Raw genomic sequence first — 71,292 nt, forward strand, 5'->3', positions numbered from 1 at the left:
GGGGGTTGTTGCCAGTCTCTCCCCTTCTTCTGTTCCCCTCTGTCCCCTTCTCTGCTCTACTTGTGACTCTGTTTTCCTCTCTGGATTGGCTTATGAGTTGTACCACTCAAGTTCATCTTCACCCGTCCATCCAGCACACAAGCCTGTATTAATCTTAAAAAGAGGATTCCTGGGGCAGGGGATATAGCTCAGTTGGTAGAGTGCTCCCTTCACATGCACAAGGCCTTGGGTTCAATCCCCGGCACCACACACACACACACAAAAAAAAAAAAAAAAAAAAAAAGGGTTTCTGCCAGGCACAGTGGAGCACGCTGGTAATCCCAGTCTGGCTAATTTAGCAAGACCCTAAGCAGTTTAGTGAGATCCTGCCTCAAAGTAGAAAGGGCTGGGGATGTGGTTCAGTGGTTAAGCACAACTGGTTCAATCCCTAGTACCAAAAAAAATTGAGGGGTTCTTACCACACCACTCCATCTCTTTCTAAAGCTTTACTCCCTAGCATTGGAAACATTGCATAATCTATCCTCTGCTTCCTCTTTTTTTGGGGGGGGTACCAGGGATTGAATTCAGGGGTGCTTAACCCACTGAGCCACATCCCCAGCAGCATTTTTTTTTTTTTGACACAGGCTCTCACTAAATTGCTCAGGGGCTCACTGAATTGCTGAGGCTGGCTTTGAACTTGCAATCCTCCTGCCTCAGCCTCCTGAGTTGCTGGGGTTACAGGTGTGTGCCACCATGCCCAGCTCTGCTTCCTCTTCCTCCTTTTTTTTTTTTTTTTTTTAAAGCTGTGCTTTAAAAATATATATTTTTTATATATATAAAAATATATATATATATATATATATATATATATATATATATATATTTTAGTTGTAGATGGACACAATACCTTTAATTAATTAATTAATTTTTATGTGGTGCTGAGGATCAAACTCAGTGCCTCATACCTGTTAGGCAAGCATTGTACCACTGAGCCAGCCTTCTGCTTCCTTCTTGAACCTTATCTGTCATCCTCAATATCTGTCCTACCCAGAGCTTTCCATGTTGCCCACTGTTTCCTTAATGTAGCATGCCTACCCTCTCAGTCTAGCCCAAGCCTTTGCTGGAGGCATAACAGACTTCAAGACATATCTGTAAGACATCCCTTTGGCCTGACTTCCAATTAGGTGTGTACTTGCTTCATTTTATCCTCCTAATCAGATGATAAGCTGCAGAAGGTATTTTATACATGTTTGGTTTTCCTCTTCTCCTGTGTCCTGTACAGTTACTGTACCTTTTGGTTTTGATGAGGATGTCTGCTGGGGGAGTGTGGGTGGGGCTTCTTGTGTAAATCCAGCCTCCTCCACTAAAAATGCCAGTCTCACCTCTTGGGTTGGAGAGGTTAGTCAAAGAAAGAACTGATGGAGCTGTGACGAGAGATTTGCAGTGAAGCAGTTCAAACTCAAACTCAACTCTGGACCCAACCAGAAGACAGTTTGGGGGTGCTCATTAGGGCATGTTTGTAGCATGTTAACACTCTCCCCCTTTTCCTTCTCATGTTCCAATCTACACTTTTAAGTGCCAGGTGTGTCTGAGAAGCAACTAAAGAACCAACCCTGCCAGATGTAATGATGCACACCTGTAATCCTAGCAGCTTGGGAGGCTGAGGCAGGAGGATTGAGAGTTCAGAGCCAGCCTCAGAGACCCTAAGAAACTCAATGAAACTAAATAAATACAAAAAGGGCTGGCGATATGGCTCGGTGGTTAAGGGCCCCTGGGTTCAATCCCTAGTACAAAAATACAAAACAAAAAGAAAGAAGGAAGGAAGGAATGAAGAAAGAAACCCAACCCCTTGACCCTCAGGAGTTTATAAACCTACAGTTGATTAGGTGCTCTTAGTGGATAAGGAAACAATTCACCTGATTAGTTTTTTATTGTATGTCTGTCTGTATGTAAATGAGAAATGAATATATAAAATGATAGTGGTGTGTGTGTGCTGATAGACAAATCATGGGTAAACAGGGTACAGGAGGGAGCTAGGAATAAACTCATCACAAAGCTTGGTCAAGTTATGTTCTCTCCTACCTTGATCTCATGTCTTTGTCAGTTCTGCTGTACAGATGACCATAGACTGGATGGCTGAAACAACATTTATATCTCACAGTTCTGAAGTCTGAAAGTCCAAGATCAAGGTGCTGGAAGATCCAATGTCTAGTGAAGACCTGCTTCCTGGTTTGCAGGTGGCTGTCTTGTATCCTCACGTGGCAGAGAGCAGAAAGTGGAAACAAGTCTTCTCCCATCTCTTCTTAAAAGGGCATTAATCCCATTCCTGAGATCTCCACCCTAATGAAAGAATTACAGCCCACAGACCCCACCTCCAAACACCAACACTCAGTGCTGAGAGCCAGGCTGAGTCTGTATGGCCCCTGGCATTTTGCCAACAGTATTGATTGACAGGCCTCTGCCTGTCCGCCTCTGCTGCAACTTTTGAGTTCTCGCACTCAAGTTGAGGTGCCACTTTGACAGCAACTCAGGCTTCAACATATGAAATTTTTTGGTGGTGGGCAAAAACATCCAGCCCTAGATCCTTGCCTAGTCTGGGATAGTCTTTTTTTTTCTTCTCTTATCCAAACTTTGCCCAACTTTCAAGGTCCTTCAAAGACCACACCTCCTCCAGAAAGCCTTCTGCAAGGACTCTGTTCTTTATTAACCTGTTTTGAATACTGGGCTTAATAGCCTTTGGTTCACAGTTTAGAGCTTAACGGTGTTCTTAAAGTCTTTGTTCGCTGTTTCAGATGATTTTCCAGCTAAATTCTTTTTTTTTTTTAAATGGGAGGAGCCACTGCAATGACTAGAATTTATTGGAAAGAAGAAACTTTACAGCATATTCTGAGTGAGTGCAGAGGCTCAGTGGGCAAACTGGTGGGGAACCAGCTTGTAGTGGGTTCCACAATTTGGGCATCACTGAGTCTCGCCTTTGTGCAGCCAGAACTAGATTACAGCACTGTTGTCCTCTTCACAGATGCAACCCACAATTCGCTTGTTGGTGATGGATGGGACTAAGTTAGGGTCTTCCTTGGTGCCTGAAGCTGCCTTTGGGGCAAGTATATTGTATGGGTCCAGTCCCTTCTTTGCAGCCATCAATACCTCCCTCTCCAGCCCAGTGGCCTGCTCATCATCAGTAGGAATACCACCTCCAGAAGCCATGGAGCGCATGGCGGCCACCCCATTGGGACCAAAGGCCCTCAAGCCCTTCGAGGCCAGCGCTCCGGCTCCGCAAAGTAACCTTGAAGCCGTCACGCTCGCGTCACGTAGCTGCACTTCCAGGAATAGATGCGAGTTCCAACTAAATTCTAAGTCCTTTGACAAAAACAAGAATATTTATTTATTTATCTTATTTATTTATTTATCTGGTACTGGAAATTGAATCCGGGGTGCTTAACAACTGAGCCACATTCCCAGCTAATATTTATTTATTTATTTGGGGGGCGGGTGCTAGGGGCAGAACTCAGGGGCACTCAACCACTGAGCCACATCCCCAGCTCAATTTTTGTATTTTATTTAAAGACAGGGTCTCACTTAGTTGCTTAGCACCTCGATGTTTCTGAGGATGACTTTGAACTCGGGGTTCCTCCTGCCTCAGCCTTCTGACATGCTGGGATTATAGGCATGCACCACCATGTCTGGCTGCTAATATTTATCAAGAATTTATTAGGCTAGGTACAGTGGCATGCACTCATAGTCCCAGCTACTTTGAAAGCTGAGGCAGGAGAATTGAGACCAAATTGGGCAACACAGACCCCATCTAAACCACCCCCCCACACATACACACACACACACAAAAAAAACAAACAGGACTTATTATGAGTTCAGTACTGTAATTATACACATCAAATCGAATTTCATCTGTCTAAAAATCCTATGAGGAGGACCTCTTGCTATTATTGCCATTTTACAGATGAGGAAACGTATAGGATTATTTTCAACTGGGTTCAGTGGTGCACACCTGTAATCCCAGTAATTTTGGAGCCTGAGGTAGGAGGATTGCAAGTTTAAGGCCAGTCTCAGCAACTTAGGGAGAAGTTGTCTCAAAATGAAAAGGACTGGGGATGTAGCTCAGGGCTAAAGTGCTCTGGGGTTTAATCTCCATTACCAAAAAAAAAAAAAAAAGTTCAAAGAAGTAAAATAATGACTCTTGCACAACTATGAAGTAAACACATCGAATTTTTATTTAACTCATCAATTAGGAGGAAATTGTTAAAAAAAAGTAATTGAAAGGAGGATTGGAGATGTAGCTCAGTGGTACAGCGCTCGCTTAGCATGTGTGAGGCACTGGGTTTGATCCTCAGTATTGGGGGAAAAAAGGTTGAAAGGAGAATCTGAAGAGCAGACATTTATAGGCAATCATAATAGGTACAAAACTGATTAATACTGTGGAGGTAATAAAAAGAATATTTATAATCATATTTTCTACTTGGCAGAAACCCATTTTTCTTTTCTTTTTCCTTTTTTCTTTTTGGTACCTGAGATTGACCACCAAGAATGTGAGCAAAAAACACAGTTTTATATTTTATTTAGAGACAGGGTCTTGCTGTACAAAAAACAAAAAAACAAAAATATAAAACAACAACAAAGTTTTGTTTCTAAGGGTCTCACTAAGTTGCTGAGGCTGGCTTTGAACTCGCCGTCCTTTTGCTTCAGCCTCTAGAACCCCTGGGATTACAGGTGTGTGCCATCATACCCAGCAGAAACCCATTTTCCTATCAATAGAAAAAAAATTCATTTGCATTTACATCCATAATCATTTGTATTACTATCAGTTTTTCCAACTCACAGAACTAAAAGTATAGTAAAAAACAATCAAAGGTTATACTGAACACAGGGACAATCTTCTTGGTGTATCTGAAAGTCAGATGTTGAAATTCTATTGGAAGTCTTTAAAATATTTTTATAAACTTCAAAAAAAAAAAAAAAAAAAATCAACCACCATTCTGTCACAGAAGGCATTGAAGAGTAACAGTCATGGCTTTGCACTACTCCATGGCTATCAGCCTCAGCAAGGGCCACAAGGTGACTACCAAGAATGTTGGCAAGCCCAGGCATAGTTACTGCTGTGAGTGCCTCACCTGGAGTGTGTGTTTAGCATGTGCGAAACCCTAGCACTGCATAAAAGAAACAAAACCAAAACAATTAAAATAAGAAATAAAATTTAAAATAAACACACCAGGAGGCTGGGTTGTAGCTCAGTGGTAGAGTGCTTGCCTAGCACGTGTGAGGCACTGGGTTTGATTCTCAGCACCACATAAAAATAAATAAATCAAATGAAGGTATTGTGTCTATCTACAACTAAAAAATATATTAACAAAATAAGAGCTGTGGTTGTATCTCAGTGGTAGAGCATTTGCCTAGCCTGAGTGAGGCACTGGGTTTGATTCTCAGCACCACATGAAAAAAAATAATTTATAAATATTTTTTATTAAGGTATAAAAAAATAAAATAACATTGAAAAAAATAAACACACCAAGTTCCTGTGAGATAGGAAACAAAAGGTCAAACTGGTTGTCATGTTCATTAAGAAAAGGGTGAGGGGCTGGGGATATAGCTCAGTTAGTAGACTGCTTGAGTCACAGTGCACATGGCCCTGGATTTGACATCTATGGCAGGCCGACTGGAGAGAAGCTGACCATTGTCCTGGTTGCCATGAGAAAACAGACACCAGGGACCAGTTTTCTTCTGTGCATAAACCTTTACAGAAGAAAAGAAGAAGGTGCAGGGGGGTCCTTTTCAAAATCAATTACACTTAAGGGTCCTTAGACAAAGCCCAACATTCCACTGAAAAGACGCCCTGCAATATTTTGCTCATGTCATAAGTCATTCACATTCTTTTTCTGACACAGACTGGATCTTAGAGTTGATTATATTTCACCCTCCAGTACCATGTCTAGTCTTTGGGTATTCAATAACTACAGGCTGGCTGATTGGTGATGATTATCAAATGATAGATTAGAAAGCTTGCCATAGAGTGAAAAATACAACCAAAATAATTTGAAGCCTCTTCAACAAAAGGTGATGTTTTAGTTACGTTTCGCTCATTGTGACCAAAAGACCTGAGGAGAACTACTTAGAGGGGGAAAGGTTTATTTAAGGCTCATGATTTCAGAGGTATCAGTTCATACATGGCCGATTCCATCCCTCTGGGCCCAAAATGAGGCAGCATATCAGGGCAGAAGGCCCCAAGGAGGAAAACTGATCAACTCATGGCGTGGTCAGGAAGCAGAGAGGGGACAGAGGGAAGCAGCTACAAGGAACCTCCCAGGGTACGTCCTCAGTACACCACCTCCTCCAAGCAGGTCCCACCCGCCTATACAGTTAACGCCTACTCAGTCCATTCAAACCAGGAGGTGAGGTTTAACGAGGTGTTAAGTTCTTTGTCACCAGGATCCAAAGAACCAAAGAATGAGGCAGACAATGGAAAGTGAGAGAAACCGAAAAAGTGGAATTTTAGCAAGAGTCCAAAGATCATTGCAGCCGGGTAGGGCGGTCTAGAGGTTTATACTGTTGCTGGAGATAACCTTTAAAACTATTGGCTAATGACTTTTAGGGAGGGGAGTTTCTACATCCAATCAGAATGAGATACTCCGTCAACTTCCGCCCCTTATCCAATCAGGTTGTTGAACGTGCACTGATCACTGCTTGATCATATACTGTTAATGATTAAGCTCATTAGAAACTTTGTCAGGTGAAGCTGGACATGCCGGAATAGGAAACGTGGAACTGTTGCAATGGCAGTCCCTGCCCTGTCTAGCTTATCAAATTTCTGTCTCCTGCTCTTAGGACTGTTTAGGTTACTGCTCTCATAATCCAAACATCTACCATTGATTATATCTGCATTAACACAGGAGTTTTGGGGAGACACCTCATATCCCAACCATAACAAGTAGTGTCTGTTTTCCTACTCCTTGAATATGGAATTGCCCTGAGACTTGCTTTGTCCAACAAATATGTGATAAGTAACTTCTGAAGCCCAGACTTCAGAAGAGTGCACAAATTCAGCTGTTACTCCCTCCAGACCTGCCATTCCAGGTCGGGAAATTGGGTGCTGCTAGAGAGCCACAGGGAGAAGGGAGGCACCCTGACTTACCTCACCTGCTAACTGCTAGCTATATGAGGACTGTAACCACATGAGTGACTCTAGGTGGGACCAGCAGAAGAACTGCCCAGCTGAACCCAGCTAAAATTTTAGAGTTGTGCATTAATAAATGGTTGTTCATTTAAACCTTTAAGTCATGGGGTGTTTTTTTTTTTTTTTAATGCAGAAATAGCCAAATCACAGGATATCAGCTGAGGGCAGGGGACAGCACATTCTCTGTGGGGAAATAGGTTAGCTCCCTAGGATTGCATTTCTTGACTTGGCTGCCCTAACACTGGGTTGTGATGCCTATGCTGTTCCCCGAAAGAAGTGTCATATCTGGGTCTGTGGCTTGGCTCCAAACCTTTCGCATGCTCATTATCTGTGCTGGACTTGGGGTTCACATAGAAATGGAAGTTGACTCTTTTCAAAAGAGAGCCAGTGAAGAGCAGCCCTCTTCTAGGAACTTACATCTGGTCACATGTCCACATATGCATGAAATTAACCCTATAATCAACATCTGCCACCTTTACTCTGAATCTGTATGACACTTTTACTTTCCAAAAATCTTTCTACTTGACTTGTTTTGCACTTTGCACTGTTGTTTTGTTTTATTTTAGTTTATTTTCCAGTGTAGGGGATTGAGCCCAGGGATGTTCTACCACTGAGCAACATCCCCAGCCCTTTTTATTTTTTATTTTGAAATGGGATCTGACTAAATTGTTGAGGCTGGCCTTGAACTTGCAATCCTTCTGACTCAAGTTCCCAAGTTGCTGGGATTACAAGATGCATCATGGCACATGGCTTGCACTATCGTTAACACAAGTTAACATTCTAGATGATCATACCAAGTGGCAGAATTGGAGGGGTCAAGTGCTATTTCTTTACAGTATCTGTGTTGTTGTGGTTTATTATTATCTACTGCTATCTGATCACCATGATGTGCTTTCCTCTGCCACACTCTCCCACCAATGGTGTTCAGTCTCACCTCCAGCCCCGAGGAATGGAGTTTACCTTCTGTGGACTAAGATCTCTGAAACCGGTGAACACTCAAATAAACTTTTCCTCTTTTAAAATTGTTCTGGTCAGATCTTTTAGTCATAGCAGTGAAAAAGCTGACTAAAACAATTCTCAACTCTTACAAACTTACTCTCAAAAAGAATAGGTATAGTGATAAACATGGGGTATTCTCTGAATTAACTTCTTCCATACCCATAATGTTTTCTAAAAGATAGTAATAAGGGTATGTTAATTGGGATCTTGCACTTACATTTATTATTAAAACTATGCTAATGGGGCTGAGGATGTAGCTCAGTTGGTAGAATTCCTGCTTTGCATGCATAAGGCCCTGGGTTCAATCCCCAGCACCAACCAACAAACAAACAAAAACAAACACTCTACAGTAATTACAGCAGTTGTTTAGAACTTGGACCAACAAAAGATTTTTTTTATTTTTTAAAATCTTTAAAAATTATTTATTTTTTAGTTGTAGTTGGACATAATACCTTTATTCCATTCGTTTAGTTTTATGTGGTGCTGAGGATCGAACCCAGTGTCCCACGCATGCTAGGAGAGCACTCTACCACTGAGTCATTATCCCAGCCCCAAGAAAAGATTTTTTTCAAGGGAGTATTTTATCCCAACCTTGTTTAGAATTGCCCATACATGGTGATAATAAAAACAAAAACAAAACAAAACAAAAGCACACAAAAACAGTTTGAGCTGGGTGTAGTGGCACACCCCTGTAATCCCAGGGCACATTCCCTGTAAACTTGGGAGGCTGAGGCAGGGGGATTGCAAGTACAAGACCAGCCTCAGCAACTTAGTAAGACCCTGTCTCAAAATAAATAGGAGGAAAAAAAAGGGGGGGTTGAGGATGTTGCTCAGTGGCAGAGCACCCCTGGATTTGATCCCCAGTACATGATCAATCAGTCAATAAAAATGATAATTTTAGTATCTGTGTAGATGAATATTTATTGACAGGAAAAGATATCCCCATTATATATGTTCTGTGTAAAGAGGAGTCTAGACTTACAGTACATTTGGGTATGATCAATCTCACTTTTGTGAAACAAAAACTATGTTAAAATTCTTGAAAGTGTTAAAATGGTTACCCGTAGGTGGTGGTATTTTGAAAGTTTAAAGTTTCTCTTATTTCTGTTCATCTGGGTTTTCTGATTTTCTACAATGAACATGTCTTGCTTTTGCAATGAGGAAAAACTAAAATCTTTATTATTTTTTTAAGTGTGGTGACAGATGGGCAGAAATTAAAGATTGGGTTAATATGAGCATGAGGAGGAGTTGGTGGACATTGCCAGCCCCCCAGCTTGAAGGAGGATGAGAGATGTATGGGGAGAGGATGGATGGGGGCAGAACCAGGAAACCTGGGATAGCTTTGGCACAAACAGGAATTGGGGCCATGCCTGACATTCTTATGGCCAGTTCACTGATTCCTAAACCATGGTCATGGCTATCCCTTCCCCCTACCAGTACTAGGGAATGAACCTAGGGATGCTCTACCACTGAGCTACATCCCCAGCCCTTTTTAAAGTTTATTTGAAGACAGGGTCTCACTTAGTTGCTGAGGCCGGCCCAGAACCTGTGATCCCCCTGCTTTAGCTTCCTGCGTTGCTGGGATTACAGGTTTCTGCCATGGTCCCAGGTCATTTGCCATTTTAGCCACACCTCTAGCATGATTCTCCAGAACTTCAAGCACAGAGGAGGCTCCAGAGACTTGCTTGCACTTCAGAAGGCCCTGATTTTACGAACTCTGCTGGAGGAAGATTGGAAAGAAATTGGAAGTGACTGTTAGCAGTTTGTCCAAATGGTGGTGCTATATGCCAGGAAATCAAAGCTCAGCATATTGGCCCAGGGTTACACGGGAACAAACGTCTCTGCACATAGGTGGCCACCAGGGGGCAGAGGAAGGTAAGGGCTGCTTCTAAAGGCCCGTAAGTCACCAGTCAACAGCCATCAGAGGTTTTTAAAAAATCTGATGATTTCAACGATGAAACAACAGGGACAAAACAGAGTAACTCAAACACGGCAGATTTTGGAATGATTAAAGGGACCAGCCCTCAGCTCCCACTGTTCCTCCCACAGCTTCTGGCTCTGAACCTCACTATACCATTTCCTCTCTCTGTCCCCCATTCTCCATTCTCCTCCCCATTCCCTTCCCCAAATTCAAGGAAAGATCAGAGAGAGAAATCTCTGAGTATGAGATGGAAGGGGAATGATTGAGGGGTGTGTGTATGTGTGAGAATGAGAAAGAGAGAGAGAGAGATATGAAACTGGCAGAAAGGACCAAGTCTTTGGGGCTAGAAAAAAATGTGGCTGGTTAGAAGAAGCAAGTGAAGCCCATTGTTGCTGAAGGCTGGTCAGCACCAGGGAGACTGGAAGAGGTGACAGGCTGTACACTCACTAGGCAAATGAAGGATTTTTTTCCCCCTGTTTTACCAGGGATTGAACTCAGGGGCACTCAGCCACATCCCCAGCCCTATTTTGTATTTTATTTAGAGACAGGGCTCACTGAATTGCTTAGCACCTTGCTGTTGCTGAGGCTGGCTTTGAACCCGTGATCCTCCTGTCTCAGACTCCTGAGCTGCTGGGATTACAGGCATGCGCCACTGCACTGGCTCTTTTTTTTTTTTTTTTTAATACAATTTAAAAAAATTGTTCTAATTAGCTATATATGACAGTAGAATGCATTTTGACACATCATTCATAAATGGAGTATAACTCCTTATTCTTCTGGTTGTACATGATGTAAAAATCACTGGTCGTGTAATCATATGTACATAGGGTGATAATGTCCGATTCATTCCACTGTCCTTCCCACCCCTAAACCCCCTACCCTCTCTTCACTCCCCTCTGTCTAATCCAAAGTACTCCTATTCTTCCCTGTCCCTCCCCGCCCCCACATGTATTGTGAATTAGCATCCGAATATCAGAGAAAATATTTAACCTTTGGTTTTTTGGATTGGCTTATTTCACTTAGTATGATATTCTTCAGCTCCATCCATTTACTGACATAATTTCACTCTTCTTTATGGCTGAGTACTATTCCATTGTGTTTATATACCACATTTTCTTTTTTTTTATTCATCTGTTGAAGGGCACTTAGGTTGGTTCCATAGTTTAGCTATTTTTTAAATATCTTTATTTATTCATTTTTGTGTGCTGCTGAGGATCAAACTCCGTACCTCACATGTGCAAGGCAGGCACTCTACCATTGAGCTACAGCCCCAGCCCCATAGTTTAGCTGTTGTGAATTGAGCTGCTATAAACATTGATGTGGCTGCATCACTGTTGTATGCTGCTTTTAAGTCCTTTGGGTATAAACTGAGGAGTGGGATGACTGGGTCAAATGGTGGTTCCATTCTAAGTTTTCTAAGGAATCTCCATACTGCTTTCCATGGTGGTTGCACCAATTTGCAGCCTCACCAGCAATGTATGAGTGTGCCTTTCCCCCGACATCCTCACCAACATTTATTGTTGCTTGCATTCTTTTTTAAAAAATATCTTTATTTTTATTTATTTATATGTGGTGCTGAGGATCAAACCCAGGGCCTCACACTGCAAGGCAAGCACTCTACCACTGAGCTACAACCCCAGCCCGCTTGTATTCTTGATAACTGCCATTCTGACTGGAGTGAGATGAAATCTTATTGTAGTTTTGATTTGCATTTCTCTAATCACTAGAAATGTTGAACATTTTTTTCATATATTTGTTTATCAATTGTATTTCTTCTTCTGTGAAGCGTCTGTTCAAATCCTTAGCCCATTTATTGATTATTTGCTTTTTTGGTGTTAAGTGTTTTGAGTTCTTTATATATCCTGGAGATTAATGCTCTATCTGAGGTGCATGTGGTAAAAATTTTCTCCCATTCTGTAGGCTCTCTCTTCATGTTCTTGATTGTTTCCTGTGCTGTGAAGAAGCTTTTTAGTTTGATTCCATTCTATTTATTGATTTTTTAAAAATTTAACCTTTATTTTATTAATTTGTTTGTATGTGGTGCTGAGAATTGAACCCAGGGCCTCATCCATGCTAGGCAAGTGCTTTACCACTGAGTTACAACTCCATCCCTATGTATTGATTCTTAATTTTACTTCTTGTGCTTTAGGAGTCTTGTTAAGGAAATCAGTTCCTAAGCCAACATGGTGGAGAATTGGGCCTACTTTTTCTTATATTAGGTGCAGTGTCTCTCTTCTAGTGCTGAAGTAAGTCCTTGATCCACACTGAATTGAGTTTTGTGCAGGGTGAGAGATAGAGATTTAATTTCATTTTATTATATATGGATTTCCAATTTTCCCAGCACCATTTGTTGAAGAGGGCTATCTTTTCTCCAATGGATGTTTTTGATGTCTTTGTCTAGTATGAGATAACTGTATTTATGTGGGTTTGTCTCTGTGTCTTCTATACTGTACCATTGGTCTATGTGTCTGTTTTGGTGCCAATACTATGCAGTTTCTGTTACTATAACTCTGTAGTAGAGATTTATTTTTAAAGACCAGTCTAGATGGTGTGTGGCAGAAGGCTGAAGGGTTATGGTGACCACAGGAAGACCTGTTAGGAAGGTGTTGCGGTCGTACTGAGAAAAGGTGGCTGCAGCCTGGACTTGGTGTGTAGGTGGGGAGAAGGGAATAGATTTGGACAAGCTTTGGAACTAGACTTATCAGTTCATTAGATGCCTGGGATTGGGGGAGGCGTAAGCAAGAAGTAGGTGTGGGATATGATTCCCAGCTGGGGAGGTGCATCTTGGCAGGGAAGTGCTTGCTGAGCGTGTGGGAGGCTCAGAGATCAATGCCCATAAGATGTGTGTATGTGTCTCCCAGGTTTCCAGCAGGAGCAATTTGATGGATGGTTTGTCATTTTCTTTTCTTTCTATTCTTTTTGGTACTGGGGAAATTGAACCTTGGGGGCTTTATCACTGAGCCATATTCCCAGCCCATTTTTATTTTATTTATTGTGGTGCTGGGGATTGAACCCAGGGCCTTGTGCATGCAAGGCAAGCATTCTACCAACTGAGCTATGTTCCCAGCCCTAGCTCAGCCCTTTATTTTTATTTTGAAACAGAGTTTCACTAAGTTGCTTAGGGCCTTGCTAAAATTGCTGAGACTGGCCTGGAACTTGTGGTCCTCCTGCCTCAGCCTCTTGAATCACTGAAATTACAGGCATGCACCACTCCTTCTTGGCTTGCCATTTTCTAAGTGAGCCATAATTAAGAAGGAGCTGGTGGGGGCTAAGACTGATAATTCAGTTTTGAACAGGTTAACTTTGAGATGCCTAAGAGACATCTGAAAGGAAGCATCAAGCAGAAAGTTTCACAGGTGGTTTCAGAAAGGACTTAGTTGGACATTTACATTCGGAAGGCTTTGGTATGTGGAAGATGTGATTAAAGTCATGGAAACAGACGGAGATATAATAGTACAAGTAATGAGAAGAGGGCCTAGGACCCAGGCCTGGGGAACTCAGCCTTTATAGATTAGGGTAAAAGAGGATCATCTGAGAAGGAAAATCTGCCATGAAGCAGATTTAGGCTTCATTAAGCCTTTAGGCTACCAGGAAGGAGAGTTTCCAAAAGTAGGAAGTGCTATGTTGCTGGAAGTTAAGAGGTCAAGGAAAGAAGAGATGTCCAGTGGCCACTGACATGGAAGTCTCTGGCTAGTGCAGCTTCTGAGGAGTTATGGAAACTGAGGCTGAAGAGTGAGGTGGGGAGGAATAGAGAGCAGAGGTATGCAGACCTCTTTCCAGAATAATGTGAGTCACTCAGCTGTGAGAAGAAACAGGAGAGCTGGAAAAGGAGCTGCTGAGGGACATGTCCAGAGAGGATGTTTTAAGGTAGGCAATATTAGAACATGCTTGAAGGCTAATGGGAAGGATGTAGCAGAGTCGGTGAGACTCTGTGAGGGGGAGAGGGAGTCATCTGATGGTTTAAGGAGAGGATGGGGTCCAGAACTTTGCCCAGACTTTTCCCTCTGCCTAAGATGCCCTTCCCTGTCTCACAGCCCACTCACCATCTATGGGTCCTTCAAGGGCCACTCAATTATCGTTGCTTTTCTGGGAACTTGCCTAGTCCTCTAAGACAACTTTGTCTCTCCCTGCTCATGGCATGGTTAGTGCTGGATCATGACTTTACCATCTAATACTGAGGACAAAGACCATCACAGCAGTGTCTGTGCCCGGCATGGTGTCTCACACATACATGGTAGGACAGCTGGGGGAGGAGTGGGGTAGTGTCAGCTCCCTTAACCTAATGATGGTGGTGGGGTAATGGAGGGTATGGCAGATTGAGACAATCTCAATCTATTTGTCTCACTAGCTAGTTCTGACATTTTTTTTTTTTTTCTTGCAGTGTCTTGATAGTTTCAGACCCTCTCACGTTACCCCTCAAGGAATTCATCTCAAGGGATGTGGCCTGCATAGACAAAGAAACATAAAATCAAGACCGAACCCCTGCTCCCATCAGTCTACCCACACTGCAAGACAGGGGTGGTCAGAGGCGAAGTGGGGCAAGTCTGGGAGGGAGGGAGGCTCCAGAATTCCTCTGTCCCTGCATCGTGCAGGAGGAACACTCCGCAGGTATTTTCTAATTAAGAAGAGAAGCAGCAGGACCCTCTGGAATGTAAACATCAGATAAGACCAGACACCCCTCCTCCCCAGGAAGCTTCCATTTTCTTTTATCTACAATGACACACATTCTTTCCCAGGACCTAGTTTCAGGGCCCCTTTAGCCCCTGCAGTCTTTGATTCTAAGTTCCATCTCTCTTTCTCCAGCTTTTGTCTCTACCTTTGGGACTCTCTCTCTGTGTCCTTGGTGGCTTTCCTCCTCTAACACAGAATACAGGCATTGCAAACCAGAGGGGGACCTCTCATTTTGAATCAGTATGTGGACATCTCTTGGGTTCAAGCTGGAAGTTTTTCATCCCTGCTATGGGATTCTCTTCCCTCCCTTCTAGGAGGGAATAGCGGACCATTGATGCTCTGATGTTTGTACTCAAATAAACTATGCCCCACACAACAGAGAGGCCAGAGGCATGGATGGCTGGGACCAGGTTTCCCAAGTAGTAAAGGAACAATCTGGATGAGTGGTGCTAATACAATTAGTGTAGTGGAGTTAGTTATGGGGGAGGCTCAGGGAGGAGGTGTGACTTGTGAGCCTGGAGAGTAGTGTGGTTGCAGAAAACAGGCTGAGAAGCACTCCTGGCAGGAGGCAGTTTAGGAAACACAGCTTGGGATCAGTTCAGGTGGCCAAGGGTTCAGAGGAGGAGACTAGAGAGTTAAGGAAGGAGACAGAATGGAGGTGTGAGAGCTGGAATGCAAGGATAAGATCAGATTTTATTCTTTTAACAATGGGAAGCCATAAAGGTGTTTACAGAGTGGTGAGGGAGTGGCAAGAGAGGGATTTAAAGACAGTCTTGGGATTAGTGTGTGGATTGTTCACAGGACTGGGCAGAGAGGTCAGGGTCTCATACTTATCTCCCGACTCCTCCCCCTCAACCTTTGCCACAGTCTGCTCCAAGAGCCCAGAGTATCTTGAGTGAGGACCAGGATGGTGGGACTGAGGGAGCCGTGAGAGATACCCTCCCTCATCTCCCAGTCCTGGAGTTGTCTGACCTGCGTGGTGTGTCCATGCTTGGCCAGGGGCTTTGTCCACACCAGACCGGGACCAAAAACTTTCCCTGCCTCCTGGGTAGCACAGGACATGATGACCTGTTCTGGGCCAGAGGTCCTGGCACTGTCCAGGGAAGGATTCTGTGGCTGCCACCTGGCTGAGGCAGGATTTCACCTGAGCCTGGGAAGCAGGAGTAGGGAATAGAGCAGCTAGAGGGACAGTGCCTGAGCGCAGGGGATGGTTTGCAACAAGTACACTGGGCCCACGGGGATACCACAGAGGTTCGGTCCACTCACAGAATTTCCCCAGAGTGCCTCCTCTCTCTCCTGTGGCCACTGGACCCAGGCCTCCACCTCCACCCATCTACAAGTCAGGACCTGGGAATCAGGCACTGAGTGCAGACCTGCACAGATTCCTGGGTGTGGGAGGATGCAAGAGGGACAATGGAGGCAGTGGCCTCTCCTGGGTTGTTTCAGGGGCATCTCTCTGGGAAGCTGGGACAGGGCCATTTGGAGCTGCTATTATAGGAAGGAAGAGAAAATTTAGTGGTGTGCTGGGATTGCAGGCCCTGATATTTCCATTCACCTTCTCTTTGTCCCGGGGCAGCCCACATGTCTTTTTCAAGACCTGGACCCCCCCTACTTACCCCATTTCTTCTGGACAGGGCAGGCAAAGTGAGAGATACCAGACTTCGCTCTGAGCCTGGTGCATCTGGATATGATATGAATCACACACTGAGGGAGGGAACTTACTATGCATGAAATAAACCTATCTGCAGGCTCACAGTCTGCAGGGTGGGTAATCTGGCTCCTCTATGACTTATGAACCAGAGATACCTGCTTTAATATATTTAAGAAAGTATATTTCCAAGTGTGTAGGAGGAGGTATTTTCAAAATTCAAAATCAATTTCTCCCCCTTCATAATGTCTTGGCTCCTTCCAAAATTTCCCTTGCTTTAATTCTGGAAGGTGAGCTCTCCTAGGCCCAGGGCAGGTGGCTCTATAAGCCCTCACTCCTGGTGCTCCTGCCACCATTCTCTGTCCCTATTACCTGCCTACCAGGTTCCACTCATCCTCCTCTGTCAGCATGCTGCCCACTTCCTCCAGAGAGCTGTCCCCTTGCTTCTTCTCCTGCCTGGCTCTCCTCCTGTGTAAACCTTGGCATAATCCTTTGTCTCTGGGGACAAAGCAGAGCAGACTCTGTTGGACCACAGTGCCTTGGGGGTTCCTGTGGGTGAGGCTGCCTGGTGTTCGCCCAGCTGTACTTACAGTCTCAAGGAGCAAGGTGGAATCTCCTCTCTAGTGTCTGGCCAAAGTTGAGGTGGATGGGGAGCATGTGTCCTCAAGAGACCAGAAGGAGGGGTATGTGTGTGTGAGAGACAGGGATGGTCACAGAGCAGGGGCAGAAATGCCCTATCAAGGAGAGGGGAATGAGGGCATAGACTCTTCCCCTACCCCCCCTGCCAGTCCTTATTGCCTCTAACCCCACATTAACATACTCTCTGTATTCTACTTGGTGTATAATTTGTATTATTGTTATATTTATTTATATATTTTTTTCAGGGATGGCTGCAGTACTCTGCCATTGAACTACAGCCCCAGTCAATTATGATTATTTTTTGGTGCTAACCCAGGGCTTATACATGCTAAACAGGCACTCTACCACTGATAATTTGTATTTTGTGTATTATGTGTGGTTTTACTCCACTTTTTGCTGCCATGACCAAAAGACCTGACAAGAAAAATTTTAGAGAAGGAAAAGTTTATTTGGGGGCTCACAGTTTTAGACGTCTCAGTCCATAGATGGTCAATTCCATTGCTTTTGGCCCAAGTGAGACAGGACATCATGGCAGAAAGATGTAGAGGAGGAAAGCAGTTCAGAACAAAGCACCAGGAAGCAGAGAGAGAGAGTTTCAGTTGCCAAGAACAAAATATATACCCCAAAGGCACACCTCCCAATGACTCACCTCTTGCAGCCACACACTACCTGCCTGCAGTTACTACACAGTTAATCCCTATTAGGGAATTAATGCACTGATTAGGTTAAAACTCTCTGAACTCAGTAATTCCATCTCTAAACCATCCTGAATTGTTTCACACATGAGCTTTTTTTTTTTTTTTTAATCTTTATTTATTTATTCGTATGTGTTGCTGAGGATCAAACTCAGTACCTTGCACATGCTAGGCAAGCGCTCTGCCGCTGAGCCACCACCCCAGCCCCTCACACATGAGCTTTTGTGGGATACCTCATATCTAAACCATAACACATGTGCTATAGATTCCCCTCCCTTAATGTAGGCCACATCACATCCAGGTGTCCTGGAGGGTATCTCTGCTCCTCCTTCCTGCCCCTAGCATCCTCCTGTGACATGACTTGAGTTCCTACCCCTCTGTCTTCTAGACCTTCTGTACAGATAAACTTAAGACAGATCTACTTGGTAAATTGTCAAACACTCTGCAAACCCAAGGCCTCTTTTGAGTCAGAGTTTATGGAATCTCAGAGGGAAGGGACCATGTGTCCATCTGCTCTGACTCCCTACCCAATGAACAAACCCCAAGCCTGCCTCACTGGGATGAGGAGAGGCGGGGCACCTTTCTAAGTGTAGGAGAACACCTTAGAAAGTCCTTGGCACCCCTGTAGTCCCAGTGACTCCGGAGGCTGAGGCAGGAAGAACACAAGTTCGAGGCCAATCTCAGCAAATTAGTGAGGCTCCAAGCAACTTAGTGAGACCATGTCTCAAAATAAAAAAGGGTTGGGAATATAGCCCAATGGAAAAATGCTCCTGGGTTCCCCATTACCCCCTTCCAAATGTCCTTTCTTTGAGCAGAAACCTGCCCCCTTTGGCTTCCACATTTTAGTTTGGTGGTAGCCTTGGGAATCTATCAGATGATAAATTAGACTCCTAAGAAGAGTCCTGAAGATATTTGGCATCCAAGTGCAATGACCTTTGAGGAGGCCAAAGTCTAGATCTGCATTTTGTCAGTAAGGAAAACTGGGCCAGAGAGAAAAGAGTCTTGCTCCAGTTGCACAGTGAGTCAGTCTGGACATGGGCTCCTGACACAGCCTAGGGCACTTTTCTTATTGCCCAAGCTGCTGCTTCTCCAGGTCAAGCTCTTTTCTGAAATCTTACTTTAATCTGTTCAGCCCAATTTTGCTTTTAATTGTGCACATTCTGTCTCTCCTTGAGTTCAGACTGTAACTTATGCTCTGTCTTGCCTACAGGGCCCTGGAATGGTACAGGATGGTCAACGCATACTCACTGGAGGAAGGAACAATCAAAGTAGCTGATGCCCACTGAGTTCCTGAAGTGTTCTCCATGCTTCAGTCCTTCCATCTCCACCTAGTGCTCTCTGGTGGATTCCTTTAAAAGATGGAGAAGCCCAGGCAAGGAGATAAGTGTGTTGTTCAAGGTCTTGCTACAGGGAGAGATAGGCAAGGCCATAACTGTGAGTAGCAGTTACACCTCCAGGCTGCCACAGTTTATATATATATATATATATATATATATATATATATATATATATATATATATATATATGTATTTTAGTTGTGGATGGACACAATAATTTTATTTTTTATGTGGTGCTGAGGATTGAACCTAATGTCTCATGCATGCTAGGCAAGCACTCTACCACTGAGCTACAACCTCAGCCCCATGCCATAGGGTTTTGATAGCATAAAAAAGCCGTGCTTGTGTACCAGATGATAAATAGCCACTGTCCTTTGCTGTCCCAGTTCTTCCACCTTTCTCATCTTCCTGGGACTCTTCCTGCCCAACAGCTCAAGGCCTTGTCTGTTCTGCCTGGCGGGGGCCTGTGCATCTCTGAGTGGAGGAGACATTTAAATGTCCAGTTTCTTCTGTCTAAACTTAAACCTGGGTTTAGACTGCAGATCCACCTTTCCTTAATGGAACTCTTGGATCCCGATGGCTCTCAGGATTCAGAATCTTGGTTTTGCTTGTTTTTCAGCACTGAGGAATGACCCAGGACATTGCACGTACTAGGCATGCATTCTACCTCTAAGCTACATCTCTAGTCCTTGTTTTTGTTTTTGTTTTGAGACAGGATCTCACTAAGTTGCTGAGGTTGCTCTCAAAGTTGCAATCCTCTTGCCTCAGCCTCCCAAGTAACTGGGATTACAGGTATGTGCCACCACAACCAGCTCAGAATCTTTTTGATTTTAGAAGAGTAATGTGCATAAAACATATAATAAGGAAAGCCACAGTAGGGTCTGAGGTGGCACCTGGAATCTTGGAATCAGCCTCATTGATATTTTTGTATTCAAATGTATGAATGTTCACACTAAATGGGGTATATAAAATCATAAATACCCTCATGACAGGTTCTACGTGTGAATTACCGAATTTTTTTTTTTAAGGTTTTAGAGCTTTTTAGAGTTTGGAATGGTTGCATAAGAGATTGAATCTGACTACATTGCCTTTACAAATGATTTTGTATTAGTTGGTGAGAGTTTATACAAGCCAGAGAACTTTCTGGAAAGGACTGAGCTGGGGTGATAGAAGCCTGGAAGTGGTGGCAAATGAGAGAAGCTGCAGAAGACCTCAAGAAGGCTTGGATTTGATCAGGAATGTAACCGTCCAGCCAACAAAGGGATCTCAAAGCCCTGTGAAGCACCATGTGGCTGGGCCTGGTATTAGGACTCAAGGCAGTGCCAAGGTGGGCAGTAGGGTTTTAAGAGCTGAGTGGGCAGAGTCATGTTCTTCAGGCAGGATTTCATCTCCTTATCTGGGCCTGAGGCCTTGGGGGCAGGTGGAGGCTGGTATCCCTGATACTAGCTGCAGGGACAAGACCCCTTTGTTGGTGCTTTTGGTTCAGCTCAGCCCAACTGCATGCCTGGCTGCTCCTGCCAGTTCAAGGTTATCACCCTGGGGATGTACTGTCTGAACCTGGCATTGCCCACCACACTTTCTTGCCACTGCTGCACCCTGGAGTGAAGGTTTAGTCTCTGGAATCCTAGTCACCCAACTCAAGTAAAGCCAATGAACTTGTATTTACTGAGTACCTACTAGGTGCTAGGCATGCAGTTGAGTCTTAGACACATTGTTCTCATTGTTTTTGCATCTGAAATGTACAACCCTCTCATAGCACAAAGCCACTTCTGCCATGAATCACCATCACCATCCTTCCCCTGAATACCTGTTAGCACTTACTGCCTTCCCAGACCTTGGCTCTGAATTAACTTATGACCATTCTTGTATCTTGTGTTTTGCTGCTTGACTTTTTTTTTTTTTTTTTTAATGCTCTGTGTTTCAAATCAGTTAGGGCTGAAATTGAGGGTCTGGCCCTAGACCCAAGCTGTCCCACTAGAAGGTATCTGCCCCTCCTTCTATGAACATGTCTGGAATGCAGAAATGACCCTGGGGAAGATGGTAAAGCCCTTCAATGGAGAGGTAGTAATTGGTGCCTGGGACCTATAAACATTTGTATAGAGCATTCCTAAAAGACAGGAAGATTTATAGTTTTAGCACCTTCCTATACAAGGCTGTTTAGATGAGGAGGAGAAATGTTGTATAATCTCTCTACCTGGTAAAAATTTTTTAAATTTTGCTTGAGCTTACTATTCCTTCCATAAGCTTTAATGTTCATTCTACAGCTTTCATAATGTATGGAATTTTCCTCTGGCTTGAGTGACTTAGGCTGAGGTTTGCTGCAAAGCTCTTGGGCTTTTTTTTTTTTTTTTAGTTTTCGGCGGACATAACATCTTTTGTTTGTATGTGGTGCTGAGGATCGAACCTGGGCCACACGCATGCCAGGCAAGAGCACTACCGGTTGAGCCACATCCCCAGCCCAACTCTTGGGCTTTCTGAAAGTTGGGTGTGTGTAAACTGTAAAGTGGGTGTGTGTAAAGGCTGTGGAAATTCAAACATTCTTCCACTAGGTTTTGCCCTGGGACAAAGAAGGGCTACAAGGGTAAAGTTGCCTTGCTAACATCTTAAAAGATTCTCTGCTCTCCTGATTCTTTCTTCTCTTGGGTGTTCTGCCTCCAGAGCCCTAATATTAGTGGTTTATTTGCTTCTTTATTTGTTAATTTATGCAGAAGTTGGTGAGAGCAGATTGTTAAATTTGAAAATTTTGCTTGCCATAATGAAACCACTAGCAGCTTGAAATTGATCATAATGGTATTATTTATACCTTGGAAACTGGCAAACTACTCTATCAGGGCTAACTTTTCTTTGGTCTTTAAAAAAGGAAACAACAGCTGGGCGTGGTGGTGCGCGCCTGTAATCCCAGCAGTTTGGGAGACTGAGGCAAGAGGATTGTAAGTTCAAAGCCAGACTCAGCAACTTAGCGAAGCCCTGTCTCAAAATTAAATTTTGAGACCCTGTCTCAAATTTAAAAATATAATAATAATAATAATAATAATAATAAAATAAAATAAAAAGCTGGGGATGTGGCTCAGAGGTAAAGCACTTGCTTAGCATACATCAGGCCATGGGTTTGATCCCTAGCAACCCTGCTGAGGCTTTGCCATCTTCTGCCTTAGCCTCCTGAATTGCTGGGATTACTGGTGTGCACCACGGCAACCCAAGTAAACTTGACCTTCTAAATGACAGAACCAAGTGCTATAGATTGGTGCCTTTACACTTTCTAAAATTAAAATCCAAAGAGGGATTTTAATTCACCCCTATCATTTGGAATGTACTCTGATCCAGTCTATCCTACCCCCTATTTCATTAATTGTATTAGAAAATATATTTACATATTGGCTAGCCAACTTTTCTAGTTGTACTCCTCATTCTGAAAAATCCTGCTTTAGTCATTAGTGGGAAGGATGATGAGGTAGAGAATAGAACAGTGGTACAGCTGTGGGAGGCTTCAGGGAAAGGGCAGTGGCTTTTAGGAGGAGCAGGGGGACGAAGCAGTGAAGGAAAATAACTTGGAGTTGAGGCCTCAGGCCACTAGAGGCTGAAAATTCACTCCCCACACTTGGGTGGCTTCTAAGCCTCTGCCATCCCCCCTCTCACCCACCTTGGCTCCCTAGCTCTTCAGTTTTCCCTTGAGTGTAAATCATTAGCTTTAGCAGTGGACACAAAACAGGCCTTCATCAGAGGCATGTGTGGGAAGGGCCTGGAGGAATCCTAACAATGTAAATGAAGGGCCTCCTGTAGGTAGCTGGGGAATATAGCTCAGTGGCAGAGCACTTGCCTAGTATGCATGAGGCCCTGGTTTCAATCTCCAGTACCATCAAAAAAGATCTTCAGGGGGATGAGTGAATGGGGAAGGGTCAACTAGTCTGCAGGAGCCCAATGATCCTGCTGCTCCCAGTGGGTTGCAGGGCAAGGAAGGAGAACTATGTGTCATACGGTCAGAGCATGGTGATGCCCTCAGAGTCTCCAATATCTTATCCTAAGTTCCTCCAGCTGGCATACTTCAACATGTTCTGATCAGGTCCTTTAGTGGGGAAATAACCTCCTGAGATCTGAGGATACCTGTGATTCTAATTTCTTCTATAGCTGTTCTTTAGAGGGCTGCTCATTCAAGGCTGCAAGGGTCAACTCCCGGGCATGTGGCATACAGGCCAACAGTGGAGCTACATCTTGACCCTGTGCTCAGACCTCCTTCTACCCAGGTGAGGTGTAACATGTGAAATCACTCACACATGAAATCTACGGGAGAGAGAGTTCTGTGCAACTCTCCTTGGCAGAGCTGGTCCAGAAGGCTAAAAGGAGATTGATTTCAACCCAGCAGAAAGAGCAATTATGTTCCAGTAGCCAGGGGTTTTGCACTGTGGTAAAGTCCTCACACAGAGGCCAGATGTCAGGAAAGTTACAAAGAGAGCTAGGCACGGTGGCTCACACCTGTAGTCCTAGCAGCTCAGGAGGCTGAGGCAGGAGGATTGCAAGTTCAAAGCTAGCCTCAGCATATTAGTGAGACTCTAAGCAATTTAGTGAGACTCTGCCTCAAAACATAAAAAAGGGCTGGGGGGATGGGGATATAGCTCAGTTGGTAGAGTGCTTGCCCCGTATGCACCTCACACACACACACACACACACACACACACTCACTCACATACAAAAGGGCTGGGGATGTGGTTCAGTGGTTAAGTGCCCCTAGGTTCTATCCCTGGTACCCTAAAAAAAAAAAAAAAAAAACTTGCAAAGTTGGACTTGGAAAGGCCAAACTTTAAGCCATTCATTCATTAATTCAGAATGCATTTATTAACCACCTATCATGTGTCAGGTACTGTACAAGGTGCTGAGGTCATATCTGAGGACCAAATAGACAAAATTCCCTGTCCTCCTGGACTGACATGAGCGATGCATAGGGGAACAAGAGAAAGGCAGGAGGAGAGAAGGAGGGTTTCCTAATACTCCAGGATTGCGGAATGTGTGGAACTGTATAGAACTTCCAGACCCTCCCTCCCTCCCTCCCTCCCTCCCTCCCTCCCTCCCTTCCTTCCTTCCTTCCTTCTTGGAACTGTATAGAACTTCCAGACCCCCCCTCTTCCTTCCTTCCTTCTTGGAACTGTATAGAACTTTCAGATCTTCCACCCTTCCTTCCTTCCTTCCTTCCTTCCTTCCTTCCTTCCTTCCTTCCTTCCTTCCTTCCTTCCTTCCTTCTTCTTCTTCTTTCTTTCTCCCTCCCCTCCCCTCCCCTCCCCTTCCCTTCCCAGAGATTGCACTCAGGGGTACTCCACCACCTGGCCACATCCCCAGACCTATTTTGTATTTTATTTAGAGAAAGGGTCTCACAGAGTTGCTTAGCACCTCGCTTTTGCTGAGGCTGGCTTTGATCCTCTTGCCCCAGCCTCTGGAGCCACTGGGATTACTGATGTGCATCACTGCGCCCCTCTAAGAATGCATATATATATATATATATATATATATATATATATATATATATATATATGGTTCTGGATGGACAGCATGCCTGTATTTTTTTGTGTTAAGCCTCGAACCCAGTGTTTTACACGTTCTAGGCAAGCACTTTGCCACTGAGCTACAGCCCCAGCCCCAAGAATGCACTTTTAAGCCAGATTTTTGGACCAAAAAGACTAAGGAATTGAGAGGTTAAGGAATTTCCTGAAGTTCACCCAGCAAGGGACTGGCTCACCAAGGATTTGAGCCCGGCTTGTCTCAAGTGATGTGTGTTTCTCAAATGCGTTGGCCCTGACCACATCTGGATCCAGAGGTCCTCTTTCCTCCTTCCTGATCACCCTCAGTGGACACCTGGCCAACTCGCTGCCTTGATACGGGCCGCACCCTCCTCCAGTGAGACGAGATCCCAGGCCTCTGCAAACCTCAATCCTCCCTGAGCGGGGCAGTGAAGCGAGGAGGAATGGGAAAAGAAAGCATCTTGAGGCAGGGTGGGATTCCCCTTAAAGCCTCTGTCAATGTTAAAGCAGGATACGGGTGCTAGCAGGGACAGAGAGATGGCATCAAAGCCCCGGATCCAGGGGGAGAGCAGAGTGAGCCGTACTTTACCGGTACTAAGACAGGCAGGTTGGTTGGTAAGGCTGGACCACCTTTAAGGAACTTGCTGTGCGGTTTGGGGCGCTGCCCTGGCTCTGCGCCTCCCGCCCTCTCCCGGCTCAGAGCCCAGCAAGCTGCGTGGGGAAGCTGCGTTCCTGCTCACTCCCTCTTTCCCGCTGCGTCCTTGGACCCGGGCAACTCAGTAGACCTGGACAGGCGCTGCAGCCCCTGAGAGTCAGCAGGTGGCGCCTGGGTGTCCCCGGTCCGGCGGCTGGGCGAAAGACCTGAGCAACTCCTCCCGCACAAGGGCTGGGAAAGCTTTGGGGTTGCAGGCAACACTCAGGACAAGGTCCCCGCGCCTCCCGCCACCGCTTCCCCAGCAACCCCTAGGTGGAAGTCTCCTGGTTTCCAGTTCTTCTGGTACTCCTGGGAGAGCCCTTGGCTAGTCCCCTGGCACCTGCAGCCTCCCAAAAGTGTCCTAATAGAGGAGCCGGCAGCATTTCTCCAGCATTATTTCTTGAAAAGACTATTGATTTTTTTATATACTTATATAAAAAATCAGCTGGATATATTTGTGTGTGCCTGTTTCTGGGTTCTCCAGGGAATTCCCTTGATCTGTGTTTGTACCTCTACTAATACCACACAACCCATATATTTTAAAGTAATCTTGTCTATATCTACCAAAAAAAAAAAAAAAAAATCCTGTTTTATTATTAATATCGGTCATTTGTGTCTTCTTTTAAAACTTGTCAGTTTTGCTAAAGGCTTGTCAACTTTATTACTCTTTTCAAAGAAATATTTCTTTGTTTCATTGATTTTTTATACTTTATTTTTTAGTTGTAGTTGCACACAATACCTTTATTTTATTTATTTTTATGTGGTGCTGAGGATCGAACCCAGGGTCTCACACATGCTAGACAAGCACTCTACCTCTGAGCCACAACCCCAGCCCCTCTTTGATTTTTTTGAATTGCTTTTCTGTTTTCAACTTCACTGATTTCTGCTTTTTTTCTTGAGGTACTAGGGATCAAACTGTGGGCGGTGCCTGTAATCTCAGCAGCTAGGGAGGCTGAGGCAGGAGAATGGCAAGTTCAAAGCAGCTTCAGCAATTTAGCAAAGCCCTAAGCAACTTAGCAAGACCTTGTTTTTAAATAAAATTAAGACAAAGGAGGGGGGTGCTGGGGATGTGACTCAGTGGTTAATCGCCCCTGGGTTCAATCCTTGGTACCAAATAAACAAATGGAAACAAAACCCAAAAACCTAGGGATCAAACTCAAGGCCTCATGCATGCTAGTCACGTGGTCTGCCACTGAGTATATTCCCAGTCCTGACTTCTGCTTTTAATTTTACAATTTCTTTCCTTTTGCTTGCTTACGGTTTATTTGCTCTTATTTTATTTTTATTTGATCCATTTTTCTAGGTTCTTGAAGTGGCACCTGAGATTATTAATTTGAGACTTTCCTTCTTTTCTAACATAAGAATAAATTTCCCTGTTGACACTGCTATGTTCTACTTTAATTTTCATTAAGTTTAATTTTTTTTTTTTGCTACTAGGGCTTGAACCCAGGGGAGCTTTACCACTGAGCTACCTCTCTAGTTCTTTTTAATTTTTGAGACAGGGTCTTGCTAAGTTGAGGGTCTCACTAAGTTGCTGGGGTTGGCCTTGAACTTGTGATCCTCTTGACTCAGTCTCCTGAGTCACTGAGGTTATAGGTGCCACTGAGCCAGGCAAGTTCAACTTTTTCAACTTTTTTTTTTTTTTTTTTAAGATTTCTGTAGTATCATTGGTACTTACTGCTGCAGGGGCCCTAACTTGTTTAACTTGTTCTTTTCTCTCTCCACATCAGCCAAATCATTCTCACAACCAACTGGTACTCTTGATTCCAGGCCAGCTTGTTTTGAGTGAAGTTTCTTGAATACATCTACATGGTGACTGGTTTCAGAGGTCTTAGTCCATAGATGGCCAACTCCATTCTTCGGGGCCTGAGGTGAGGCAGAACATGATGAGTGCCTACAGAGAATGATGGAAAAATGTGACAGAGGAAAGAAGCTCAAAACATGGCTCCAAGAAGCAGAGAGAAGGTCCTTTTTATTTTTTTATTTTGAGACAGGGTCTTGCTAAGTTGCATAGGACCTCACTAAGTTGCTGAGGCTGGCTTTGAACTTGTGATTTTCCTGCCTCAGCCTCACAAATTGCTGGGATTATAGGCATGCCCCACTGTGCCCTGCTTAATGTATTTTTAAATTCATTTTGAGACTTTTTCTTTGACCCATGGATATTTTAGATGTGTATTATTTTGTTCCCAATTTAAGTGTTTAGAGATTTTTCTGTTATCTTTCTATTGTTTCTAGATTGGTTTACTGCAGGTCTGAGAGCATTCTATATGATTTAATTCTTTTCAATTATTTGAGGTTTGTTTTATGGCCTAGGATATGATTAATCTTGGCATATATTCAGTGTGCACTTGAAAATAATGTGTTTTCTGGACATGATGATGCATGCTTGTAATCCCAGTGACTTGGGAGGCCCAGGCAGGAGGGTCAACAACAACAACAACAACAACAACAAAAGACTGAGGACTGGGGGTGTAGCTTGGTGGTACAGCTTGCCATCCTTCTGCCTCAGCCTCCCCAGTAGCTGAGATTATAGATTTGTCTCTTTATGTTTTTCTTTTTTTTAACCTTGTTTTCTGTATAATACAATTATTTTTAATTTCTTCCTATATGATTTAGAAACATATCAGTGTTACTGTTTTTGCTTCAAACATCAAACATAATTTAAGAAACTCAAGAAAAGAAAGAAAATATGTTTACCCATATTTTTATTATTTCTGTTTCTTTTCCTTCCTAATTTTCTAAGATTCTTCCTTTTGTCATTTTTTTTCTGTCCAGAGAACTTCCTTTAGCCATTCTTTAAGGGTAGGCCTATTGCCATCACAGAGACACACATCTGCTGCCCATCTCATCTTCCCAATGTAGCAATATTATGATTTTAGATACAGTAGTCTTTGATGTTGCCCTTATTATGACTATGCAAATGTGATTTGCACATGAGCTCTTTAAAAACATTTTTTGTTTTAGTTGTAGATGGAATTTTATTTTATGTATTTATAAGTATAGCTGAGGATCAAACCCAGGGCCTCATTTATGCTAGGCAAGTGCTTTACCATTGAGCACCAGCCCCAGCCCATGCACATAAACTCTTAGATGTATCATGGCTACTCTTCCTTTCTATTCCACTTTTCTTTTCCCCAGAGGTAGTAAAAGTTATTCTATTTTTGTTTGTATAGTGCTGGGGCTGGAATGCAGAGCCTGGTGCCTGGTAGCAGTGTTACCAGAGTTCTACCCTCAGTCCTAGGTTATTGAAATTTTTTTTTAAGTTGTTGATGAACCTTTATTTTATTCATTTACTTATTTGTGGTGCTGAGAATCGAACCCAGTGCCTCACACATGCCAGGCAAATGCGCTACCACTGAGCCATAATCTCAGCCCACAATATTTTTTAATCATAAATTTACAGGGATTTCTATGTAATTCTTTTTTTTAATATTTATTTTTTAGTTGTAGTTGGACACAATACCTTTATTTTATTTATTTATTTTTATGTGGTGCTGAGCATTGAATCCAGGGCCTCACATGTGCTAGATGAACACTCTACTGCTGAGCTACAACCCCAGCCCCTCTATGTACTTCTCTTCCATAGTTATTTAATCTTTCTTGATTTGTTCAGACACATCTCACCTTCCTGAAGGTCTCTCTTCCATAGCCTTCTGACATGTTCCAGTCTGGTCTGTTGCAAAGCTCACTGCTTTGGTCACAGCTCTCAGTCTCTTTTCTAACCCTGTCCCTTTAACCACAAGCACATTATCTGGATAACCTGGAAAAAAGAGAAGACAAGTTGTTCTCTGATGGTGTCTCAGTTATCTTTTGCTCTTGTAACAGATCATTACAAACTTTTTTTTTTTTGGTGGTGCTGGGGATCGAACCCAGGGCCTCATGCATGATAGGCAAGCATTCTACCACTAAGGCACTCATCATAAACTTAGTAGTTTAAAACAACACACATTTTTTTCACCTAGAAGCTCCATAGGTTAGAAGTCTGACACAAATCTCACTGGGCTAAAATTGAGGTGTCGACCTGGCTGTATTCCTCTCTCCTTGAGAGAGTCGAAGCAATGCTGCATGGGAGGCTGTGTCAGTGAATAAGATATTCAACAAGTCCTTGGATGGTGATGCTCCCAGGGAAGCAAATCCACATCCAGAATGTCTCATATGGGGAGAACAAATTACCATATCCCCCATGTTAAAAGGCATCCAGTGTAACTAACCTGCCTCAAGTGGCTAATTCCCTTGCCAAGGATTGGCTCCAGGTCAGGATCTCAAAGTTGGCTTGTCAGACTGAAAATCACCAGTGACAATACCTTGAATAACTTTGATAAGGAGAGGTACATATCCATGAACCCATATAATAACCTCTGTTCTTGCCACCCTGGCCACTGTATTCATGAACCCATGGGGTAAAGCAGAGGCGGCTGAGAAAAGGAGCTCACCAAATCAACAGAACAGCCCATATGATCTACTGATTATTCAGAGTCTTATCTTGGGTTGGGGATATAGCTCAGTTGGTAGAGTGTTTGCCTTACCTACATAAGGCCTTGGGGTCAATTCCCAGCACCACATACACACACGCATGCAAAAAAAAAAAAAAAAAATGTGGAGAAAAGAGTCTTATCTTTAGTGGAGGCCCTTTGGTGAACATTTGTGTTACAAGCAAATAGTCATATCTTGACCCAATCTGAGAGGTTAATCTGTATCCCCCCATAGTGAACTCCTTGTCACTAACCCTGAAGTTTTTTCTTTCTAAGTCCTTTATTATCTGGTCAAAATATTAGCCACTGCCCATGAATCAGTATGGATCTTATCTCTGGCCATAATAAACAAATAGATGTATCTTTTGAAGTTCTGCCCACTGGAGGGATTTTTTTCCTTCCATGTTGTTTTTCAGGGCCACTGTGAGTTGAGCAATAAATGCTGCAGTCATTATCTCCAGAATGGTGCCAATATGTGTTACAGTACACCATGCTTGGAATGAATTTTTTTCACCATCAGCTATTCACAGGGAACTTCCAAAGAGCACAAAAGGTGGGAGTATGGGAGGAAGCAATGCAGGAGTAGGTTCCAGTAAGTCTGGGCTTCCTGGCTGTGCCAGGTTATACCTTCAGGAAAGGTTTGAAATGGATCTAAATGCACTCCACACACACAACACGAAGGATTTAGATAAGGCTAGTTTATTTTGGGTGATTCAAATCACTTAGGTGATATCCTTATTCAGATGTTCAGTTTTTACCAGGCTACAGGAGGGAACCAGGAGCTATTTATTGAGAGTTATGAGGCCATGTGGCAGAGCTACTTGCACTCCAGACCAGATTAGCTGCAGACCTTTGCATTGAAGTTTACAGTCTTATTGGTTATTTGGCAAATGGGCAGAGCAGTTGTTTACCTTGTCTTGTGCTTATTTCTTAGTGGTAGGGATTACAATCAGCAAGCAACATATTTTTCACTCTGAAGAGGCTGTTGTTCCAACATTCCCCAGAATGTTGTCTTCCAAAGTCTACTTGTCCTTAGGCCAATCATTTCAGGTAGCCTCAGGTCAAAAATTAAGTTACTTTTTTTTTTTTTTGGTATGAGGGATTGAATTCAGGGGCATTTGACCACTGAGCCACATCCCAACCATGTTGAGGATAAAATAACTATTTTATTCAGAGACAGAGTCTCACTGAGTTGTTTAGGGCATCATTTTTGCTGAGGCTGCCTTTGAACTCGGGATCCTCCTGCCTCAGCCTCCCAAGCTGCTGGGATTACAGGCATGTGCCACAGTGCCCACATATGAACTTACTATTTTGCCAGTTTTTAGGAGGTAACTTGGATCTTGTTACTTTCAAACCCAGTCAACTAGGATAACCACTGTCAGATCCCTTCCTTGAAGGTCTCATACTTAATACTAGTTGTCTTTTATTTTTGTACAAGTGACACTGTATGATATATGCTGTTTTATACCTTCTAGCACCACTTATAAATTCACCATCTGGGCAGGGGGTGGATGAAATGGTACAGATTCAAAATGGGACAGGTGACTCTACATCATAACCGTGGGATAGCTAATTTTTCCTTTTGGTGCTTGGGGTGCAAAATGAACTGCCCTCAGGTGGTCACCTTTACCTGCTGGAGATTTGACCCAGTGGCTTGGGGCTTTGTTTAAAATAGGTTCTGTCTTGACCTGGGTCAGGAAGGAATGCCTTGGTGCTGCTCCTAGGCACAGGTCAAGTCTGGCTCTTGATGTTGATTGCCTATTGGAATTGCCTAGGGAGCTTTTCAAACATTTCCCCTGAGTCCTCACTTTGGGAAGCCTCACCCCAGAATAACTGAATCAGATTCTCTGGGGAGGAGGCCCCCAGTCCTCAGTATTGTTTGTTCGGCTCCCCAGGTGATTCTAAAGGGCAGCCAGTAAGTTATAGCACACTGAGGAAGGAACTTGGAACTGGGAACCTGCAGATGTGGTTTCCTGCTTTAAGCTTCCAACTCTGTGACCTCAGCCAGGTCACATGATCTCTGTGGTCCTCACTGTCCAACTCTCTGAGCCAGAGCCAATGATATCCACTGCCTTGCATACCTCACAGGATTGTAATGAAAACTAAATGCATAAGCGCCCTGAGAACTGTAAGACATTGTCTAATGGGAAGGATAATCATATCAGGTGCACAGTCTTGGGTTTCTCTGATCAGCTTGACTCAACTGTGAGTACTGCTCAGGCACTGCCAGGGACTTTCTGTCTTACCTTCAGGCAGGTCCGCGTCTGGTAGCTTTGCTGGGATCAGTCTGTCTTGTGTCTGTCAGCTTCCCATCCCAACTCCTGGCAGCTGGGCCATGTGTCTCTCTCTCCTTTCTAGAAACCCAGGAAAGCTGGGATTCCATCATAGGAATTAGATTGCCAGCCAGGGTGGCATAAACCTTTAGGGTGGTTCCTGGAACCTCAGAGGCACCTGTGTGGTCTTGAGAAAGTCCTTTTAATGCTATACTTATGTTTTTGGAAGATGGTGGAGAGGGAAGGGGCAAGAAAACCACTTAGAGTGTTTCCCTATCACAAATCTCAGAAAAGTAAAACTCAACTATCTTTCCGCAAATGTTTGTCTCTTGCTGACCCTTTCAAAGATGGGGGAGGTGACTGGGCATGGTCACACACTTATAATCCCAGCACCTTGGGAGGCTGAGGCAGGAGTTCAAAGCCAGCCTCAGCAACTAAGTGAAGCACTTAGCAACTAACTCAGCGCCCTGTCTCTAGATTGAAAAAAGAAAACATGGGGGAGGTGGAGACAAAGTGGGGGTTGGGGAGAGAAGGAGAAATAAATGAAGCAAATAATTGCTATATATTTTTTTTTCTTCAGGGAAGGTACATTTAAGAAGGATGAGAAACATCTCACCAGAGCCCCTTGCTCTGGGATAGGATGTTTTCCTGCATTTTAAGGGTCCTAGCTGGGTACAGTGGTGCATGCCTATAATCCAGTGGCTCAGGAGGCTAGGCAGGAGGTTGGTAAGTTCAAAGCCAGCTTCAGCAACAGCAAGATGCTAAGCAACTCAGTGAGACCCTGTCTCTAAATAAAATAAAAATAGGGCTGGGGATGTGGCTCAGTGGTTGAGTGCTCCTGAGTTCAATCCCCAGTACCCTCCCATAAATAGATAGATAGATAGATAGGTAGATAGATAGATAGATAGTTGAGCCCAGAGGGTAGGGGACCTGACCCGCACAGTTAATCTCTCTTGGAACCTGGCTTAAACCTTGGTCAGGAAGGATGGTCCATGCTCCCTTCACTTCCCATCCTCTCCTGACCTTCTCTCAGGGTCCTGCATGGATGATTTCTACCCTGTCCCTCTGGAGTTGCCTGTTCTGGTGTTCTCTAGGTCTCAGGAGAACAGGCCTCAATGGTGCTGCCTTTAGTTTTCTCCACTAAAGACACCTCTATTCTTACTTTGTAAATACATTGCATTTCTTAGGTAAAAACCATCTTCTGCTGTAGTTGAAGATTCATAAGGTCATCACACATTGTCTTCCCTCATCAACCAACCCGTTGCCTCCTTCATCCCAGCCTGTAACACTTATCACCTTCTAATATGGTATATAATTTGCCTAGTTATTATCTTTATTGTTTTTTACCTATTTCCCATCACCAAAATATAAGTGCCGCAAGAACGGGGATTTTGTCTGTTATCGGCCTCTAGCACTATAAAAACTACATTCCCATCAAATGTAGGAGCAGAGACTAGGGACCACAGGTTTGGGGACAAGAGTGAAGGTTGGGACTGGAGAATTCTGCGTGGGAAGCCCTGGGTGGTGGGCCAAGGATGCAGAGTGGCAGAGTAGGGGAAGGTCAGTTTGGTGCTCTGGCCCTGCCTCCTCCTCGCTCCTGGACCCTCTGTCTTTGGCCCCACTTCCTCCCCTGGCTCAGATTTCTGCTACTGAACAGCTACCAGTCAGAGGTCCTGTATCATCCTCAGGCCTCTTCAAGGGAAAGATTTCACAAGTCTGTGGTGTTTTCCCCCTGCTGAGGGCCATCTGCTCACATCTGCTGCTCCCTCTAGGTATTGTCAAGAACCCAGAACTCTTCTGCCTTACTTACTCATATAAAACCCCTGGGGTCAGAGGTGGGACTGTAGGATCAAGGCATTTGCCCTGCAAGAAAAAGCCAAGGAAGACTCAAAGTGATGTCTAATGATCTTGGAACTTTTATTTGGTCCCTTGCTCCTTGAGGGTTCCCTGCTCCTGCTGCTTCAGCGTCTCAGCACTTTGGTGTCATTGGTCTCAGACACTATTTTGCCATCCACGATCCTGCGGGTGGTGGTCTTTTGGATGGTTTGCATGGAGTTGTTGCTGTCCAGGGCATCATTGAGACTGTAACAGAAGACCAAACCCTGGTCATAAACAGCCCCCAGAGAAGATGGACAAGAAATGGCAGAGAAAAAAGTCTCCTGACCCTTAAATTTATGTCCCAATTTCCCTCAGTCACTGCCTCCAGAAAAGGCAAGGCCAAAAAACCCAAGGCCAAACTTTACTTTTACCCAAGGATAGCTAGGGGTAATACTTAGCCACCATTCTCTTCTCATGGGAGGAACCTTCTGTAACCACCATTCCCTTGAAGACTCAGGAACACCCCCAGACCAGCCCGTGCTCAGTGGAAACCAATGAACAGCTCTTTAGGGTTTCTAAAAACTCTAGATTTGGGGAGAATACCCCTGCTTCTGTAGTGGGGAGACCCCCACTCACTTGAAGTCTTCTCCGTCTTCTAACAGGCGGCGGTAAGTGGCGATCTCAGCCTCCAGCTTGACCTTGATGTTCAGCAGGGCCTCATAGTCCTGGGCCTGGCGCTGCCCCTCTGCTCGTGTCTGGGCCAGTTCTGATTCCAGGTGCAGCAGGACCCCATTGAGCTGTTCCATCTGCATGGAGTAGCGGGCCTCCACTTCCCTCAGACTGTTCTCTAAGCTGGCCTTCTGCAGAGCACAGAAAGGAGGGGTGGGGTGCGTTGAATTCCAGGCTCCTCAGTCTTTACTCTCTGAAACTTTTTTTTTTTCTTTTCCAGTACTAGAGATTGAGCCCAGTGGTGCTACCTACCATTGAGCTACATTCCCAGCCCCTTTTTAAAAAGCATTTTTTTGAGACAGGGTCTTGCTGGGTTGATGAGGCTGGCTTCCAACTTGTGATTCTCCTGCCTCTGCCTCCTGAATAGTTGGGATGACAGGTGCATGCCACTGCTCCTGGCCCTGAAACTTTTTTGAGGACTTACTGTTTGCTAAGTGCTAGGGTCGGGGGAAGTGGTGGGAAATGCAAAGAATAATGGTGCTGTAAGGAAACTCATGATGGGAAGGTTTGGGTTGAGGCAAAGTTGTGCCCAAGGCCAGAGGAGCTGGGACAGGTGATGAGAGGGTGCTCACCAGATTTCTCATGGAGTCCAGGTCAATTTCCAAGGACTGGACTGTGCGTCTCAGCTCAGTGAGTGTTGTCTCAGCAGCTCCAATCTCAGCTGTCTGCGAGGTGACCACTGTGGTGCTTTCCTCAATCTGCAGGGGGGTTAGAGTCATCAGGCCCCTCCTTCCCTGGGTGCCTCCCTCCACACCCTAGCAGCCAGCCCTTCCCACTGCATACCTGCTGGGACCAGTACTTGTCCAGCTCCTCTCGGTTCTTCTGAGCCAGCTCATCATACTGAGCCCTGATGTCTGCCATGATCTTGCTGAGGTCCTGAGATTTGGGGGCATCCACCTCCACAGTCAATCCAGAGTTGGCAATCTGGGCTTGAAGGCCTTTGACTTCCTAAATGAGACAGGGCTCAAGATCAGAGTTCTAACCAGGCCCTTCATCTGTGGTGGGCTCTTCTCAGAGGCATACTGGAGCAGTCGGAGAAGAGACAAGAGGGAGCTCAGGGCTTGTACTCTCCAAAATGCCAGTTCTGGACTTCTGCTCCAAAAGGAACACCACCCACTCCCTGCCTGAGCCTGGCACTCACAGGTAGTTTGCTCTCTCTTCACTTCACCAGGTCCTTCCATCTCCCTTCTTCCAGAAACCTGCTACTTATACCTCTTCTAGAAAACCCTGTTGGTTCTGCCATCAGCCCTAGATCTCAGTGCTGGGGGCTTCTCTCTGTGTCCTCATCTCCTCTTGTTCACACCAGCTTGGCCTCATCACATTGTAATTCTGGTGAGCCACAGAGCACATGTGTTCTACTGGAACAGGCTGATTAAAGCTCAGGATGGTAGGATTTTGCCTGGAGCATTACAGGCAAGTGTTCTGCCACTGAGCTACATCCCCAGCCTGGAAAGCTGGTGGTTCTAAACTTCCCTAAAAGGCCTGCCCCATCTATTTCCCCCTCTCCACTGCCTAAGTCCCCCAGGTCCCTGGCCAGGACAGTGGCCCTGCTTGCCTCCTCATGGTTCTTCTTCATGAAGAGCAGCTCTTCCTTGAGAGTCTCAATTTCAGTCTCCAGCTGCAGCCGAGTGATATTGGTGTCATCAATGACCTTGCGGAGCCCATGGATATCACTCTCCACAGACTGGCGCATGGCCAGCTCTGTCTCGTACCTGCAGGTGTAGAGGTATTCAGAAGGGTCCCCCATCTCTGACCCAGAACTCACCTCCTGTGCCCATTGCGAACCAGCAATCAGAGTCAGAAATCAGATGGTAATCCCCTGGCACATGGTGGGGACAGTATTCAACAGGGTTACATAGGTGAATAGTTAAATGAGTAAACAGACCCTAACTCTCCACTCACACCTGAATAAGATCCCATGGAAAGCTTCAACCTAACTCAGCCCTGGAAACAGACCATTCTTAGCTCCATACCCCGCCCCCCACCAAACCCCCAGACTTACTTGACTCTAAAGTCATCAGCAGCAAGACGAGCATTGTCAATCTGCAGAACAATTCGGGCGTTGTCCACAGAATTTGCAAAGATCTAAGGGGATTGTGGACAGAGATTGCTCCATGTGGGGAAAGTCAATGATGGGTGGGCTGAGTGTGTGGAATGTTATGTGTTTCAGTGAAACCTTTCCAGTCCCAGGATTAGCTAGAGGCTTGCCCCACTTCCCTCCCTTTCCTGAACTCCCAAATCCCAGTACTCTGCCCCTCCTGCTGGACTGGCTGGCCTGCTAGAGGAAGTTCTCTCCCAGGCCCTCTCCTGGCATTTTTTCTCAGCGCACCTGCTCACCCCCTGCTCTGGGCCCCCCACCCCAGTATCGGCCCCTCCCACAGGTAGGCCTTCTGTTTGCTCCTGGATGACTCAGCCTTAGCCACATCCGCTTAACCCTCCAACTGTCCCCACTTAGCCAGAAGCCAGTGTCTAGGTCCACTTTATAGCCCTTCTCTCATCTTCCCCCACACTGTCCACTCTTGCAAAGCTCATGGCTGTCCCCTTCCCACTATCTCCTGGGGAGGAGGTCTCCATGTCTCCCCACTATCCTTGGGGTTTTAAGGCTAGGGGTGAGATGGATATTAAAAGGGTGGAAGGAGTCAATGCACCCTACTCCAGTAAAGTCCCTATATCTGGGGAGAGGGGAGGTAAGAAATAATGGATGGCCCGACATGGCCGGGAGTTGGGTCCCCTCCCTCCCTCCACGTCCTTTACCTGAGCCCGCAGCTCCTCGATGGTCTTGAAGTAATGCCCCCAGTCTCTGACCTGGGGTCCCTTCTTTTCCAGATGTTCTCGGATTTTGCTTTCCAGCCTCCGATTATCTGTCTCCAGGCTCCTCACTCTGTCCAGGTAGGAGGCCAGGCGATCGTTCAGGTCTTGCATGGTCTCTTTCTCGTTCTGGATGCCGCCCATTCCCGACAGACCCCCGGCCATCCCCGTCGCCGGGCTCCCGGACCCCCAGCCGCCCCGGAAACTGGAGGAGCGGGACACAGAGATCCGGGAGCCTGAGCCCCCAGCGCCTGCATAGACGCTGGCCGCGCTGCTGGCGGGCCGGACCCGGTGGCTGGGCGACCGGACCGACCCCAGGGACCGGTAGTTGGTGGAGAAGGTGGTGGAGTGGGTGGTGAAGCTCATGCTATCCGGTAGGAAGGCGAGAGACCAGGACTTAAGGTTCAGGCCGCAGACGGTGGCAGTCTGCGACCCAAGTTATATCACCGAGGCAAGGGGTGGGGACCTCCCCCAACAGGCCACGCCTCTGCCACCCGAGCCGCCGGTGCAGCCTGAGCCACAGGTGGACCGCGGCAGAGCTGTGCGCCAGAGGTTCCGGCCCTCCAGGGCCACCTCCACCCCCACCCCCTCACCCTTAGCACAGCACTGCGAAGACCACACTTGCTGGCCAGAAAGGGGTGACTAATCAGGGTCCCAAAGGGCAGCAGGTGTTTTTGGCCTTGAGGCTGTGGTTTCAGTCAGGAAATGACGTTTCTAGTACTCCCCTTCCCCAGGTAGAGTAGGGTGCTGATAGATTGAAAATTTGGGGGGTTCTGATGGTATGAGGTGGAGTGGAATGTGGGTCTCACTATGGATCCTCAAACTGCCTCCCAAGTTCCCTTCCTGCAGCGGGATGTTTGCAGGATCCTGGAACCGCAGGAATTCTGGGGAAGAAAAGCTTGGAGCTGGAGAAGAGGAAGAGAAACAGTCCCGAGCGAGCCTCAGATGTCCTGTTTTGCATTCACTGCAGCCTGCGCTTATCCACTTGCCCACTGTCCGCCGACCACACAAATGTATATTCGTAAATACAAGGGACAGGTTCCCTCACCGAATAGGTTCAGACTCCTAAAACAAACTCTTGTCTCTCAACCCCCTCTTGCATTTTCCCCTCTCCCAATTTACTCCTGGGACCCTTGGCCAGAGTGGAACACTTTGTGATTTAGACAGGGGACAGGTGACCACTTCCACACCCCAATACCAACATTCTTGAGTAAACATGCTTCAGAAGCACTTACAATTTGAATATTTATTAGGCACCTACTGTGCACCAGGCCCTGTTCTAGGAGCCTCTTATATTCAATGTAAGCATTGAATATAAGAGACCAAAATCCCTCCTGGGAATTGTAATAGGTCCCAAATGGTTTGGGGCCTGAGAGGACAGACAACACCTAGAAACATTCTAGCTGAGACTCTAGCCTGGTCACCAGTCCCCCTCCTTATTAGGACTTTTTTTTTTTTTTCTTTTCCTGCCCCTCTTCATAATGCTTTCGGAATTTCAAGCTTGTCCCCACCCCCTGCTAAATGAACTGGGAGAATCTCCTAGGTTCAAGTCATCAGTGCCGGCAGCTCATTTTTCTGGCAGGACCTGGTTCTACACACTCGGTCTTGATCTTTGCTCTGGAGTGGACCTATTGATTCTTATCGAGCTGCCAGATGAACAGAGGCAGTGGGGACAGACAGGAGGGTAGGCGTGAGAAGGGAAGGGACCCTGGGAGGAGCCTGGCCAGTGGACCAGGCAAGTGGAGGTACAGGGTATGGCTCTGAATTGTTCCAGGCCTGCAGCCTTCTGGTGGGGAAAACCCCACAGTACTCAAGGGGAACTGGCCAGGGGAGGGTCAGGGCCTGGAAGACTGGGAGGCAAATGGGATTCAAAATAACATACAAACAATGCCCACTGGTTTTGCATGAAGACTTGTGGGATGTTACTGGTTCTAGCCTGCTTTCACCTTCACTCCCAGAGGGTTCTAGAATTGTCATTTTGTACAAGAATTATGCAATAAAGTGTTTAGATTAAAGGTGCCACGGACAGCCTTTTGCTGCTTTTAAACTTTAAGTCAGCAACTTGGGCACTGTGCTGGCTGTATGACCTTAGAGAAGTCACTTTAACTCTGAACTTCAGTTTCTTCACTGAATATAATAAAGTCTGTCCAGTCTGTCTCTTTGTATGGCAATGGATATGAATGTTAATTATCATGCACTCACTCCTCGAACAAATACGAATTACGTACTGCAAAGCAAGTCTCCTACACACTGAAGAGGCTGAGGTAGAGTGTTGATTTTTTTTTTTTTTTTGTACTGGGTATTTATTACCAGGGATTGAACCAGGGACATTTAACCACTGAGCCACATCCCCAGGACTTTTTATATTTTATTTTGAGACAGAGTCTCACTCAGTTGCTTAGAGCCCTCACTAAATTGCTGAGGCTGGCTTTGAATTTGTGATTCTCCTACCTCAGCCTCCTGAGCCTCTGGGTTACAGGCATGAGCCACCGCACTATTTTAAAGATGGCTCAAGGGATATGAGGTCTCTAAATCATGTAAGACTCCTGAGGGACTTTGAAGTCTATTAACAATGAAACAGATCCCAGAATTCTTATCCAGGCCCTTTTGCAGATCTCCTTCTAATCCTTGCCCCACCTCAGCTGCTTGGGGCCTTCTGGGGCCTATGGAGGCTCAGGCTGGGGCCCGGGGGTGGAGAGCTGCCAGTTGCACTTTATCTCCCATAGCTAACATCGATGACCACATTCCTGACCTCTTGCAGCATAGGGGGCAAATACCTACCACAGACATCCAGTGCCAGCCTGCCCTTTTCCACCACTTCCAGATTCCTTTGTGGTTCCAGCCTTTCACTTGGTCTGGTAGCTTCTGGGGGAGAAGGAGAGAGGGGCATGAGGGAGGAGTTCACCCCCGGGATTCCCAGCACTGGGGCTCTGGAGTGGGGGTAGAGGCAAGGTGTAGGGGGGAATAGGGTGGTTGTGAAACCAGCCCTGGGAGAGCAGAGGAGGAGGGCCCCTGGTGAGAAGTTTTCCTAACAAAGATGTGTAAAGAGCCTCAGCAGAGGAGGGTCCTGAAGAAAGGGAAATAGTTCTCCTCCCCCATCTGCCCTGCATTCCTGTGTCCTGCCGAGGGGGAGGGGAACCTGCAAGGCCGGTTTAACTCAGAGTAAACTCAGAGATGACACTGATATGGTGGGTCCCTCCTGCCACCCCTCCTGTGTTCTCCCACCATGGGCTGCTGCTGACTCACTGGGAAAATTAGATGGTGGGGGATTAGAGGATTAGGGAGCATTATGAGGGTCTGATGTCCTTTAGCCCTGCTTTATCATCCAGGCTGGAAGTTTTCTTGTCCAGAGCTGAGGAGGGAGGTGTTTAGAATAGCAACTGAGGCAGGAGGGCGGAGATCTCTAGATGAAATAAGGAGGGACTGATTCCCATCCTCTTCAAGGATTGAGTGACACCAGTGTGTTGGAGAGAGGGGTCCACATTCAGTTGTACAATTAAGTGTGGTAAATAAATAAAAGGAGGGGTGAGCCGGGTGCAGTGGTGCATGCTTGTAATCCCAAGAGGCTCTCCGGCTCTCTGGAGGCTGAGACAGGAAGATGTGAGTTCAAAGCCAGCCTCAACAATGGCGAGGCGCTGAGCAACTCAGAGAGACCCTGTCTCTAAATGAAATATGAAATAGGGCTGGGGATGTGGCTCAGTAGTCAAGTGCCCCTGTGTTCAATCCCAGGTACCAAAAAAAAAAAAAAAAAAAAGGAAGGGGTGGTATTGTAGAGAGGGTTGGAGGAGTGAAAGCATGAGGGGGTCACCTATGAGGCTTCCCTCAGAGGAGGCCCTGGGAGCCTTGCTAAAGGGCATCCTGGAAAAGGTGCAGAATGGGCTTGTGGGGGGAGCTCCATACATAGTTTAGGTTTAAATAATGAAAGAGATGTGCTAAGAGGTGGGGCAGGAACCAAAAAGTGCAGTTTAGCAGACTGAGGAAAGACAGGGAAGGGGGTAAAGAGGTAGGTAGAACTTTGGAGACAAAGGGTGAAGGGGTACAGCTGGGGTGTGGTGTGCAGGACCCAGTCTGAATCTTAAACATGGGGAATTTCTCTCAGGCACCCCTGTGCATTTGAAGGCCCTGGCACTATGTCCAGGCTAGAGTTGGAGCTGTGCTCTGAGGGTTTGGGGCAGGCAGGATGCGAGGGTGGATGTGCTGACACATTTTAATTTGCTTCAGTTGGGATTGTACTCAAAAGGTTGCTCCCCAAGAATAAAAAGGAAAAGTCAGTGTCCAGAGCGCTTAGCTGCCCAGGATGCTGTAGGTGCTGAAACTTAGAGAGAATTCTAGAAACCTCCTCATCTCCCAGTCCATCCTTCTCTAGCAAAGCCACCTCTTCCCACTAAGAGATGGCCTTACCTGTTTTCATATCCTCTCTGGTGTTCCTGGTCTCTCCTCAAGTATAATTCCAATACCCCAATGCCATCCCCATTACCGCACTGGACTCTGCCCAGAGAAAGGTGGCACCCAGGGGTGAACATAGCACTTCGTATCAAAAGATCTGGATTCCCACGGCTAGCTGCATGATCTTGAATAACTTGTATTAGCCTTCATCTCCTTGTCTGGAGGGTAAGGATTATAGCAATATCTGCTTCTGAGAAACTGATGTGACTCCATTTTTGAGAAACCAGCTTCTACCTCAAGGTCTGTCCTAAGGAAGGGGGCGTGACCCTTGTCCTGGGAAAAACCTACAGAATCTTTCTAGGCACATACCCACCCTGCTGAGTTGTTTGTCTGCAAATAATAGGAGAGATCTGTGGTGCCAGGTGTCCCTGACTCAGTTAGGCTAGGTGAGGACTCATAGCAACCTTCTAGCAACCTCCAATCAGCATGAAACAGGGAAAATACCTGGGATGCCAGATGACCCCAGTAGTTTATGGTGGTTGATAACATGTTGGGAAACCATGTAGTTTAGCACATACACCCCTCGTGGCTTAAACCTCTTGTACTAACCAATCACCCCTACCCAACTTGTTCCGCCAGTGAATGTGCTAGTCAATGTTGTTGTTTGACTTTCCTGCGGTATGGAATTATTTGCTGTGTGATGTTGTGACACATAGAGTATCCCCCCAAACCTATAAAATCTCACTGAACAAAGGTCCAGGACTCACTCCCTGGGACCGGTGCGTCGAGACTGGTTGTGAGTCCAGGCTCGAGCTTACAATAAAGACTCTTGTGTGATTGCATTGGATTCGGCTCCTGGAGGTCTATTTGGATCCCACAAATTTGGCATTACACTTCAGGGGTTTCCATAGAGCTAGTAGTGCACGTCTGTAATCCTAGCAGTTTGGGAGGCTGAGGCAGGAGGATTTCGAGTTCAAAGCCAGCCTCAGCAACTTAGTGAGGCCCTAAGCAACTCAGTGAGACCCTGTCTCTAAATAAAATATTTTTTAAAAGGGCTGGAGATGTGGCTCAGTGGTTAAGTGTCCTGGTTCAATCCCTGGTACCCCCCCCCCAAAAAAAAAAAGTTTCTGTGGGAATCAAATGAGACAATCTGCTGGAAGACCTTTGGGACAATTGAAAAGCCAGTAGTCTCCTCTCTTATCTGGTTTGCCTCTACCTTCTGCTTCTCTTCCTAGCCTCCTGGTTCCTTTTGCTTCCTTCTCATTGCTATTTCTTTCCTTTCAGCCTGGGCCTAGGGCAGTCTCTGGAAAAGGGGGGGAGGGGCGGTATGTGGAAGAGAAATGGAAGAGTGGGCGGAGAACCGATTTCAAAATCATCTAGGCTATCAGCCATGACTCACATCTCTCCCTATCTTCGCTTCAGCTGACCTGCCAGAAGTGCCCCAGGGTGGGGGGACTGTGCTGTGAGCAGCTGGGACAGCAAAGTGTTTAGAGCCTCCAGCAGTAAGTACAGCCTGGGAGCCTTTTTACAAATTGGGAAGAAGCAGCTTCTGTGCTGTGTCCTTGGCCAGGGGTCCTGCCAGAATGCCCTGCACAGCTATAGGCAGGAGTCCCCTCTGGAACCACCCATTGAAAGAATATGGGTGCAAACCCCATGTGTGTTGGGGTGGGGAAGGGAAGGACAAGGATCAGAGAATAGAAGTGACAGTCTGCACCAGGGGGGTTGGGGCAAGAAAAGAGAAAAGGGCCTCAGACCCTGGTCAGCTCCTAGGAAGAGATCAGGAGGGCTAATTGTCACAAAACCCAGGGAGGATGACTTTCATGGAGGGGCAGTCCACAGGGTTCGATGAACAAAGTGATGAAGGACATGGATGATGACATGGATGATGAGGGCAGGCAGACACTTGCAGCAGAAGGATAGAGCCGGGAGGAGGGTGGCAGAGGACTGAGGAGGACGAGGCAGTGAGTGCCCACATAGGGTCGGAGTTTGCACTGCACTTTCAAGAAGTGTGTCAAGAAGGAAAGGAGAAAACAGGAGGACATCTCATTGTAGTGGCAGAGAGGGGATGGCAGTTTCCTTAAGCTAGGATGGGACCATGTAGTCAGGCCGGTGGCAGTTACCTCAGCAATGATGACAGTGTAGTTGCTGCTATGCTGGACGGAGTCCAGAGAACTAGGGACACCGGTAGCAGTAATCACTATCTAGCCCAAGAATCTTGGGGAAGTGACATTGAAGCTGAATCTTGAAAAGTGATAGTACTAGTAGGTGGCAGAGCTGGGATTTGATACGTGGAACCTCTACATGTTCCTGCCTCTCCTCCAATCTCAAGAATAGGCCTGATGCTGGGGTGCCTGTGGCAAGCTGTGTGATCCACCCACAATGCATAAAAGGATGTGTGAATAATTTTGAGATCCCACTGAAGGTCACACAGTGTGGCTTTATGATGAGACAACCACATAAGAAATACTCTGTATCCTAAGGGAGGGAGGGGAAATGGTGGGCTTCCCTGAGGTGAGAGAGCAAGAGTCTGAACTTCAAACACTGTTGAAGTGGCTCACACTGGGGCAGGCAGGTGAGGAAATGAAGGAAATTAAAAGATCTCAGTTGAAAAGGAGGAGTACTAGCACTCATGGGGGCTCATGTGACTTTTGTCAGCCAGGGGTAGTTGTGCATGCATCTAGTTCTAGCTACTTGGGAGGCTGAGACAGGAGGATCTCTTGAGCTAGAAGTTCAAGGCCAGACTGGGCAACATAGCAGATCATCTCCAAACAAACAAATGAACAAACAAAGCAGCTGTGGAATATTAAGGAGGGATTATCAGAGGAATTTGAGGTCAGAACCGTCATTCAAGAGGGGGCTGAGCTGGGCACGGTTGTGCAGACCTGTAATCCCAGTGGCCTGGGAGGCTGAGGCTGGAGGATTCAAAGCTAACCTCAGCAAAAGTGAGGAGCTAAGTAACTCAGTAAAACTGTCTCTAAATAAACTACAAAATAGGGTTGGGGATGCGACTCAATGGTCGAGTGCCTCTGAGTACAATCCCCAGCCCCCCAAAAAAAGAGGGGGCTAAAGGCCCTGAAAACCATGGAGTTAAGAATCTTAAAGAAAAGAGAGGATGGGAAAAGCATAGACTTTGGAGTCAGACAAAGTTTGAAGCCTAGTTTGTTTACTTGTTGAGTGACCTTGATCAAGTTGGGTACCAAGTTAGTGAGTCTTGTCTGTTTTGCAGGGCACATGATAGGGCCCAGGTACAGCAGGTGCTTTTCAAGGGTACTCCTCTGCCCACTTCTTCTGGAAGAATCACCAACCTGGAGGTTGAAGTCCTTTAATTTGTTTCCATTCCTTGGTGAGCTGGGAATACAAAGACAAATAAAAATAGACAATAATAGCTGGACCCAGTTGTACATGCTTGTAATTTCAGGTACTGAGGAGGCTGAGGCAGGAGGATATCAAGTTTGATGCCAGCTTTAGTCACTTAGTAAGACCCCATCTCAAAATTTTAAAAAGTAAATAACTTTTTTGAGATCCCATTGAAGGTCACACAGTGTGGCTTTATGATGAGACAACCTGGTCTGATTCTGGTGGCTGAGGCAAGAGGATTGCAAGTTCAAGTCCTGCCTTGACAACTTAGTGACACCTGTTGCAAAATTAATGAGTGGTGCATGTCTGTAATTCCAGGGGTTTGGGAGGTTGAGAAAGAAGGATCACAAGTTCAATGTCAGCCTCAGCAATTTAGTGAGACCCTATCTCAAAATAAAAAAATGAAAAGCACTGGGGGCATAGCTCAGTGGTAGGTACCCCTGAGTTCAATCCCCAATGCCAGGGAATGGGAGAGACAATAATAAAGGAGATTATTAGTAGGGAAAGATAATTGCATAAACAAAATACAGTATGATTGGTTCTATGAAAAGATGCAACATACTGTCAGAGGATAGAGTAACTCTTTTAATTTACTATTTGTAGGGCACCTGCTATATGCCAGGTATATTCTAGACTCTGGGGATACAGCAAAGAATAACCAGGATGGAGTTGCTGCTCTTATGAAGTTTTCATTCCAGGTGCTGAAGAATGGGGGTCACGGAGGTGAACTCATGGAGGAGGAATGCTTGTGCAGGGCTTAAAATAAATGATAGCACTAGGCATGGTGGCACATTCCTGTAATCCCAGTGGCTCCGGAGGCTGAGACTGGAGGATCACAGGTTCAAGGTCAGCTTTAGTAATTTAGTGAGGCCTTAAGCAACTGAGCAAGAACCTTTATCAAAATAAAACATGAAAAGGGCTGGGGATATTGTTAGGTGGTTAAGCATTGGGTTCAATCCTGGGTACAAAAAAGAAATGTAGGAACTTTCTGGAGAGACACAGGGATTAAGAGGAATACTTTCCAGATAGAATGACCACTGGCACTGTGACATGATATAGCACCCAACAGCATACGAACTCTTCTGTTTCAGATCTGTATGTCTTACTGGTCACTAGATTTTATTATCCCTAATCTTATTCATATAACTCTTTAACCTATGATCTTCCCACATCTGTTATTATTTTTTGCTTTAAAAATTTTTAGATTTATTGAGGTGTAATTTGCATGCAGATCATTCACTCTTTTTAGGTATACAGTTCAGTGGGATTTGACAAATGAATGCAGTTGTGGAACTGCTACTATGATCAAAACACAGTTCATTTCATCACCTTGATGTGTTTTGACACGTTCCTTCAGAGTCAGTCTCTCACCCCCTGCCTTCAGCTCTGGCCATTCCTGATCTGTTCGCTGTTCCTGTAGTTTTTCCTTTTCCATATTATCTTATAATTTGAATTATTTGGTGTGTAGCTTTTTTTTCTCTGACTCCCTTAGCTTAGCATAATGTTTTGGGGATTCAACCTATGTTGTTGCAGGTATCACTAGTCACCCCCCACCCCTTTAAAAATTGTCCTCTATTGTCCATTTTAGGAAGTTATTCTAGTTTATTCATTTACCACTAGATGGATAATTGTGTTCTTCTAAATTTGTAGTTGTCATGAATAAAGCTGTTTGTCTTTGTGTGAATATATGTTCTCATTTGGATAAAAAGCCCAGGAATAGTTTGCTGGGTTGCACAATAAGGGTATGTTTACAAGAAACTGCCAAACTATTTTTTTTTTCTTTCTTTCTTTTCTCTTTTGGTACTTGGTATTAAACCCAGAGGCACTTTACCACTGAGCCATAACCCTGGACCTTTTATTTTTTTATTTTGAAACAGAGTCTCACTAAATTGTTGAGGCTGGCCTAGAATTTGTGATCCTCCTGCCTCAGTCTCCTGAGTCTGGGATTACAGGTGTGGGCCAGGATCACCCAGGTATTATTTCTTCTTCTCCTTCTCCTCCTCCTCCTCCTCCTCCTCCTCCTCCTCCTCCTCCTTCCTAGGGATTTAACCACTGAGCCATAATCCCCAGCCTTTTTTCTTTTATTTTTTATTTTAAGACAGGGTCTTGCCAAGCTGCTTAAGGCCTCCCTAAATGACTGAGGCTGACCTCAAATTTGAGATCTTCCTGCTTCAGCTTCCCAAACTGCTGGGATTACAGGTGTGCACCACCACACCTGGCATACTACAGCCTTTTCAATGAATTTATCCTTGTATCTCAGTTCAAATATTGCTTCCTCAGGAAGTTTATTTAATGCCTTCAAGTTAATGTACTCTCATAGGATCATGTTTCATTAAAAGTTATTTATATGGGCTGGGGATGTGGCTCAAGCGGTAGCACGCCCGCCTGGCATGTGTGCCGCCCAGGTTCGATCCTCAGCACCTTAGGGGGATCAGAGCTGCTTTGGGACCCTAACCAGGTCCCAGATTTTTGACCCAACTTACTGAGGCCATCACCAAATATACAAATTTAATGTCAGCAGCCCTAATGGCAGGCTCCTTCCACACTTTATCTGTGGATCTGCACCTGACAACCACAAGAAACTCAGACGATTAAAGAAGGGTCTTGAGTCTCCTCAACAGTTACTTTTAGATAAGGGTTTCTTCAACTGGGAGGATAAAACCAAAAAGAAAAGAAGAAGACAACTTAAAATTAAATACCAGATCTTGGCCTCTACAATTCAGGGCCAAAAACCAGGACCCTGTCTTCGATGTAGACAGCATGGACACTGGGCAAGAGCCTGCCCTAACCTGAGGCTTCCCACCGAGCCCTGACCCAAGTGTGAGCAATGGAGATACTGAAAGGTTGACTGTCCTCAAGGAAAACACCCCTCCTCTCAAGTGCAGCCAGTTTCTTAGGTCCCCTAATACATCAAAGAGCCTCAAATTACAGAAATAATAAATAGTCAAACAGCAGATAAATATTCCACTTCTGAAGAGATTTTAAAGACACAAGAAGCCAACAGGCCCAAAAGTATTCAACTCCTCCCAGCCTACAACACAAAAGAAGGACTTCAAAACTCTCCCCCTCTTTCTCTCTTTGTCATCCTTTCATGCTGCTAAACTGAAACAATTAACAGAAAAATTCTCTCATGTTGCTGAACTGAAATTATTAATAGCTATATCATTTTTTCCTGGGATTCTTATTTTTACAATTCTATATTTTGAGTTCATAATTTTCATCCTATGCACCTAAATTATAATTTCTGATCAGACCTGTTTTATAGAGGCCAATTTACAAAAATTGACTCTTAATCTAATAAATTTCAAAAGTTGTAAGGCCTTTACTTGTTGTTCTATGCTGACTTGTCCATGTGTGTCAGAACCAACATATAGAGAGCTCATAAACTAAAATTAAAAAATGGATCCAAATACCTTTGATTTATATGATTTAAAGGTTCAATGAAGTTGGGTAGACAAACAAAAGTAAAGATATCTTTAAAATTACTTAACCCAAGTCTCTCTAGGTGGTCAACAACTAATGAAATGTTAACATCTATAAAATGTCTAATATCTATTGTTTCTAAGACTTCTCTTCAACAAGGGAAAAATGACTTATACTATTTAATACACTTGTCTGATATCTTTTTTTTTTTTTACAGTAAGTAAGTAAATTAAGCTTAACATGTAAGAGATTTGACATGTATGGAAGTACTCATAAATGTGTTTGTTAGAGACATCTGATTAATCTACAAAGTTAATATGCTAACTATTAAATATAACATCAAGTACTCTTAGCTCCTTAAAGTCCATACAGTAACATTATTGGTGTTTTCATAGATTGGTAAATGAAAAAGGGGATTAAAAAATGCTCTGTGTCATTACTTAAAATAAGATTACTAAAAATTTAAAGTGCCAAACAGGTGTAATTCTATATACTTGAACATTGTGTTTTCATGAAATGGTAAACAGATGTAATTCTATATACAAAGGTTTATAGAAGATTTCTATATACAAAGGCCCAAAAGCTTTCAAGTGTGTTTCAATTAGACTATTATAAATAACAAAATATTCCCTCTCATTAAAATGAAGTAATTTATCTAGATTCAGAAATTTATAAGAATTGTTTAAAATGTAAACATAAAAGGGGGTTAATAGAAAAGAGAAATTAGAATTTCTAGGTACGAAAACTAAAACAAGAGAGTTTAATTGAGAAAGAACGTCTATGTAAAGAATTGGCAAATTTCAAGAAGCTTAATTATTTTTTTGTGTGGAATAATCAGTCAAAGATATTCAAAGTTTTTCTCTAAGGTCAAAATGTTAATGTAATGATGTAAAACAGAGTTTAAGACAAGTGTTAAAGTAACAAGAATTTCTTGAAACATTAATTTTACTCTTAACATTGTGGCTATTAAGTTTTTTCTTTTCTTTTTTTTTTGAAACCAGGGATTGAATTTAGGGGCACTTGACCACTGAGCCACATCCCCAGCCCAATTTTATATTTTATTTAGAGACAGAGTCTCACTGAGTTGCTTAGCCTATTGCTGAGACTGGCTTTGAACTCACGATTCTTCTGTCTCAGCCTCCCAAGCTGCTGGGATTACAGGTGAGCGCCACTGCACCTGGCTGCTATTAACGTTTATTCTGTAGAACAACTAATCTTAGAAAGATTAAAGTTTATAGGACTGTGGTTAAACAACAGCTGTTATTTTGGAGTATTATACTATGTTACAAAGTCTAGGTTTTTTCTTTAAGAGCTAAACTTGATTAATATAATGGCATCAATATGATTATGGTACTAATATATTAAATGTATTCATTTCTTCCAGGTATACAAGTCTTTAAGGTAAAAAGGTTAAAAACAAAAACAAAAGCATTTTATTGAACTGGTATTCTCCAAACTAAGGTTATCTGATAGACTTATAAGGATAACAATTTTATTGAAGATTTATTTATGTCATTTAATGTTTTATGACTAGATCTGTTATCAATAAGATTTATAAAGTTTGGTGTTACCTTTTACATTGGAATAAAATTTAAATGTATTTTTAAGTTAATGAGAGGCTAATCTGTTTAAAGGTTAATATTGTGAAACACAGAAACATTTTGCTACTTTTCCACAAAAAAGGTTAAAACTCTCTCAACCTTTCTTTAATTCATGTTTTAAATGTAATGTCATATTGTTAGCTGACATTCATGTGGACTCAGGAAACAATATATGTAAACTTTATAAAATGATATTTAAGGAAGAGACAAAAATCACCTTCACAACTAAAACACTTGACCTAAAATTCATCAAGAGCCTCATCCTAAGATAAGGCCCTGCCTCCCATCTTACTACATGTTAAATGGCTCAAAAACAGGTCAAACTTCAACTCATTTAAATTTATGTCCAAAAGAATAATGTTTATTGTAAAGATTACTGTAATTTGAATTAGTTATGATATATAAGGCAGCCAAAATTAAACATAGCTGTTACATAAACTAGACATTTTTACTCTTGTTAATTTCATTTTGTATTTTCTTTGTAAACTTTATGACTATTGCTTATTAATGTTTTACAGACTGTGGGCCCTTAAGAAACCCCTACAAATCTCTCCATTCAAACTTATATATGGGCATCCAATGATGCCACCCACTATACAATCCCAGGCCCCAACTATTCCACCATACCTTTTAACCCCACAATCAAAGTCTACCATTCCATCAGCTTTGGGACGGTTCCTCACAATGGCAACCCCACACTTTGTAGAGACCCTCCTAAATGGTGCACTAGATAAATGGATGACTTTAACAGTCATATTATTCAGTGTCAGAGACTGTTGCTTAACCACCCTCCATTCACCTTTGTCCCCCCAAGGGCCCTTAACCCCACCTCCCAGATGCCAGAAGATGATCCCTATGAGCCCCTCCACCGACTGTGAGGATATACTTGACCAGGTGAGCTCAGGAAGGCCTGACTTGACCGATGTTCCTTTGGCTGAGGCTGAAGCCATCCTGTTCACAGATGGCAGCAGCCAAGTCATAGACGGGGCTCAGAAGGCTGGAGCCATGGTCACAATGGAAACAGAAATCATTTGGGCTCAAATACTCCCCAAAGGAACTTCAACCTGGACACAGCAGGGGAAGCTTATTGGCCTTATACAGGCTTGAAGGTGCGGAAGGTAAGAAAGTAAACATTTACACAGACAATAGATATGCACATATGAATGGAGCCACCTACAGGGAGGGAGGTTGCTAACTGCTGAGGAAAAGCCCATAAAAATAATAGCACACACCAGACTAGGAAAGCCATTAACTTACCAAACTCAAACAAAAGCTCTCTGGCGACTCTTCCTCTTCCTCTCTCACCAGCCTGTGGAACCCTATCCTTACTTGGGTCTTACCCCTCCTGGGACCCCTCACTGCCATTTTTTTGCCTGGTTTTTGTTACCATGTGTTTTTAAGTATTAACCATTATGGAAACCATCATGGCAAGGATCAAACCTTCACCAACCGAAGAGTCAATCAGATGCTCCTGGAAAATCAGATGCTCCTGGGAAGACATGTTCCCGCCAGAAGAAACGCCCTTCTAGGACCTGCCTCTGCCCCTGTCTTCACCCCCATTCAGCAGGAAGCAGCTACAAGAAGAGTGACCTTCGCTCACCAGCTCCCCGCCCCCCTCCTGCCTCAGAGCCTCTTATCCAAACCAAAAGGGAGGAATGTTAACATCCTCAGAATCTGAGGTGATGCCTGGCTTCTTGCTTTGGAGATGGAGTGATGTTGCCCAGACAGGGAGTGTGAGAGAATGTGAGGCCTGGAGGGTGGCATTAGATGATGACTTCAGTTTGGAGCCTGTATTGGTTTAGATGTGGCATCCCCCAAAAGCTCACATGTGAGACAATGCAAGAAGGTTTGGAGGAGAAATGATTGGGTCATAGCCTTAACCTAATCAGTGAATTAATCCCTGATGGGACTGACTGAGTGGTAACTGGAATGAAGATGAAAGGAAGGAAGGAAGGGAAAGGAAAGAAAAGAAAAAAAAATGGGTCTGTGGCGTCTATGAGAGTTGGATTTTGACCTGGGAGCCATCATCCCTAAGAGTGGATGGGATTGCCTAGAAGGGGAGGTGGAGACAGATTCCAATATTCAAGCTGAGACTCCTAATCTGGGCCTTGTGAGTGGATTTCCCTGAGTCCATGTGCCCCTTGAATTGTACAGGAGAAGCTAGGCAGTATGGGGTTGTCTTTAAGAGTCTCAAAGGGATATATGACCCACCAAAATTAAGGACTATGGATATAAGCACCAGGTATGTATAAAAAGATTCAATGAAGAAGAGTGAGTAGGAAGGGGTGACCAGAGAAATGGTAAGAAACTCAGGAGATGTCAGGAGACTAAGTTTGGGCAACTTAGCTAGACCCTGACTCAAAATTAGGACTGGGGATATAGCTTGGGAGTAGAGTGACCCTGGGTTCAATCCCTAGTACCACCACCAACAAGGTTTTCCTGAGTTGCTTAGGGCCTTGCCTTTACTGAGGCTGGCTTTGAACTCTTGATCTTCCTGCCTGAGCCTCCCAAGCCGCTGGAATTACAGGTGTGCGCCAATGAACCCAGCTACCCTTCCTTCGTTTTAAGGAAGAAGTGTTTTGAACATGGATGTAAGTAGAAGAGAAAAATCCTGCCTGGATATGGGTGGGAGGAGCACAATAAGAGAGAGAAGACATTGACAGGCAGGCTCTCAGAAGCGGGATTCAGCACAGGTGGAGGGCCTGTGCCTGGGCAGAGGGAGCGCCACCTCCACCCCAAGAAAGAAGCAAGGGCGGCAGCGGAGATGCGTAATAGGCAGAAGACATTATTAAGGATGTGGTGGCAGCAAAGGGGCCCCTCCAGGCACCAGGAGTTTATGACTGTGGTGACTAGCAAAGAGAAGGAGCAAGGTGCCGTCAGTTCTCATTCCCATTGTTCTGGGCTCTTCTGTTATGAAGCTTTTACTGTCTTTCTCTAGCTGGGGACACGCTCATCCAGGAAGCCTTCCCTGACTGATACCGCCACTTGACCCTCTTCCCAGAAGCTGGCTCAGTTCCCCACTCCTCCTTTCCTCCAGCCCTGAGGCCAAGAGCTCCCTGGGTTTGTCTGTCTCTGGTCTCCGTTGAGAAGGCACACAGAAGCAAGCCGAGAACTCAGGTGTCTATAAAGTGGGTGACTTCACCCTCAGGACTGTCCCTCCCCAGTTCTCAGGTCTGGCTCTGCCCACAAGGGGGTGCTAGGTCAGAACAGGCCTGGCTGGCATGGCCTGGGCAGCAGGCCCAGGTGGCAGGCTGGCAGGGCACTCATGGCTCCGCCCCTGGCCCGGACCTTTGCTCCCAGTCCTAATGGCACTGGCCTTGGTTACCATGGCTGCATTTAGTTTGGGATAAACAGAGCTCTTCCTCCTCCTGTCCAGTTTACTGACACCCAACTGTCTCCCCAGGGAATAGGCTGGAATTTTAAGTGTCTGCTCACTCCCTAGGGGAGGCCCAAGGCCGATGAGTCACTGGATTTTGGCCCCTTTCGGCCCCCTCACTGTTCTCTGGCTTTCTCTGAGGTTCCCTCCCGCCCCACCTCTGTCCAGCAGGAGTCGGGGAGGGGTGGAGGCTGGCGCTGGGACTCACCTGGGGTTATTAGTGGCTGGGTGGAAGGGAGGAACCTTCCTGTCCTATTTCCTGAGGCCAGCAGCAATCCTCTGGATCTTGGAAGAGAGTAACAAGTTTTTTTCTTCCTTTATCTCCTGCATCCTTGGGGTCCAGGGTGAGGGAAAGGAAAAGATAGGAATGCAGGGGAGAAGAGATAGAGATCAGAGTAGAAAAAAGGACTCATCTGATTAGAATTGACTTTGAAAAACTTTTCATTCATTCATTTATTGAATCAAAGAAGTTCTTGAACTTGGGTGCTGAGGGAAGAAGGAACACTGTTAAAGACATGACCCTGCTTTTGAAGACGCTGCCTTCATACTGGAGGGCCTTGGACTCAGAATCTGGTGCCCTGCTTTGAATCCTGATCCACACTAGTTACTCCTCTGAGCCTTGGTCTCCTTACCTGTACATAAGGATAATACTACTGAACTCTTAAGGCCATTGTGAGGGTCAAATATGAAAGAATATCTCATTAACAGTCTCCAGGCTCAATATATATCAGGTTTACAGAAAGGGAGGGGAGTTCGGACAAGCCCACAGGAAAGTGGAACCCAGCCCAGGGGTGTGACAAAGGCCAGTTCTTGGGGTCTCTGTGGGAGCGGCCACTTACTGCAGAAATGACTGGGGCAGGATTCATGGGGGAGGTGCCTGCTGTGTGACTTTCATTCAGTAAATGTTTGAGGACTGAATGAGGTGTGCTGGAGCCAGGGCCCAAGGGAGGGATAAGGTTTCAGCAGGCACAGGTGAGGAGGAGGTGCCACCGGAGGGAAGGACATAGCTCCAGGGGAGGGGGAGGGCAGCTGGTGCCAGGTGGGGAAGACTCAGCCTCAGCCGACAGATGAGAAATCTGACCTTTATTCAGAAGGGACTGGAAGCTTGTTGCTGGGGAATGACAGGATCAAAGCAGCATTTGTAGAAGATCTGCCTGGCTGGGCATGAGGCAGGAGAGGACATCTTGGAGCAAATGGGGGAGGTGAGGGAGGAAAGGGATACACAGGCCGGGCAGAGGGAGAGTGTGTACGTGTCTGGAAGGTGCAAGGCAGGTGATGATGTCATCCCTGCCCCTGCAGGGGGGCTGCTTCACATTAGCAAGCTCTAGGGTAGGTGCCAGGTTTCACCTGCCTGTGAGGAGGAACAGGCCTCTTGGCAGAGGTGTGGGGAATTTCTCAGGGACACAGAGACCAAGGGAACAGTGCCTTCTTTTTCTTTTTCCTTCGAGCCAGGGCCCAGCTCAGAGTAAAGGGATGGGTGGAGAGACAGGACCACTGCCCTGGGACTAGAACCGAGCCTTCCTTGTCCTCTAAGATAGAGTGGATTCGACTGCATTTTTTTTTTGGGGGGGGCGTGGAACTGGGGATTGAACCCAGGGGCAGTTAACCACTGAGCCACATCCCCAGCCCTTTTTTATATTTTGTTTAGAGACAGGGTCTCTCTCAGTTGCTTAGGGCCTTGCAAAACTGCTGAGGCTGGCTTTGAACTTGCAATCCTCCTACCTCAGCCTCCACAGCTGCTGAGATTACAGGTGTGCGCCACCATGCCTGGCTCAACTGCAGTTTTTAAAGCTAAAGAGGCATTTAATGTTGGAAGAGAGAGAACCCATTAAGAACTGTGAATAAACTGTAGAACTCAGTGACAAAGGAATAATTGAAGTGACAGTGCTGTCCAGTGTCTGTACCTGACTTCTCTAGGAGGGAACATTTCTGGCTTGGGGCTGGCTGATAGCAATCTGAGGCCCTTAGCCTTTGTGTAGATGAATCATTCTGACCCATCTCTTTGTTCCCACCTCTGCCTAAGAGGTCTCCTTTTCTCCTATTTTACTTCTGAATGGAGCACCCATCACGAAGTGACTCAGGTGTGCTGCAGGGCCCACAGTGCCCCGCAACCCCCAGTGTTGACTCAGCTGAATCAATCTCTTTGGAACCCAGAGATAGCTATCCTGGCTCTCTGGAGGTGAGTGGGTGGGAGATAAGGTTTATGGTCCCAGAGGATGGCTCATTCTCCGTGAGGCTGTGCATACAAACCTCCTGCCCTGCCGCATTCCTCCCGGGCCTGGCCTGCCTGGCCTGGCTTGGCCTGGTTTGCTCAGACTTTTCTAGGAATTCAAACAGTTGAGAGTTCCATTTCAAAAATCTGCTTAGCGCCTCCTCTACTTGAGGTTATGTCTGGCCTTGACTCATGGAGGTCTACCACCTCCAATCTCACGTTTCTTGGCTTCTGGGCAGACCTGACACTATGTAGGTCTCAGGGAGGAGAGTCCTAGCTGGCTCCTTTATCTTCTCGGGTCCCTCATTTTTGCTCCCATTACTCCTTGGGTTAGTAAGTCCTTCCTTCAGTCTAGCCTTTTGGTCTTTGGAGAAAAGGATGCTGCAATGGTCACTGGCTGTTACTGCAGTAGGAGGGAACTAGCGAACATGGAGCTGAGCCCCTGCTTCATCTCAGGAGCCTTTGAACTGGTGAACTGGGTGGTAGGGAGGAGGGGCAGGTAGGAAGGACAGCAGAAGGAAGGGAGAGATTTTGGAAAAGAGTGTAAAGAACATTTTTTTTTTTAGTTGTCAATGGACCTTTATTTTATTTATTTATATGTGGTGCTGAGAATTGAACTCAGTGCCTCACACATACTAGGCTAGTGCTCTACCACTGAGTCACAATCCCAGCCCTAAACATCTTTCATGATGAAATTAACTTCATCTAGGAGAGAACATAAGCTGAGAGGCACATCAAACTTGGTGTCAAGTTGAATGCTTTTCTCACTACATTGCAAAGACTTTAAAAGTTCTAAAACCAAATTAATTCAAACTTAAGTAATAATAAAAATCATTTCAATAATTTCAAAACATAATAATAAATAATTTTAAGAGCAAATGGTCCCTCCCCTTCATTAAACAGATAAGGCAGTTGTAGGTCAGAACAATGACCAGCAATTGAGAGATTGAGACTAGAATATGCAAAGGGATATTTTCCTGCTATTCTCAATTAACATGGGAATTGTTTAGGACAATTCTCAAACCAAAAAATATATTTATCTTTATTTGAATTATACATCTTAGAAAACTTTTTGGTTCTAATCACAAATCCCAGAGGACTTTTGGGATGCTGGGAGGCATTTGCAGAAGTGAAAGAATTTGAGGGTGTGTCAACTCAGGGATGAGTGAGGAGGGTGCTGGGCCTGGCTCACCTCTCCTGGGGCTTCTGGGCCTCCCCAGATCAGCCAGGCGGCTCCTGCAGGCCCGTGGAAGGCATGTCCGTTTATCAGAGCTGCTGGCTGATCAGTCAAAGTCTGTGCCCGCCTGTGCTGGGCTGGAGAATCTGCATTCCTGTCTCCTGAATTGCTCAGCCTGTTTCTGGGTATACCCAGGGGGTGGGAAACTTGACTTTTTTCACCTAGAGCCAGAGAGCTGGGTTCACTTCTGATCTCCGCACTTAGGTGCTCTGTGACCTTAAGAAATGTACAGAAAGTTTCTGAGCTTCCATATCCTCATCTGTAAAATGAGGCTATTTTGTACTTCCCTCATAGTTTTGTGAGGATTTAATGGGGGTTATAAAGAGCAGAGGGTGCAGGGTGTGTCTTGCATGTGGTGCCAGCTCTGAAGGACAGGGAAAGGGAGGTGTAAGGAAGGGCAGGCGACGTCCAGTTCTAGCTCTCTCATTTGCTACTGATCTAGCACAAGCTAGTTTTATTTATTTTATTTTGGTTTAGTTTTTGCGATACTGGGGATCCAACCCAGGGCCTTGTGTCTGCAAGCAAGCACTCTACTGCTGAGCTATACCCCCAGCTCTACAAGCTATGTTTTTAAGTACCAGGCTCAGGTTCCTTAGCTCTAAAATGCAGATAATACTTATTTCATTGTTTCTGTAAGGATTAAAAGCTGCAGTTACCTCCTTTTTTTTTTTTTAAAGAGAGAGGGAGAGAGAGAGGCAGAGAGAGAATTTTAATGTTTTATTTTTTAGTTATTGGCAGACACAATATCTTTGTTTTGTATGTGGTGGTGAGGATCGAACCCAGGCCGCATGCATGCCAGGCAAGCGCGCTGCCGCTTGAGCCACATCCCCAGCCCTGCAGTTACCTCCTTAAGGAAACTCCTAGGCCATGGGAAGTGAGTGGACCCACATTCAGATCTGGGAGATCCTGCCAGAGTTGGGGATGCTCAATTGGAGGCTCCAGAATGAGCGCTAGAGGAGAAGGCTGGGAGAGCAGTCTGGGAGGGTTTCCTGAAGGAGGAAAGCCAGGCTGGAGGGGTAGAGAGAAGGAGGGTCTCTGGGCCAATTAATTGCATAGGTGGAGAATTTGTAGAGGAGCTGGTGGCCAAATGCAATAGGGTCAGGTTACGGGGGCGCAGCAGGTGGGGGTTACTGTGGGTAGGTGTGGGAGACATGGGCACCCTGGGCCCAGGGGTCTAGGAGGAGCTTGACTGCTGAAGCTTTGAGTAAGGAACGCTGGCCCTGGAGGGGAAGGGCCCTCTCCCTCATGGGGCTTTCCCTCTTCTGCTGTTCCAGCTTCTCTTAGTGTTCTCTGGATGGTCACCTGGGAAACCAGACAGGCCAGGAGGGAAAGGGTAGGGTGTGGCCTCGAGGAACAGATGGCCACAGTCCACAGTTCTGACCGGAATGTAGAAACTATGTATGGTGAGTTGAGTTGCCATGGGAACATGCCTAACAGGTCCCTGAGGCTACACTGGCCTGGACTGGCCTAAGCCCAGCCCAATCCCATCATTCAAGTCAACAGATTTCTCCTAAAATCTGGGAATGCGTCACAGCTCTAGGTTTGGTGTTATCTCAGTCCTTTGATAGCAGGGAATCTGGGATGGAGGTTGGTTAATGGGTAGCAACTGTCCTTACTTGAGCTGTGCTCTGTTTGTCTCTTTGAGTGTCTTGTTATCTCTTTTAGACACAAACATGATGGAGCAGGCCCAGCCAGTCATTTGTGAATTCATTGACCATGCATTTGTGGAGTGACTCTAGGTGCTTTTCTAATGCTATAGATATGCAGTCAACAAGATAGTCAAGGCCAGGGCTTCAAGGAGATTTCCACTGTGGCTTTCAGGAGTCCCCCAAGTCTGCCCGGATGCCTAATAAAGGAGAGGTGATTTAGAGGCTCAAAAGATATTAAAAATATATAGATTATATAATTATATATAAATATATATAATCTATATTTTTTAAATTGCTAAATAAAATAAAATTAGTCGGCCTCTGGGGCTGGCATCCACTTTACTGCCAGTTCTGGGAATTTCTAGTGCACCCCAGTCCCCGGGCAACCCGTGTAGACCTTCCCAGTGCCAGCCCACATTGTCCACCAGAGGTGTAGCCACAGCTGTGTCCTGCCAGGCGAACGTCCTGCTGCACGTTCCTTTTAAGCATTTATTTTCCTCTGCAGAGCCACAGCCTCTGCTGCTCCTGCTGTTTTCCCCTGGATCTGCCTTTTTTTGTTTGTTTTTTAAAATTGATTTTATAGCATTTCAGTCAGTTGTACATACTTAACCTGAGTCTAGTCATAAAGAAATATCAGTCAATTGTACCTTGAGGTACAGACTCTCATAATCCCAGCAGACTCTCTAAATAAGCTAATGTTATGAACAATTTTTGAAAATATAAAAAAAAAATAATAAGAAAATGTTTTTGGGTCAATTTCTCTCAGGTTATCAGTAGTATTGCTTCTCATAATGGATATAATTGGACACTGAATCTGTAAGACAGTATAATTGAAATGAACATGCTCAGGCTTTGGAATTAAACCCAGGTTTGGGTTTAAGTCCTGACTCTGTCACACTAGCTAAAGGACTTGGAGTTTTAGTTTCCTGATCTGAAAAATGGGAATAATGTTACCTTCCTTATGGGTTATTTTAGTATTATAAATTTATATTGTAAGAGACATGACACTTTGAGGCTTGAAGCAGTGGCTCACATCTGTAATCCCAGCCACTTGGGAGGCTGAAGCAGGAGGATTGTATGTTGAAGGCCAGCCTCAGCATTTTAAGCAACACCCTGTCTCAAATTAAAAAAATTTTGAGAAAGGGCTGTGTATGTAGCTTAGTGGTAAGTGGTAGAGTGCCCCCAGGTTCAATCCCTAGTACCACAGGGGAGAAAATAAATAAGAAAGAGATATGACATTTTGATAGTAGTGCTGGAAGAAATGAGAGATAGGTAGAAAGGAGACAAAAGGAAGTAAGACTATAACTTTTATCTGAAAGCCCTGTGCTGAGCTTGGGTATAGCTCAGTGGTAGTACACTTGCTTAGCATGTAATAAGGCCCTGGGGTTGATCCCCAGCACCAAAAAAAAAAAAAAAAAATCTTGTGCTAAGTTCCTCATATCTTTCCTCCCAAACCTATTCTCTCTTCCAGGCCTGTTATTCCCAAATTTCTGAGAAATCTACAAATTTTCACTCACAACCTTAAAGTTACTGAAAATTTACTCACTTATAAAAATTGCCCTGTGTGTTATTAATGAGCTCACAAGTACATGTATTTTTAAAGTTGATTGAGCAAAGGAAGATAAAAAACTGTAATATAGGGTATTTTCCCAACATTTTCTACTGATCAGATAATGGAGAAGACGTCAATGGGAGAAGGATCCTGAGAACTCCTGGATCATCATACACTGTCTTGTGATCAGTAGGCTGAGATCATCCCTACATACCTTCCCATGACCACCTCTCACCAAGTGCCCAAAAGTGTATCTCATTCTTGGGATAACCCTCATTCTCTCTAGAATGTGTATTCCTTGTTTTCCTAAATAAATCTCTGTGCCTCAATATCTGATGTGTGCTGAAATTCTTTTATGTCAAGGATCTTGTCATCCTGAGTTGAGGCCCTTCTCTTTAGGTCCTCCTCAGACCCTCAAAGCCCCTCCTCCCCAACCTCTGCCACTCAGTGACAGTAGGAACCCAATAAATGAGAACCACTATTATCACCACCATGATTCCCACCCTTGTCACTACCACTATTACTACCACTAGCATCACTAGCAGAGAAAGGTGCCCTGGACTGACAGTTGGGGAAGGGACTCGGTGTCAGTAGGTAGGGCAATGTTTGCATTACTGGTTCCCTGGGAATTGAATTTGCAAGCATCTGTTTTGCATGGTGGCAGAGGTTTGTATATTATCTGTCCTATAGCCTCCTCCTGATGGTCCCCATAGCCACTTCCTTCTATTCCCTCAATCTTCTGAGCCAGTGCTTTCTCCTCCCTGACCGCCTGCAATAGGCTGGGCAGGCACTGCAGAAGACACCAAGACGATGCCTGGCACACTGGTCAGTCCTGCCAGGAGGCCGTCTCATGTAGGGGAACACAAAGTCTTAAGATCCTCACAAAGAAAATGTGTCAAAGCAGGTGTGGGGTGGGGGCTGTGGCTCAGCGGTAGAGCGCTTGCCTAGCATGTGCGAGGCCCTGGGTTCAATCCTCAGCACCACATAAAAATAAATAAATAAAATAAAGGTATTGTGTCCAACTTAAAAAAAAAAAAAAGCAGGTGTGAACACAGGTTGAGCGGCGGTGGTCCTGAGATGGTGCCCGGATGGGGAAGCTGCACAGAAGGCTGCAGCACAGGAAGGGACAAGCAGAGAAGGGTGGTGAGAACAGAGTGGAGAGAATTGAAACCCACTATCAGGCACCATTCCCTCATCTCAGGTCCCTATCAGTCATCTGAGGCAGTGGTCACCCACATTTCAGCTGATAAGAAAGAATCTCAGAGAGGTTAAGTAACTTGCTGGACTTTATACTGTTAGGAAGTGGCCCCTAAATTCTTCAGATTGCAGATAGACATGGTGGTGATAGTGCACACCTGTAATCCCCTTGACTCCAGAGGCCGAGGCAGGAGAATCGCAAGTTGGAGGCCAACCTCAGCAACTTAGTGAGACCCTAAGCAACTTAGTGAGACCTTGTTTAAAAAAAAAAAAACAAAAAAAACCAAACCAACTAGCCAACAAAACAAAAACCCCAAACCAATAAACAAAAAACCACACACACACACACACACACACACACACAATTCAGTTCTTCAGATTGCACTCACTGCCCTCTGGGTTTCCGTCCCACAGAGCTGCAGAGCAGGAAAACATAGGAGAGCAGGCTTGGGCAATTCCCCAGTGAGGAGTCGGCCAGGCCCAGTCCTTCCCTTCACAGTGTGTGAACTCGACACTGTTCATCTTCCCTGGCAGGTCTTTATGAGCTTAATTCAAGCAGAAGTTCGGTGCACATGGTCGGCCCTGAGGAAATGGCTCTGACAACCCTGCTGAGACTGAGCCCTCTTGACCTTCTGCCTGAACGCTTCCTCATGGCTTCCCGGTTGATGAGGACCCACTTTCATAGAGTTCCCTTTTGGGAAGTCTTGCTTACAGTGAGCAGAAGTCTCTCTTTGGGGGAGTCCTTCCTGTTGCTTCTAGTTGTATCTTTTGGCCACTCAGGTGAATGTCCCTTCTTCCTGGGGGCAGTCCTCAGCTTCCACACATGGCAGGAACCTGAGTTCCCAGGACTTGAGTTCCCAGCTCCTACCACTATGTCTTGCTGGAATACGGTTTCCATTCTCCTCTATGTCCTAGATGTCCCCTTGTCTCAGTTCTCAATTGTCCTGGTCAGTCCCAAGAATTAGACAGGAGCTCAGGGGCTGGGGTGTGCCTCATAAGTGAGGTCCTGAGTTTGACAATCCCCAGCACCTGAGGAGAAAACAAAAGCCAAACACTGTTCTCCAGTCTGGCGAGATCCGCAGGGGAGAAAATGGGCTGGCCCATACTGCCGCCTGCCTGGGGCCACTCACGCCCACTGTGATGTGGCTGGAGAACAGTGAGAGGTGGCACGAGTGGAACAAAATTAAGGAGGCCAGAGTAGACTGTGGGTTCAGGGGAGGGTGCACACAATTACTCTGCAGCATCTGCTCTTGGCTTGTGCCCTGCTAGACAGGCTGGCCCAGAGAGAGGAATAGTCAGTCATTGGAGGAAACTGCCCTGTCCTGTCCCCACGGAGCTGTGGTCTGAAAATGCTGGGATGAATGTGATGGTGGGGGTGAGCCCAGTGGCTCATGGCAAGTTCCTGCATCAGCCTGGCTGATGCAGAAGGTGCTAGGGTTTAGCAGGAAGCACTCCTGGACTCAAGCCTGTGCAGTCAATGGCCACGCCTATTGGTTTTAGTGGGATTCCCTCCCTTTCTTCCCAGGTTCTTGCTCTACCATACCACAGCCCCCCACCCCCTGCATTCTGTAAGAAAACTCTTCTATTCTGCTTCCAGATATTTTTCCCCCCTTGATATTGAGGATTGAATACTAAATTGCATACTAAACAATGTGGTCTGCCATTGAGCTACATCCCTGGCCCTTTTTATTTTATTTTGATATAGGGTCTCACTAAATTGCCCAGGCTGGCCTCAGACTTGTGGTCTTCCTCCCCAGTAGCTGGAATTACAGGTATACACCATGGGGCCTGACTTCCTGCTTCCAGTTTTTAGCCCTACCATCCAACCTACCTGCCCCAGCACCTTAGTGTTCCTACAGTTCTGCTTTAGTCATGTCACCCCCTGCCCCACACCTCTGGCCCCTGTGACCTACAGAATAAACTATATGGCCTTAGAAACCCCCAATCCCACTTTCCTCTCCATCAACCTTTTCACACTTCCCTGGTAATCCTGAGCTGGTCAAGAGGCTCATCACATTTCCAGATCTTTCCATTCATACCTTACTTTTCTTAGCTTATCTTTCTCAAGGGCTCTCCCTTTCTTCAAAGTCCTGTAGCTTATGTCTTAATCCTTTATTTATCTGAAATCAATATTGTGTTTGGTAAGGCACAGAAGGTAGACTTATGCCAGCTACTCTTTATATTTATACAAGGGTTCATTGTGTACACCAATATCTTTATGCCCCTGCAACTCTCTGGGTTTCCATGTCTTTATTTGTGTACATTTGGGTTAGTGCATATAGTGGACAGCTGTTGTTTTTGCCCATCCTGTGCAGCATCTCTTCCCCTCTTGTGGTGAATCACCTTTTTGCCTTCCTTTTATATAGTCTGGGTGGGGCTGAGCACCACTCCTCAGGGGCCTGGCACAGGACCTAGTCTAGTTAAAATGACAGTAGTCTGTGAGCGCCCTGGTGCAGGGTTGGTTCAGAGATGAGTATGTGACCTGTCAGCCCAAGGACAGGGGCCTTGGAACTTCAGCTGGAAGCAGAAGGAATGAGGGGCTCCTTTGGTAGGCACCCTCCCTGCAGCATGGATGTGGCCGGCCTGAAAAGGAGGTCAACATGGAGGAAAAAGCTAGGTTGAGTAAGACAGGATCCTGATGACCAGCCTCTTATCTGGTTAGGGTGCAAGTCACACACATCCCTGATGCTCCCAGTTGTGAGAGCAAATAAATAACCTTTTATGCTGCAGCCTCATTGACTGGGTGTCAGTCACCTGTGATCAAGTCCAGAGCCACGGGGTGGATCTGGGTCTGGACATGTGTGTTATACATGACTGTGTGTGCGTGTGCATGTGTGATGGCACAGGAAGATGGTGCGTATGAGGCTGGGGTGGGAAGGCCAGGGGAGGGGTGTGGTATGTATCCCTGCTCCTGTGTGTCATGGGCATTGAAGGTGGCAGGGCACCTTGGAGTGTGTGTGTGGGCAGCGTGTGTGAGAGGGGAAGTGAGGGCATGTGTGCACCTGTAGAGTGAGAGGGGGGGGCGAGGGGCTGTGGGGCATAGGCCAAGGTTGCATGGCACAAGGTGGGGGGTGGCATGTGAAGGTCTCTTTGTCCCACATGTCCTTTGTGTTCATATATCTATGTACATACAAAAGCACCTGCTCAAAAAACACCTGCTTGTCACGGGAAGCTTTCACCCCTCCTGAAAAATTGTTTTCAGATGACCAAAGTCAAATTCCCTGGAATCTCTGAATGCTCCACAAACTCATAAATCCTGTGTTGATGTTGGTGGTGGAGTGGGAATATTGGAGGCTGTTTGGACCCACCCTCTAATGATATCAGAGAAGGAAACTGACAGGTGGGACTTGTTGGGGCGCAGCCAGACTTCAGATAGATAGGAGTCACTGCTTCCCTCTGCTCCAACAGGTGGGGGGGCAGGGCTGGGCAGGGCTGGCCTTGGGGCACCTCCCTTTTGAGGAGACTCCCCTCAGCCCCTCCTCTGTGGCTGCGGTTGCCTTTATGGTGGGTGATTAACCTGGGGCTGAACCTTCTTTGAAACCTGGGTATTTATGGCTTCCAGCTCATGGGTGCCCTTGATCCCTGAGCCTTGCCTTGGAGGCAGGCTGGGCTTCAGCTCTTTGAGGTTCCCTGTTGCTTCTTCTCCCCTCAGCTCCTCACTTCACACAACCAGATTGTTTTCCTGAGGCCAGAGCTTCCCAGCCAGGACACCTGACCGTGTGACCGTTTGGAGTGGTCTATATCCATGTGGCATGTTGGCCATCTGCCCTCTGAGTGTCCACAGTCCCTGACCTGACCACCTCAAGACCGGCTTGCCATCCACACACGATCATTTCACTTAGGCCGTGACTGTGGGAATGGTCGGCAATGGCCTCATCTGTGGTTGGTGAGACATGGAGGCCGGAACACCCCTCAAAAGGCCACCCCTGCCCATGAATCTTCACTAGTGCTCCATGACCTTCTCTCTGTTCTGGGTATGGAAGGGTCACTGATCTGTGGATCAGGAAAGCAGGAAAGGGGCCCTTATCTTCACCTAAGGCAGGGTCCCGTGCCTGGGTGACAGTGGGTCAGTGTGGGCTCTACATGGGGCACTATGGCAAGTTATGCGATATCATGGCATTCAAAGGCTCTTGACCAATCCCATGAGTTATGGGCTTTTAGGGAACATCTGGAGGATGTTCTTCAGACCACAAGATTCTGCTTCACAAATAGAGAAACCAAAGAGTTCTTTTCTCCAGTTTTTAAACTAGTGCCTGATAAGCAAATGAGTGGACAAGTTAATGAATGAATTAAAAGAGGAAGGAATAAAGGGCTCTGTCCTTGCCCTCTTCCTCCTCAGGTTGACCAACAGGATATTCTGGACAAGGCTCCATTGCTGAACTGCTCTCTGCCTCTCTACCATGAAGAGGGACCCTCTAGCTGTCCTTGCTTAGCATCTGGATGGCCATCTTAAGTGACAGCTGCCATTTTAAGAAAAATTTTGCTTTCCTGCCCAAGGGCATTTTTGAGAAAGGCTCACCACTCCCCCATACCAACCCAACCCTTAACCAACCCCATTAGGTCTCTCCCGGCTCTAATCCCTGAGCCTGCCCCATAAAAGTCCCAAACCCCAAGCCTGTTTTGCCTCTCTCCATTTATAGAGAGATGGCCTTTATTTGCCAGCTCTGACAAATAAGCTCTCATGTGGATCTCTGCCTTTCATTTCTTACTCACCCATCTCCTGGTTCCTCGCTTTCCTTTCAGTCTCAGTGGTGGAATGTCAGGCTCAGGGGACTGAATGGCTCTGTTTTTCCCCTGAAGGACAGGGTATCAATCCTCCTTTCCTTTTTTAAAAAAAAATTTGTGTGTGTATGTGTGTTGGGGGAGGGTACTGGGGATGGAACCCAGCGGCGCTTTACCACTGAGCTACATCCCTACCCCTTTTTCATTTTTTATTTTAAGACAGGGTCTCGCTGAGGCTGGTCTTGAACTTGTGATCGTCCTGTGTCAACCTCAGGAGCTACTGGGATTACAGGCATCCTTCCTAAGCAGGAACTCTAGTGAACTCTAGTGACTCTGGTATGTTTCCCCTAGGGACAGAAGGGTGTGTTCATAGAGAATCTGATGGTGGGACTGTAACTAAGGTGTGGTGCACAACCCCAGCCAGGGCATGTGTGGGTGTACTGACCTCTCTCCTCCAGGTGTGTTGACATGCTGCAGATAGAGGACCAGAGCTAAGGGGAAGGGCGCCAAAGACACTGAACCATAACCGGATCCCCTCTGCAGGGACTTCACTGCCCGGCCAACGGCGGTCTTTCCTTGTGTGGTATCAGTACAGATGAGGGTGTTGAATTAGATGCAAGACTTCTTGTCATCTCCAGGCTGTTGGGCTGGGTCTGCCTCCTCCACACGATAAGGCTTTCCTTGCCATCCTCTCCCATAACCTGTTCTAATAATTTCTAATCACATCTCTTATCAAAACCAAAATTTCAATTCAGAGGTGTTTCACCTCCCATGTGCAAAGATCTATGGTGATAAGACATGAACCAAAGGCTCTCAGGATTGGGATGATTGGATGTTCTCATCCAAAGAAAGCTCTTCCTGAGAGGAACACTCCTCCAGGGAGCCCAGAGGATGGCTGGTGAGCAAGCCTTGGTCTCAGAACTCCCAGGGAATGGAGCTTGCTACCTCCCTAGGCAGTTGGTTTATTCCCATCCTGCTGCCTTTAATCATCAGAGCTGACACTTATGAAGAAATAAGTCACCATTTGCTAAACATTGACTATGAACAGTTTTGGCCTTGAGGCATACAGCACAAAATCAACAATCAGACCTATTTTATTATTCATGATGTGACTTACTGAGGGTTTACTCACCATCTGTGACTTCCTATTTAAACTAATTGTTCTGCTGTCTCAAGGCTAAACCCAACTATTTCTATGACAACAATAGTTTTTTTATTTTATTTTTAAAATTTATTTATTTATTTACTGTGATACAGAGGATTGAACTCAGGGGCACTTTACCATTGAGCTACATCCTCATTCCTTTTATTTTTTGAGATGACAGTCTTGCTAAATTCTTGAGGCTCACCTTGAATTTGTAATCCTCCTGCTTTAGCCTCCAGAGTCACTGAGATTATAGGTGTGTGCCACCAACCTGGGCTAATGATAGCATTTTAAATAGAACCTTCCTTTTTTTTTGGTACTGGGGATTAATCCAGGGGCACTGAACTACATCCCCAGAGCTTTTTTTTTTTTTTTGAGACAAGGTCTTGCTAAGTTTCTGAGCCTGGTTTCAAACTTGCGATCCTCCTGACTCAGCCTCCTGAGTTACTAGGGTTGCAAGTGTATACCACTGACCTGGCTACTTTGCCCTATCTTTGACAGTAATTTCGGTACTTTTGGGGTGTTGCGCTAACCCAGGGGTAGGAATACTCTTCCCTTTAGCATGGAAAAAACTCTTATATTGCCCCTCCAACCTTTATGCTGACCTACAAATTCCCTGCTTTTTTTCATGTAACTGGATTGTGTTTTTGTTTAAAATTATTATCCTTTTATTATTTTGTGGTACAGTGATTGAACCCAGGGGCACTCCACCACTGAGCTACATACAGCCCTATCCTTTTTTATTTTGAGACAGGGTCTGATTAGTTTCCCAGGCTGGCTTTGAACTTGTGATTCTCCTGCCTTAGCTTCCCAAATTGCTGGAATTATAGGTGTGTGCTACAGCTACCGAATGATTGATATATATATATGTATATATATATATATATATATATACACACACACACACACATATATATGTATATATATATACACACACACATATATATGTATAGTTACATTCCTTATAAATTGACCATTTAGCATGTACAATTTAACATTTTTTAGTATATTTGCACACTTGAGCATCTTCACTATCACATGTAGAAACCCTGTACCCTTTGCATCTACCTCCATTCTCCCCAGTCCTGGGCAACCACTAATCTATTCCAGACATTTCAAATAAATGGACTCATATAATACATGGCTTTTGTGGCTGGTTCCCTTCACTCAGCATAACATTTGCAAGTCTCCTTTGCATTGGGGCATGCATCAGAACTTCATTCCTTTTTGTTGTGAGTAACAATCCTTTGTATGCTGCTACCACATTAGGTTTACCCATTCCTCGGTGGGTGGACATTTGGATTGCTCCCACTCTGGCTGTTATGACAATGCTGCTGTGATGTGAGATCAGTGGATTGATTGGTCCTCATCATTGAGAACTTGTTGGGGCCACCTGTTCCCGTGACTGTAAGAATAACAGCTACCTGCCCACCTGACCTTGGTCCCCAGCCTTTACTGGAGCCCAGAGCTTCAGGGCCCTCCTCAGAGGAGTAGAGGGCTGGGCCTTAACAGGAGCTTGTGTCCTGTTAAGGCTCCTTCCCCTTCCACTCTCCAGGAAAGGCGGTTTAGGGCAGAGTCATCCAGGCAAAACAGTCACCTTACTGCAAACACCGTCCCTTTTGTTGAGCAGGCAGCAGTGGCCAGAGACAGCCCTACAAGGAGCCGAAACCTGTGACTGCCCTAGTCCTGTTCTCTCCCTTACCTCATCACTTGGCCCTAGTCCCCAGGACGTAACCCTTCTGCCTCCACCGGAGGTCCTAAGTGGAGACCATCAGAGGGCAGTTGTGGTCTCTTCTCTGGCACTGAGGCTGGGTGTGGGTCTCTAGGACACGTTGGCTAGATGACATGCAAATGCTTCTGGCCCTGGACTGCTCTGGGCTGCCCCAGGAAAAAGGAGCTCCCTGTGGGTGAGATCTGGAGCAGCGTTCTAGCGTGCACACCAAAGGGGTCCTTACAGCCCCTTTGCCCTCACTTTAAGAGGACCTAGAACAAAAAAAGCAGGTCATTGGGGTGGAGGGGGCTGAGAGTTCAGGAAGGGGTCTGTGTGGCTGTTTTGTGTTCCTCCAGCCGCCTAAATCAGGATCTCTGGCATAATGCCCCTCTCAGTCAGCACCCCTCCCGATCCCTGTAGAGTGGGGCAGGGGAAGGAAGGGAGCTGCCTGGTCCCTCCCTAGGGCGGCCTGCCATACCTGTCTGACCAGGCCCTCCCTCTTTCCTTCTGCCTTTTCAGTCCCAGGTTTGGCACTGGGCCCGTCCTCCCTCCCTTTGGTCTTCTGGAAGAAGTCCCTCTGGGTGTGGGTGTTTGTTGGAGAGGGGGTGGCATGCATTCAAATCAGACTTCCCAAAATGAAACATTGTTTAAAGGGGCTGGGAGAGGACCTGGTGTAAATAAGTTCTAATTAGATTTCCCCCTGCCCAGCAGGAGGCCATGGGTGGAGAAAAGCTAGGAGGGGAGGAAAAGCAGCCATTGTGACCCTTCTCTGGATCTGTGGATTTGTCTTTCTAGAGGGGACTTCGAAGTATGTCCTGTCTGTGCCTGTCTGTCTTTTTTGATTTATTTATGTCTGTAGGAGGGCGCTTCTGAGTCTCTGTGGGGCCGGGGTCCTAGAAGCCTGTCCTGGGATCCTGAGTACCTCTCTTGGAGGAGGATGCAGAGGAATACACATATCAGTATATCTGTCCTCCCAGTAGGTGGTCACCCCCTTCCTGGGTTGGGGGCTGTATGCCACCTGTACCTCTCCCCCAGGGGATCTGGGTACCTGACATCTGTTGGTCTCCCCACTTAAGATCCATCCAGACCACATATCCATGCCCTGTAGTACCTTCTAGAGAACCTAGCCAGCAACCAGGTAATTGCAGGTGAAATCTTTGCCTTGGGGACCCAAACCTCCTGCCTTCCACCCACATCCTGCCCCGCCTGCCACACCCAGGCCTGGAGTGCCTTGATCAGCTTTCCAGTCTCCTGCCCGACACAGGTGCACACTGTGCCCCAACCTGCTCTCCTGACTCACTCCCATAATGGGCTCAGAGAGACAGGTGCAGGAACTCTTCCCTCATCTCCTCGGGCCATTAGGGGCCTGGTAAGAGAAAGAGGGTCCAGGTGGCTGCAGAATGACTCATCACCTGTGCCAATCAGCCCCCCCACCCCACCACCCTGTCTCACTGTGCATGATTCACCCACAGGCAGCAATGGGAATGACTCCGCCAAAGAGCAATGAGAACAACGGAGACCCTCAGTGCAGCTCTCCTCTTCCTGTTCTCCATCCTCCTTTTCTAGGTTCTCTGTGGCCCTCAGGGAGGCCTCCAGTGTTCAGCCTAGCTTGGGGAGCCCTGGGATCTTGAGAGCACTGGGTTGTGTCCAGGAAAAGTGCCGTGCGAGATCTCTTTATCTTGCACCTACAGACCTAGAGGGAAGGCAGCCAGTGTGTGTGAATGCTTGTGTTCATTCATTCATTCCACAAATATCTACCCAGCCCCTTCTGGCATTGTACCAGCTGCTAGGGGTACTGCAGTAACTTGGAGAGAGGAAGCAAATGGTTGACCTCAGATCCCAGGCTTGGGAATCCAGGGCCCTGTTGGCCAGTCTGGGCAGACCCTCATACAGGAAGGTGTCTTTGGGGAATCAGCTACTTAAAAGAGATCCAATTGCTAGAGAACCCTTTCCTGCCAGGAGAGGAGGAGACCCAGCAGTCAGGGTTCCACCGGCTGGGTGACCCCAGGCCAGCCTCCTTGTTACCTGGCTTGGCGGCTGGGTGGATTCCTTCCTCCCAGTCTCACACAGACTGAACTGCTCTTTGCTGTGTTTAGGGTGGTGCTGGAGTGGGCTCCCGAGTGGGAGCAGCTCTCTGCTGCCCTCGCCTGAGTCCTTCCTGGAGGTGGCAGGTGTCGGGTTAGGCCCGGCCCCCCTCGAGGCCTAGCCACTCAGGTACGAGGTCTTTTCCCCTCCCCTTTGGCTTGGCTTTCTTTTATAAGGGGCCTTTCCTGGGCGCTGTCCCACTACTTAGAAGCAGCTGCTTGGCTCCTTCTTGAGTCTCTTGTCTTTGGCCCTCCTGCCTTCACTCCAGCC

General features: G+C 45.8%; 1 protein-coding gene and 1 pseudogene across 1 annotated transcript; both read right to left on the reverse strand.

Annotated features, from left to right (window-relative positions):
* Positions 1–2,883: 2,883 nt before the first annotated feature.
* LOC114103856 (cytochrome c oxidase subunit 5B, mitochondrial pseudogene) lies at positions 2,884–16,808 on the reverse strand (annotated as a pseudogene).
* Positions 16,809–33,908: 17,100 nt separating this feature from the next.
* Krt18 (keratin 18) lies at positions 33,909–37,807 on the reverse strand. Its single transcript, XM_027949927.3, has 7 exons — positions 37,317–37,807; positions 36,565–36,647; positions 36,118–36,274; positions 35,346–35,510; positions 35,135–35,260; positions 34,470–34,693; positions 33,909–34,097 (listed from the first exon to the last, which is right to left on the reverse strand). Exons 1-7 carry the CDS (start codon positions 37,734–37,736, stop codon positions 33,977–33,979), a joined length of 1,296 nt encoding a protein of 431 aa, XP_027805728.2. The 5' UTR covers positions 37,737–37,807; the 3' UTR covers positions 33,909–33,976.
* Positions 37,808–71,292: the final 33,485 nt, after the last annotated feature.

This window comes from Marmota flaviventris, chromosome 3 (assembly GCF_047511675.1).
Source record: "Marmota flaviventris isolate mMarFla1 chromosome 3, mMarFla1.hap1, whole genome shotgun sequence".
In the NCBI taxonomy this organism is placed as follows: domain Eukaryota; kingdom Metazoa; phylum Chordata; class Mammalia; order Rodentia; family Sciuridae; genus Marmota; species Marmota flaviventris.

Coding starts and splice junctions, on each gene's coding strand:
- Krt18 (XM_027949927.3), bottom strand. CDS start 37,736: ATGAGCTTCACCACCCACTCCACCACCTTCTCCACCAACTACCGGTCC. Junction 36,648..37,316: donor TCGAGGAGCTGCGGGCTCAG/GTAAAGGACGTG, acceptor CAATCCCCTTAG/ATCTTTGCAAATTCTGTGGA. Junction 34,694..35,134: donor TGGACTCCATGAGAAATCTG/GTGAGCACCCTC, acceptor TGTGCTCTGCAG/AAGGCCAGCTTAGAGAACAG.